The following is a 72089-nucleotide window of genomic DNA, read 5'->3' as shown; positions in this document are numbered from 1 at the left end:
ATCTTGAAAATTTAGAAGGTGAAATTGTTGGTCTTAGAAAAGAGATTGAGAAAACAAAGGCTATTAATCTTAAGTTTGTCAAAGGATCTGAAACTTTGGATGAGATCATCAATGTACAGCGTTCTCCTCTAAACAAGACAGGTCTGGGCTATAATGGAGAAACTTCTCAAGCATCCACCTCAAAGAGTTATCTTGATGCAGCAAGAAGGAATGAGAAAAAGCACAATGGAGATCACCAGGTAAAGCAGGGACCAATTACAAACAAAGACTATCAGGCAAATCAGGGGCAATCCGTCTTAAGGATGAACAAAAGCTACAACCAACCACAGGTAAAATCCTTTCAATTTGCTTCAAGAATGAATGACAGTAGAAATTACAATCGTTTGGCCGGAAGATTTGATAACCGCAGAAGTTTCTTCAATGGACAATGCTTTTCTTGCCATAATTTGGTCACAAAGCACTCAATGTGTTGCATATAAAACGATCATGACTAGAGAAGCTCAAAAACAAAGAAGTATGACGGGATTACAAAAATGACCTATAACAACTTTTCAGTTCTTGAAAATGAAGTTGAATGTTCTATTTGCAATAATTGTGGTCATGAAGATTCTGAATGCAGGAGCAGGTTTCAGCAAACAAAGGAACAAGCCTCAAGCACCAAAACATGGAGAATAAAGGAACCACAAACAGAAAGATGTGGGATAGCATTTTATGCAGAGGGACAGGAAAATCTATGGTACATTGACAGTGGATGTTCGAAGCATATGACAGGTGATAAAGAAAAACTTGAATCATATTCTGCTCTAGAAAAAGGAAAGAAAGTTTCTTTTGGAAATGATACTCCTACAACTATAAAAGGAAAAGGCACTGCTCAGTTAAAAGAAAAGGTCAAAGCTGGAAATGTTTTGTATGTTGATGGATTGAAGCATAATCTTCTAAGTGTCAGCCAGATGTGTGATCAAAGAACCGAGGTGATATTCAGATCAAATGGATGTCTTTGTTTGTGATCTTGATACAGGTAAAACAGTGATCAAAGGTAAAAGAACTCCAAATAATCTATACATATTTGAAGAAGGACAACAACAATGCTATCTGAGCAAGGATGATGAGCACTGGTTATGGCACCGGAGGTTGGGGCATCTAAGCTTTTCACAAATAAGGAAAGCATGCAAATTTCAGGCAGTTCATGATCTTCCAGATATCAAAGTTCCAGACAACACCATATGCAAATCATGTCAGTTTGGAAAGCAAACAGAACTACCTTTCGGAGAAGGAAGGATCAGCTAGCATGCCTCTTGAGCTAGTACATACAGATACATGTGGTCCATTCAGGAAAAGGACACCTCGAGGAGAAGAATACTTGATATTATTCATTGACGATTTCTCCAGGTTTGTCTGGTTAGGACTTATGAAGCACAAAGATGAAGTATTCAAAAATTCAAATCCTTTAAAGCCTTGGTTGAAAATGAATCAGGATACAAAATTAAGTGCCTTAGATCCGACAGAGGTGGGGAGTTTACCTCAAATGAATTTTTCGATTTCTGTGAAGAACATGGGATAAGAAGAGAATTCTCTACAGCTAGAACTCCTCAGCAAAATGGAGTGGTGGAAAGAATGAACAGAACTGTCCAACAAATGGCTCGTGCTATGCTTGATGAGTCTGGAACTCCCGCAACTTTCTGGGGTGAAGCAGCACATGCTGCGGTTATTATTCTCAACAAAACAAATGTCCGGGTGAACAGCACTCAAACCCCTCATGAGCTCTGGTATGGTGAGACTCCTTCGGTAAAGCACTTCAAAATCTTTGGAGCAAATGCTATATTAAAAATACTAATGAGCAACTTGGAAAACTTGAACCTAGAGCAGATGAAGGCATTCTTCTTGGTTATTCTCCACACAGCAAAGCATACAAATGCTACAATAAAAGACTTGGAAGAATTGTTGACAGCATTGATGTAGTGGTTGATGAGAAGGGATACATTCCTAGGCAAGTAAATCATGAAGATATCGAAGAAGATGAAGGCTATCCTCAAAGACAAAATGATGAAGAAGAAGAACCTCAAGAAGAACCAGAGGAGCAGATAAGGATAGAAGAGAAGACTCCATCCAGATATGTTCAAAAGAATCATCCAGAATCTCAGATTTTGGGACAAAAGAAGCAGGTGTACAAACAAGAAGAACAATTGCAGAAGCTTCAAGCTATTTGGCATTACTCTCGTCCATTGAACCACAAAATGTGAAAGAGGCATGCAAAGATGAATGTTGGGTCAAAGCAATGGATGAAGAACTTGAGCAGATCGAAAAGAACAACACTTGGGAGCTGGTTCCTAGACCAAAGGATAAGAACGTTATAGGGACAAAATGGGTCTTCAAAAATAAATTGAATGAAAATGGAGAAGTAATTAGAAACAAAGCTAGACTTGTTTGTAAAGGGTATGCGCAGCAAGAAGGAATAGATTTTGAAGAAACCTTTGCTCATGTTGCAAGACTTGAGGCCATCCGAATGTTCCTTGCTCTCTCAAGCTTTCAAAACTTCAAAGTATTTCAAATGGACGTGAAATCAGCCTTTCTGAATGGAGACTTGGAAGAAGAAGTATACATTGAAACACCAGATGGTTTCATTCTTGGAAATGATCCAAATCTTGTATGCAGATTGAAAAAGGCTCTCTATGGTCTCAAACAAGCTCCAAGGGCTTGGTACTATCGTTTGGACAAATATCTTCATCAACAAGATTTTTCAAAAGGATCAGCAGACAGCAATCTTTATATAAAAGTTGAAAATGACAAATTGCTAATACTTGTTGTGTATGTAGATGACATTATCTTTGGCAGCAATGAAGAAGCTATGAGTCAAAGCTTTGCCTTGGTGATGCAGAAAGAATTTGAAATGTCCTTGCTGGGAGAGCTGACATATTTTCTTGGTTTGCAAATCCAACAAAAGGAAGGAGGGATCTTTTTGTCTCAAACCAAGTATCTCAAGCAGATTTTGAAGAAATATGGCATGGAAGATGCAAAACTAGTATGTACACCCATGGTCACAGGATGTAGCCTCAGTGCAAATGATGAATCAGCAGCAGTGCATCAACCAACCTACAGATCTATGATTGGAAGTCTACTTTATTTGACAGGTACCCAACCAGACATGATGCATGCAGTGGGAATAGTTGGAAGATTTCAAGCAAATCCGAAGGAAACTCATCTTCAGGCAGTGAAGAGAATCTTTAAATATCTTCAAGGGACTCAAAATTATGGCTTATGGTATCCTAGAGATACAGATCTCACACTTCATGCTTATACAGATGCAGATTGGGCAGGAAGCGTGGATGACAGGAAGAGCACAAGTGGTGGTGAGTTCTTTATGGGCTCCAGATTGGTATCTTGGTTCAGTAAGAAACAGAGTTCGATTGCCTTGTCTACAGCTGAAGCAGAATATGTTGTTGTTGCATCTTGTTGCACTCAACTCCTTTGGATGATGCAGACCTTGTAGGACTTTCAAATCACTTGTACACCATCTATCTCCATCTTATGTGATAACACAAGTGCAATCATCATTTCAAAGAACCCAGTCATTCAAAGACCAAGCACATACTGATCAAGTATCATTTTCTCCGGGAACAAGTACTTGAACAAAAGGTCAAGTTGGAGTATGTTCCTTCTAAGGAACAAGTTGCTAATATACTCACCAAACCATTGCCCAGGGAGACCTTTGAATACCTCAGGCAAAAGCTGGGGGTTGTTGATGCATCATCTTGTTGAATCTCTTCTGATTGTTGGTTGTACGCAAGGTTCATCTGAAGTATATGCGTACATGTGCTGGGTTGCAGATTGGTCAAAGATCGAATGGCACAGGTTCAGGGGAGCATATCATGCATTGTTGGCATTATGGAGGAAGTACAGAAGGAGATCATGGATGTTGGTCTGAATATTGCTGCAATACGTCTCTATCTCTTTCATGGTCATGGATTATGGTTCTTCTTTGCAGATCTAGTTTATAGTCAGGGGGAGCATAACCTTTGCCCTTGATGTCAAAGGGGGAGAGTGATTGGTTGTTGTTGCCATCAAGTCCAAAGGGGGAGATTGTTGGCATTATGATACATATGTTGTACTTGATGGCAACCCACTCATCTCAGATAATAAATTATAGTGTAGAGAAAAGTTCACGCACTTATATGCAGAGAAAAGTTTATTTCATGTAGAGAAAAGTTCACGCACTTTTATGCAGAGAAAAGTTTATTTCATGTAGAGAAAAGTTCACGCACTTTCATACAAGGAAAAGCGCGTATATGTTGGAGAACTTACCTTTGGTCCATGGTAGTTAGTCCTTGGTATTTGAACCTATGAGGAAAAGCACGTATATGTTGGAGAACTTACCTTTGGTCCATGGTAGTTAGTCCTTGGTATTTGAACCTATGAGGAAAAGTTCGTATATGTTGGAGAACTTACCTTTGGTCCATGGTAGTTAGTCCTTGGTATTTGAACCTATGGTTTTGAACCATGGTACGCACTTTCATGCAAGGAAAAGCACGTATATCTTGGAGAACTTATCTTTGGTCCATGGTAGTTAGTCCTTGGTATTTTAACCTATGGTTTTGGACCATGGTACCTCGTCAAAAGTGTTGATCTCACGCACTTTCATGGTTGGTTCATGGTATTAGTCCGACAATTTTGATCCTATGGTTTTGGCCCGTGGTATTGCATCCAAAAGTGTTGATCTCACGCACTTTCATGGTTGGTTCATGGTATTAGTCCAACAGTTTTTTGATCCTATGGTTTTGGCCCATGGTATTGTGAAAGGACTAAGACTATAAAAGAGGAAGGAGATCATTTGGCAAAGCATCTTCTGAATTATCGAATATCTGATAAAGTGCTAGATCTGGAATATTGTGATTGGGTTTTGGTGCAGATCTGGATCTGAATGAAGAAGGAACCTGAGCATAAGGAGAAGGATAAGTTCTATTGATGGGTCAAAATCTTAAGGCTGGAATAGTGGTATCTCTATATGATTTTGATATGTGATATATGGCATATGCTTGATCTATAAATCTAATAATCTGGGTCTGAATTATTGATGCATGTTTTATTTTACACATGTTATGATCTGGGTATGTCTGATGTAACAACTGCAAAGTTATAAGGAAATATTTGCAGATCTGTATGCGGGTAGGCTTTGGTGAAATCAGAGATTGATGATGCAAGTGTAGTTGATGGGTTTTTGATGTTCTTGGATCCAGTTTGAAAATTTATGAAAAGTGGTCCTTGAAAGAAAAGAAGTAGGGGGTTGTAGCTCCCTTCCAGGAGAGACTGGAAAACGAGAGAGAGTTGTAGCTCTCTGCAGGTTGCAGCCTGCGTACTGGTAAAGGACTGCACCAGTACAAAACCATTGTAAAAGGAGTTTCTAATTTGAAAGAATATAGAGACATATTGCAGCAGGTGGTTTTCACCCACATTGGGTTTCCACCTTACATCTGGTGTTCTTTGGTGTGACTATCTGTTTTCTTTATTCATGCTCATTATTTTATGGTACTGACATGCAAAAATAATTCAAAGTATAAATAAGGAAGATTTATTAAAAGAACTTGATAACACTGATTCCCCCCCTCTCAGTATTATTTCCAACACAATAAACTATAATCTACAGCCACATTGATTTTCCAACATGGTATCAGAGCTAAGGTGAAGAAGGAAGCAGTTTGAAGATCACTCATGTTTGCATAGTTGACACCTCTACAACAAAGTCATTCATCAAAGGCTCTTCAATGTTCTGTAAGAAATAAGGAAGTACAAAAGTCTGTCCACTTCTATTCTACAATAAACCGAATTTGAAGGATCAAAATCTTAGTGATAAAAGCACACCAAGTAAGATAAATAATATGAAGCATTAAAGACAATCATAATATATGTAAGGCATGCAAACAAGGTCTGCGAAGTCACTATATATGATGCAAGAATAACAATCTAATATGAGTACCCTTCATCCAAATACTTGAAATAATGACAGTGATCCGAAATCATCATAATATTTGAAGTAAGGATTGATATTCTATTATTTGAAAGTATAACATCACAAAGTACGAGCTACACCATATATGATACAAATTCTCTCAACAAAATTTTTTAAGGATCAAGTTTTGAAGGAGTAAGTTGGATTTTTGCAATCTAGTAATACTCATGGAAGAGCTTGCTCTTGCAATGAAACAACTTTGAGAAAGGGATCATCTTGGTCAAAAATTTCATAAGAAATATAGTCCTTATGGTGACCAAGTAGGCTTAGTACGGTTACAAGAAGAAGACATACATCCAAAGTATAAGCATCAAGGAGGGCTCACCTCAGTGATAGCCACAGATCCAAAGCAGCCTAGCGAAGGAGAAAGAGGATTGGTTTTGGTTTATCTTTTGTGATAGCAGGCCAAAATTGGAGCAGCCAACGAGGATGAAGACGAGTTCTATAGGGAAATTATGTGCCAAGTTTATGGTTGGTTTCCTTATGAAACAGGTCTGATTTCTCTATAGTGTGCCCTAGTTGCAGGCCGAGACCTGTAGGTGACTTTTCGAAGGGCTAAAAAGGCCTACAATGGATTGGCAAGAGGATTAATGGGCATCGAGTAGAAGAGACTTGCAAGAGGAGCTAATTCACACTGTTTGAAGGCAGTTTTGTCCTTAGCTGTAGGGTTGTGACTATAGTTACAGTGACCCCTAATCATAGGGTCAAAATTGTAGAGGAAAGATACAAAAGCTAAGGACAAGAAGGAAAACATAATGTTGATTAACAAGGTATGTTTTAGTTCTTTTTGTATTGATGTTTTCTAGAGGATGGATAGGTTGTTGAAGCATCTCAAGGCTATTAGAAGATGTCTTTGTTGTGCCCTAGTTTAGGGCTCATTCAAATGATTTGTTGTCCTTAAAACATTGTCCTAAAACTTCGTGAACAAGTGCATTGAATGGGAGGTCGAGACCCTAAATGAAGAGATGTATGACCACATTTTTTGAGGGAATTCTGATCTTCTAATGGGCCATATTTAGCCTCAAAGAATGTACTATAGTAAGCGTAGATGGTCAGCAAGGTAAGACTTGCATAATGAAGGAAGAAAGATATGATAGTTGAAGGACTATAACTGGTTGATTGGTAAGGCCTAAGTGTTATAAACAAGTGGTAGACTTGTCATAATAAGTCGGCTCTATGTTAATTAACTTTTGGAAAAGCCCTAATAAGCAATCTTTTAGTAAAGTATGATGGTCGTTTAAAGGGAATATTTAAAGAAATTCCTTGTAGAGTGAGTACAAGAGTTGGCTATTGTATGGGTTGATATGTGAAAACCCTAAGGACAGTGAAGCAATTAATATTCACTATCAAGTGAGTTGTGTTTAGAAGATCTTATGATAGAATTCTTGGAGCTATTGAAAGGCAGTTTATTCCGTTCCCTAAGGATTGTCAATTTGAAGCAACAATAGGATAGTTAGAGGGCTAAGGACAGTCATCTAAGGGGACTGACAAGAAGTTTTAGTTTAAGACCCTAGGAGTTGGCTACTTTGGAAAAGATGAATAATAGCAACTAGAGGGCAAAATTATTTATGAAGCTATGTTGACTAATAGAATTTGATTGAAAAAGTTCAGCCAAGTTGTGTTCAAAACAATGGATTGGCTAAGTTACCTTGTGATAATCAATTTGTCGAAGAAATTGTGTGATGGACTATCTTTAAGGCAGAAAGCATTACAAGTAGTGGTGGTCACAGTTGAAGATGTTGTAGGTGAAAAACTAAAGTACAAGATAATGATCTATTAGGAGGCATTTTTGGTTCCCTCGGAGTTGCAAGATGAGCAATCTCAATGATAAGAGGGTTGGTGGAGAAAGCTACAATTATAATTGATAGTTGATGTAAGGGAAGCGTGAGTACTTAACACAAGTTGAGGCTTGTTGATGAATTATCTTTGGTTGAGAGGGAGTGAGCATGGATTTCTCCCCTCAAGTTGAGAGGGAGTAAGATTAGACATTGGTTCTCCTTGTGTCAGGCACTGTGACGGATTAGGACCGATATCCTAAGTCAAGTACATAAACATGGATAAGGAGAATGATGGATTGGATAAGCATCTTGGACAGACATTCTTGAGTCATGTAATGTGATGGATTAGGATGGAAATCCTAAGTCACATGGTCTTGGATAAGAATGGTCCAGTGGATAGACATTTCCTTGAGGGAAATGGTCTGGTGGAAGATATACTCTAGTATCCTAGGTGGAGTATGTACCTCAGTGAGGCGATGTGGTGTCCCATGGAATGCCTCCCAGCATTGTGCTTTGATCTTGTGAGAGATAGAGTGTACCTATCAAGGCCTTGGTAATGTGACAATGTTGACTATGATGATATTTTGATGCTTATCAATCTGGATCCCTTCTTATGAGAATATTTCAACTTGAGATAGACCTATTGAGTCATTATGAATACCTCCCTAGTTAAGAGGGAGTGTTGGAAAAGTAACTAGGTTTGGTCTTCATAATTTTCTTTGTACTCATGTCATTATGTATATCATATGTAATATGTAAAAGAAGAAAGAAAATTTATTATTTTCAAGCATAGGTTTCATGCTTCTTTTGATTGGCCAACTAAGTTAAGCATGTTCCTCATGCTTCTAGGGTTTCTCATTGTCATGAGTCAATATTAATTTGTAGAAGATCCATTTGGGCATGTTGTAACATGTAAAGGAATTGATTTTTGAGTCTAGGAAGTCAAGGGAACCTCCAAGCACAAGTCGGCCCAAATCAAAGACAAGTCAGCCTAGGACAAGGGTTATTCGACCTCATGTGAAGGCTATATACGAAGAAGAGTTTGATTCATTAAGAGATTAATCAAGTTCGATTTGCACCAAGAACAGAAGCAAAAACAAGAGCGAAGGCAAGGGAACAAGAAGAGAATCCAAGCGGAGGAGAACTCTACAATGTGATCTAATCTAGCTCACATGTGTGAGAATTTTTGGAATCTGTATGAGCTGCAGTGCCAAAGATTACAAGCAAAATTTGCAGACCTAAAACATTGGTCGAGACTTTGATTTGTAGAGATTGGAAGGACTTTAACTCTTGTTGACTTTGTTGGTCTTGGACTCTTTTGGAGGAGATCTATTGCAGGGTTGACTTGGGTGCTTGGAGGAGGTTTGACTTTATTCTTTGGGTCTTCAAGGTCTCATTTTGATCTAATTCCACAAGAAGACGATTGTTCGGGTTTCCCCAAGTTGTGGGGTTTTTCCCTTGTGTGGTGCCTATATCTTGTGTTCTTTGTATTTTGTGATCTTCCTGTTTTGATAATTGCTTGATGAAAGAGTTAAACATATTAATAAAATACCAACAAATGTCACAAGTAATTATCATGAAAGGGAAATCAATTGTAATCTACAGTCACATTGATTTTCCAACAGTTAGTTGCCCTTTGCTAGATCTATACAAGCTAAGCTCAGTGGATTTATGTATCAAATCTGTAAAAGCTCATTATGTAGGAATTTCACATCGTGCATTGTTTGTTTGACCTACAGTTCCCTTATGAGTCATGTCTTTTGCTTGTAGTTGTTGTCCTTTTGAAGCATTCTATGTCTAGTAGGATTCTCTTGGTATGAAATTAGGAATATGGTTGATTTCCTGCATTGAACTCTTTTTCTCTTGGCTTGAATGTTGCCTTTGTGGAGGAAATATTGCTACTTTATTGGATAATTGGCTACAGACCAACTGGACGATTGCAATATTGGAATCTAACAATTGATCATCAACTGATCTTAGAAGATCGAACTGGTCTAGCAAAATTGCAAATCAATATCAAATTTTGCTTGTGCTTTCATGTCATATCCACAAGCTCAGTAACGACAGAATCCACAACAGTTGTTGCAAAACTTGACTCGGGTTCAATTAAGAGGTTTGGTAGTTACATGGTAAAACCCATGGAAGATGAGGTGTGAGTGGAGATCTCTCATTAGTTAATGAGCCACAATCAAGTGAAAAATACATGTTTCCAATCCCAATAGAGTTGCAAGTCTATAGGTCTATATCATTTGAAATATGGAAAGACAAAAGCAAGAGGGGTCTCATCAAAAATGGAAAGTTATTTGTCAACACATGACCCCATCAATTGGATCCATAGACACCTTTACAAGTTTTGGCAATGGGAAATCAGAATGATTTATTAAGGCGCATTTTGGCACTCTATTTCCGAAAAAAGGGCCTATAGAAAAAGAAAAATATATTATGTGTTGATCGAGTTTGGATCTAGAGTGTAGATTCATCTGTATATTTGTTGGTGAATGAAAGAGTGCAACAAAAGGCTCAGTGAGAGCTCTGACGGTTTAAAGAGATGATCCTATCACTATTATGAAGATTCAAGTGTTATAGTAGGTCAAACAGGGTTGTTTGAGAAGAATGTTTAGATGTATGGAAAGATTGAATACATGAAATATCTTCCAGAAAATGTTTTTTCCTTTTGTACCTCGTACAAATATCATATTCTTTTGTTTACCAAATAATCCAAAAGATGCTTCAGCTTGAAACCATTGCAAGTGCTGCTATACGGATTTTTTATCGTGCAATTAGGATCAATGTTCCAATTTCAACTCTATTACTTGTGCAATCAAATTTTTACATTGTGGAGGAAGGCTTTGTCATATGAAATCCTGTTAAACTCATCCCTACAAATCCCTCTATCAAGTTGGGTCAAGAAGGCTATAAGTAAGCCAGGAGAACAGTTCAAGACCCCTATTGATTATTGAATTTAGGCTATGTGATCCATATCAAGTTTATTGAGAAGCTTTTCGGCAATAATCACATCATAATGCATTTGTCGACGCGATTCGAACCAGCAAACGATGAACCACACTTGTTGGTTCAAAACGCATCGACAAATGCATTCTGATGTGATTATCACCAAAAACCTTCTCAATAAACCCCTATTGATGTTCACCAAATTTATTTCTTGGGCTTGCATGTTCTGCACAAAAGTTATAAATAAATAAATAAATAATCATCAACACTAGTAGTTATTTGCTTCCCCAACAACGTGTGGCCTAAAGTATTGGTATTATCGCCGCTAGTCATTCTCTGCTTCCTTGACAACATGTGGCCCAGAGTATTGCTATCATATAATGTCTTTTTAGTTTATATTTCAAATTTTTCATCAAATATAAATGAATAAATAAATAAATAATTCAAAAAAAAGTGGTGTATCAAATTTGCTAGTTTTTAAATGAATTATAAGAATTGAGTGATAAAATTAAAAATTCAAATATAATTTCTTAAATAAGCCCTTCAAAGATGGCGTTAAACAACAACAACAACAAAAGCATTTTGCATTCTAGTCTGCCTAAAATTGAATAAGGAGGTCAAAAGTCAAGACATTTTGATCATTAAATCATTGTAAAAAATACATTTTAGGGCGCATGATCAATAGAACCCAACACCCTAAAGTGACATAAAATCAAACAAACGAGTAAAAACAAGCAAGTTGAGTGAAAATGGGAAAGGGAGGAAAGTGCATACTAAATGCCTCGAGAAATTAAAGATTGCAAAAGTGCAACCATGACTTGCAGAATAAAATTGAAGTACTTGAGTGGAAACTACAACAAAATCAAACCATAATTGATCAAATCGCTAACACACTAGCATCTGCAAATGATCTTCAAAGAAAAATAGATATGAAGGATCAATTGCTTGATGCACTTCCGACTAAATTAAAAGAAAAGCGAGCTCAGCTTGATGATATCATTAATGCAACATCTACAATGAGAGTTTACGCAATTTGCGATACAAAAGGCTAATGCATATTTTGATACAAATAAATTCATTCAGACCGTTGATGCAAGTTGTGGCACAAAAAAGCTAATAAAGTAGAGTGATGCAACATGTGATACAAAGGACCTTATTCAAAAGTGTGATGCATCAAGTGATTCAATTGAACTAATAACAAAAGTTGATGGAATACAAAGGTTTGATGCTCAGTGTGATACAAACGACTTGATGGAGTCAATTAATGAAGCACAAAATAACAACAGCAACAGCTGCAAAAGCAATTATGAAAAAGACAAAGAACAAGCAAATTATAATTTCAAGATGGTTGTCAAACCTTGGGAAGAAATCTCATTCAACAAAAAATGGTATGAATTGGGCTACATTAAAGATGATATCTTGTATATTCAGATTAGTCCAAATCCATTCAGTTTATCAGTGAGCGATTACTTAAATATATTTAAAATTTTGTTAAAAAGTGTCAGCATTGTAAAAGAAATCATCGCATGGAGAGTCAATGTTTTGATCTTCATCCTCGTCTTCATTGTGGAAAGACAAATAATCTATTGAAAAGATGTCGAAAGCACAAGAAAACTAAGAAAACAATCCATTGTGGATAGATAAATCCTTGGGGATGGAATCAAGGAGTAAAAAAGTTTTGCAAGTGCTACAGTTTGGTCAAGACAAAGGTAAAAACAAAGTTCCCTGAAGAAATGAACAAAGCAAAAAACTTTCAACTAATTATTCCAGAGAAAATATGGTACTCTCCACACCTCAAGGGGGGAGTACAATGAGAAAAGGGACTCTCCTACACCTTTAAAGGGGGGAGTAAATTGTTGATAGAAGATTAGTTAATGGTCATCCAAAACCACCACCTTATTCATAAAAGATTTGTTAGTGGTCATCAAAAAATCTACACATTATTCAAAGCAGACGTATTAGTGATAAACCATAAACCAACAATAACCGTCTTGCATGCAAGATGGTTATTGGTTAACTAGAAAAACCACCACCTAAAGAATCCACAACCCTAGCTTGGATATTTTCCATAATCTAACTATTGAAAACTTATCATCTTGCACCTGATAGGGGAAATATTAGAAATCAGGCTTCAAGTTTCAAAGTCTTATCAGCATTCAGTAAGCAATTGAGAATTTCAGCGTAGCAACTAATCTCATGAACAAAAAAATATTTCAATTATTCAATCGAAACGTTCAGACAAAGCAGTTGTTCACTTCCAGATATTCAGATATTGGTGGTTTTTCACACATATCTTCATTGAAGCTCAGTTCAACAATTTCAAACTGAAGATGACAGAAGTCATTGGTACATGTGTTGTAAAATTATTCAAGACTTGTAATTGAGAAGAAGGGGGTGAATGTTAGACTATAAGTCTCAACGCAATCACAAAATCTGAGACCATGAGTTGTAATCCCTATCTTCATGAGATGTCATCATAATCCATTGATGAGTTGTCAATGAGATCTAGGTGGTCATACTCATGTATTATAAATTCACATATTGAAATGAATACAGTACAATACAATGGCCTTTTCTGCCACATGTTTGTCTTGTGTCACTCATACCCATTTCTTGACATTTAAACATATGATCAATGTTCATGTGTGTACAAAAATTTATGCCAAGCCATAAAGCTGAAAGAATTATTAATGACTATATATATATATATATATATATCATGGGTTTAATAGTGGAAATAACACTAAACTAAATAAGCCCTTTTATATCATTACAAATAACAACAGGTATAAGCTGTAATATTACTGTTGCCACATTCTGTCAATCTAAGGGCAAGAAAGTTTGGTTGGTAACAAGAGGCCATACCTTACTACAACCATTTCACCTTGCTTAGTAACCTTAAACAAGGTTTGATCATCCATCATATGCTGCTGACTGCAAATAAAGCTACTGACTTACTACAATAATTAACCCTCTAAATAATAGCAACCAAATAGAATGAATGTTTAATATGGAATATATTCAATAAACACTAGTCATAACTGAACCTCTCACAGACCAAGAAGCTTTCCAAAATATACCAATCACGAATCTGTGATTCTAGTTAATGCAACAAATTAAGAAATATGTCATAAATGATGTACAACATCATAAAGCTTCCATTATATACAGGTTACATCACTCTCGGGGAAGCAAAATACAACAGAAATTACAAAAATGACAGGCATCAAATCCATATTTTTATCTTTCTCAATTATCAGTCATATTTATTTGAAAACTAGCATGGGCCTCCTGAGTCCTCATTGAGCACCCTTACCATGGTATCCATTCATGCATCTACAGAAAGGTGAAGAGATCATTGAAAGAAAAGAGACAAAAACAGGACATTTGAGTATTCGCTACATGTTCCATGGGCCAGTAGAGCAACCTCTAAGAGAACACCTGATAAAGATTTGACACTTGAATTCCTTCGAAACCCAACCATCCTAGGAGCATATATTGCAGCAGATCACGCCTAATGGATAAAACAACGAAGCAATTTCAGACAAAAGATGTCTCTGCATATCAAATAAACAACGGATAAAAAGAAAATCATGTATACTCCGAAAATATTAAGAACTCATGCACACCTATCCTTTGGCAGTCAGGATGTTCACTACCTTTTGAAAGCATAACTTTGAGAACTTCGCCTGCTCATGAGGTTATTTAGTTAATTTTATAACATGCCTGCACAGAAAGCACCACTGACAATTTTATGCAGGGATACAGATAAAAGTTGCAGTAGTCCTAATCATGATATGAACACATTTTCTACTGAAGACCTTTGTCAAGTCAACAGATAAGATAAGCATAGATTGACAGATGTAATGAGAGGCATCTGACAACAAACTTGGATTTGTACATTTGAACCTATTTTTCTCTTTGGATCAGTCCTCACACCTGCATGCATAACGCTGCCAGTGCCTATCCTCTGTAAGTTTAAATTTATCCAAGCCAAGATATGAGACATAGAATGGAATGAAATAAAATAAAATTATAATATTGTCCTCAGGTGACCAAGTCAGTAAAGGCATCAACATATATTGCACAGACAGAGGGAATGACTAAAGCATCTCCCAATCTTAATACATATCAGCTTAAAAAAATATTAATTAGAGCATGCCACTGTGCCAAAATATCTGCCTGTGTGTGGATTACTTCCATAAAACCAATTACGTTGGTTGTAAAACTCAGTCTACTCTCTGGAAAAGTTCCCGTACAAGTGCATACATAGGTGAAAGAGACCTGTACAGAGTCACAGACATTATACTGACATTTGAGCACAACATACAAGGCCTAAAGTTCATCATAACTGTGAAGTCACCTGAAGCCCGATGGAGGATATCTATGGCAGTGAGAGCACCCATGGTAGGGAAGAAGCCAGGGATGAGCTCTCCGTGTGGGGCCCTTTGAAGAAGTTTGAAAATATGAATATTTGACAAAGTGTCGCAAAATTTCAACTGTAGTGAATATTTAACAATTATTACTGTTTTCTTTTGCTCCTTCTAAAGTGCTTGTTGAGCTGGAATCTTGAACAACAACTTCATATGTACTGTGTATTAAACCCTTGCCTTTCCAACCAAGTTCACTTAAAATGCACTCTTCCTCTTTTTCCATCTCTTTTTCAGCCTCCTCACTTAGTTCATGATCATATCCCAAAAGGTGTAGGAGCCATGTACCTGGAGTAGGGCCACTTCAACAGTAAGATTAGAAAGGCACTTGAAAAACAATCAGACATAAAAGCAGTTGTAAAGTATATAGGCACACACCATTGAAGGACCAATACTATTGAAATTGAAACAAATTTACCATGAGGATGCGTATCTCATCAAGGAGTGTCTGGCCTCTTTCTTCGGCTTGCCTAGCAGCTGTCTCTATAGAAATGACAATGTCTCCCAGCATAAGCTGCATGGCACAGCTTTCATAAGAATGCTGCAATGATTAAGAACCTACAACTATCACACACTATTTTGCATTAGGGACCAAAGCCTTACAATTGACATTTGAAACTCAGGAATATGTTGGGACATTGAGAGAACATCTGTTGCTACATCTTTACCACGCCATTCTTTGTTTAGCTTCTGGATAAAATTATCATTACATAATAATATTGATAGATCCACGCTATCAAAGGAAGACACATTATCTATGGATGTGTCTCTTGTTGCCGAACTTGAATCTTTTAACCGATCCAATGCCAACTTTGTTGCCATGGGAGCATCCTCACGAAGATTTTCTGCTATATTCTGCAAGGCAAGCAAAAGAAAACAGAATACCTCAGGGTTACAGTTACAACATCATTCCCAGGACAACTATAGCATAAACTCTTTATGATTTGGTGTAAGATTAAAGGATAAATGTTTTCCTGGCAAAACTGTTTTTGGAACAAATGATTCTTTGCTTTGCAAAAATTACAACAATCTCCGACTGGATCTTTTTTACTATAACATGACAAATGTAAATAAATACACAATGGATATATAGTCCTGACAACTACATATATGTAAAGGATGGCAGGTGCAGGGGAGATCATTCTTGATCCCCAATGAAACCAAGAAAATTGCGTTCGTGTACTGAAGAATATGAAGGAAAGTAAGAGAAGTTAGGATAATTTTATTGACGTCAAAAAATTGACCACATATAGGTCAACAGGACTGTTGAGTATAACAGTGTGGGATACAAAGTGGGAGCCCAAAGGCCACTCCTATAATGCATATAAAAGCATGACAAAAGCAGATCAAAAGCTGTGCAGTTAAGATCTGTAGTCCATGACCGTGAAACGAAAAATACAAAATAGTAACACAGAAACATGCAAGTACCACTGAGAACCCGATAATAAAATCTCCAATAAGGGAGAGACCTGTGATATCTCGCCTGAGGGACGTTAATCAATGACTCCCAAATTTTTTCTCTACTAAAATTTAAGGCTGTAGGAAAAAAACTCATGATGGATGACTGATCGAAGGATCTAAAAGAGCTGGGACATCTAATTTAAGATATGCCTTGTTCTCCAGATGATGTAGCCCTCTGCCAAGATCTAGAGAAGGTCCCCAATCTGCTGATGTTGTATGAACTGTCCCAGGATCTGAGACAACATGCCCATAAGGGCCTCGTTGGCTGAGCCAAGATAGCCTCCCAAGGTCTCACAGATCTAGAGGCTGATGTAATGTTGTTGTCTAGACTCTATATACATCTTGGTGCCTTTGTCCATTGAGAGCAAAGGAAGAAAAAAGCGATCGACTTGGGATGATCAGAAAGGGCAGGGGTTGCCAGAGTGAGTGAACTCTAAGACTGAGGGCCTCCCTCAAGTATAGCGCCAGTCAGCTTTGATCTAGAAACTGGAAGTAGATAGAGAGACAGTTTTGAAACAAGAGAATTTTGTATAAATGCAGTTAGTTGGATGTATGGTCACCAACAAGATTTTGATTCTAGGAATGACCCAAATTGGTAGTCATAATTATTCATTATCTGTTCAATTCTTAGCAATGTCCTCTTCCAAAAGTTCATGTTTACAATGGTTTTCAAATTTCTTTGGTTAGAAATTGTAGGTTTGAATCTAGGATTTACCACAGTAATCATGTTTGATTGTCTAAGTTTCGGATGCGTAAGAGGATCCATCATCAGGACAAGAAAGCCTGAGGGAAAGAGTGTCAACAGAACCGTATAAATAAAAGAGATACAGTAAAATATAACTTACATTTTTTATTCCCTTTAGGGTTTTTTATTTAGGTCTTATTGCCAAAAATTTCTACTCGTTTAATTTCATTTTACTGCATCTCATTTTTTTATACTATTCTCTTGACACTCTTTCCGTCAGGCTTTCATGTCCTGATGATGGATCCTCTTACAGATCCAAAACGTAGACAATGAAACATGATAACTTTGGTAAATCTGAGATTCCAACCTACAGTTCATGTTTAGTTAGATAATACAGGTCTGACAAAATAAAAATCAAGTTATGCTTGCATATATTACTATGCTAGTAAAATTCAATACGTTCAAAAAGGTTAAGTTGGAGTTTCTACTTGTAGGCCCCACTCATAACCAAATTGACCAAATGTTTAATCAAATCTTTGAGAGGTTGAGAAGCAAACATGTATGGAGTCTTCCAACACTATCATATCGATAAGTAATTATACTAACCACCTAGAACCTATAATTTTCACACTGGGGGAAACTAGACATGTAGCATTTTGTGTTAGGTGACACACAGCCAGTGTTTTAAAAATAGCCCAAACTGGAACAGGGACCGACCGGTTCACGTCTTGACCTTAATTTCAAACCGGTCAGTTCAACCTGTGTTGTTTTTAACTGACCTGGGCCTGCATGTCACAAAAAATGCAAGGAAATTTTTCTTTAAAATATTTTTAAAATAAATAAATAAGCAGAAACCAAACCCTAAAAAGAATTATATAAGCCAACTTTGGATATCTGGTGTCTAACGTTTGGATTTACATTGACGTCCATGAACATGTATTTTTTATTAAAAAGTCATATTTTATGTATCTTTTATAAACTAGTTCATTCACTAGTTTAGATTAGTTTCTGGTTCTTGTCAAGTTAGACCATTGATCAGTTTTGAGTCTAATTCTGAACTTTAAATTTTAAAACATTGTTCACAACATGAACAACACATTGAAAAGTTGAATGATCATAGCTTTCAAAACCAATTTTGGACAAAACAAGTTGATTGTAAGACTGTGGACACTTATTTGGATTAAGTCACAGTGTAACTCTTTGGAATGGGCTTCATCTACAGGGTTACCCTTCCTAAAGTATCTCCAATTTATATCATTGCTACAAAAAGAATGAAATTACATATGCAAGAAGACAACGACGTTATATTGACTTCTCAGCATGTTCGGTTGAAATATAGGAGACAGCAAGTCGATATTATGTTTAATGTGATGAAGGAGAGAAATGTTGGTGGCAAGGATTTTTTAATTAGCCTAAAGCCATCTTAATTCTAGATCTATCAAATGCTTAAAGGGATCAAATCCCCTAAGGTGTAAACATCTTCTCAAGTTTTGCGACCTAAAAAAGGCTTGCAGCTGAAGGGATTTGACCCGTCAGCGCTTGATAGATCCAGAGTTAAGATGGATCTATGTCATTCTAGGTTGCAAAGCCCTCTCAGCGCAATGAACGAACAAAAATGTTATCCTTCGACAAGGATAGGTTGTTGGTCTCTCCATTCGAATGGGCCCATGTAATTCAAGAAACTGCTTTGAAACAAAACCAAAACCAACGAGTTTATAATTGTGTTGGCCAAAAAGAAGTAAGCGAAATAATAGGTTCGAGGAGGACATTTATCATGAATGCCTTCATAGTGTGTGACCCAGAATAGCTCAGGATCTTACAACTGGAACAATGATTTTGTCTTGTCAAATTAATTCATAGAGTGTCAACATGAATCAATCACTGTTCATTGATATCACACTTTACCAAAAGAAAGTTTCACTAGAAATAATAAACAACCACCTCAATGTGTTATATGACCAAATTTACAGTAAGTTGACATAATAGCAAATAACTTTGAAATCACAAAGCCAAGCTCACTATGTAAGGCAACTGAAGAAATCTTTAAAGAAAAGATATAGCACAAAGAAGAATGTCTGATCAAGTTGCAAGATCCTTCGATCAAGAGGGTACTGAAGGAAAAGATTGGCGTAAAACAAAAAGTTAGCCGAAATACGTGCACTTTGTAAATCATGTATAACTGAAATTGCACAATTTTCAACCTTAATCTTATAATTTATTAGCTGTGTGTACAAATTTGCTATTTTTTTAAATTTAGTTCTTTGACAATGATTCACCATTCAAAGTAAATCTTTCAACTCTTAAATTTTCATATTACCCTTTTAAAAGTTATATTTCTCATATCAAAAATGTAAAAGTAACAGAATTTTGATAATCAAAATTGTGTTGCCTTCCATATTGTCACTTTGTTTCTCAAGGTACTATTTTCTATATAATTTTGAGAATTTTAATAAATTTTATATGTAAAAGAATAGCTGGTATATAAAAATGTGAATTTGATTCCCCGCATTTTTTCAAACTTCAATAATTTTTGATAATTTTTAGGACTTTTTAGGACAAAAGTTGAGATCCTTCCCTTTTATTCCCAATCTGGGCTGTGCCTAGGCCAGGACCAGCCCTGGTATTGGATATAAAAATGATTTACCTAACAGCAGAATGCTGTCACCAGAATTGTGTGAGACTTGGTCGAGCCTAGACACCCTTGAGACAGTGTAACCCCACAATTGGATCCCACCCTCAACTGATCCCCGTGAGAATTAAACCTGAGACCTGATGGGAACTAAACACAAACCCACTAGACAAACCTCTAGATCTTGTTATCAAGAAAATATATATTAAATCATTCTTGTTATCAAAAATTCTATATCATTAAATTCCAAAATTTGTTCTTTTGATTCCACTTTTACGTCTAAAATTTGAGATGAGTTGGATGGAATTCCTCTTTTGGAGATCCAAACATGGATATGATCAAATTGAACAACATAAATGTGTTTAAAAATTGAATTTATGCCACACATGTGCAATTGTCAAGGTCGGTTTCATCATCATGTAGCCATGAAGCCAAATGGGCAAGTCTCTTCATCATCTGTGTGCTCAATATATAAATATAAGAGAACCCTCAAACTCATTTGGCCTCAAATCCCTCTCACTCTCTCTCTTCTGTTTGATTCATACAGCTCATTGGGCATATCTTTTCTCTCACACATGTGGCAAGAAGGACGAATTTCAGGACAGATTACAGGGCCGAAAATTTCAGACTTTTGTTGCAGGTTTGACCAGCATTGACTTTAACTTTGAGTTCGATCTCTTGGGAAGTTTTCTGTTTGGGCAGGCTGTACTATTTGGCACAGAAACCGAGGTGATCTGGGCACTTTGACTGCAGAGATAAATTGCAGGTTTGACCACAACCAGAAGTGCAGAATTTGACCAAGTTTGACCACTGATTTTGTGACTGTTTTGGGCTGACTTTGACCACTTCTGAAGGCTGAGTTTGACTGCCTTTGACCGAGCTTCAAAGGATGTTTTGCTGCTGCGTTGACCATCTTTGACTTTCTCGTTAGGGCAGAATTTGACTGCTGTTGACTGCAAATTTGACAGGGCTGTTTTGACTGTGATTTGGCAAGTCAATTTTGACTTTTGTACTCTCTCTCTCTCTCAGCTGAACATTTGATATAATAATAACAAGAATTGATCAAAAGGTTTTCCCTATCTTGGGGTTTTTCCCTAACATCCGCCAAATCTGATGTTCTCTTGTATTGGCTTGTCTTCTGCATTTTATTGTTCATGTTCTTTCTATAGTTACTGTCAATGTGATTTATGGTTAATGTGATTGCTATTGGAAAACTAAATTAGAAATTGTCATTGGGCTGCTAAAGGAAATTGAAGTAATTGTGCTAAGCATAGAACATACCATTGTTAACTAAAATTAACATGGTTTCAGAGCCCAAGTGAAGACAAAGCCCAAGCAAGAGAGAGAAAATCAATCACCAAGAGAGATTTATTGGACAAGTTTCAATGGTTTCTACATCTTACTCCAAGACTGAAAAAAAGCTCAATGACAAATATGACTATCATGCATGGAAGATGGCTTTGGACCTGACTTTGGAGGAGCATGAAGTATTGGACTATGTGCAGGGAAAAGTGGTGGAGCCTCCTTCAAATGCACCGGTTGCTGCTAAGACGAAGTATAGAAAAGGTGAGGCCAAAGCAAAGAAAATTTTGATCAACTCTATTCAAAAGCATTTGGTTGCCTATATTTCTGATTTGGGAACTTCTAAGGAGATATATGATAAGCCAATTGGGATGTTCAAAGTGAACAATGCAAATCAAATCCTCTTTCTCAAAAACAAGTTGAAGGATATCAAGATGGATAAAGGGGAGTCTATTCAATCCTACTTCATGAGAATAACACAAATCAAGAATGACTTGCTATCTATTGGAGAAGTTATTTCTGACAGGGAGCTCTCGCTCATTGCTCTTGGAGGTCTTCCAAGACCATGGGATGTATTTGTCACCACCATTCTCAACAATGACAAGATACCTGGTTTCGATGAGTTATTGGCTAGAAGCACTCAAGAGGAGACTAGGATGATGGAGAGAGACAAGCCCTCAAATGGAAATGAACCTACTTCTTTCCTCGCTCATGCAAAGAGGAAGACTAATGCTAGTCCAAGAAGACAGGGTCATGTTGATTTTTGGGTAGCATCAGATGTGCTCTAGCTCCGAAATTTTGTGGAGGGGCTAGAACACATGAGATCTCCAGGACCCAGAAATCGTTTGGAGAAATTCCACCCGAATTGTATTTTATTAAAATAATTATTATTTTTAATGGGTTCCTAAGTTTAAACTTAGGAAAATTAAAATATTAATGGATATTAATAAAAAATATGGGCGAGAAGCTTCTAAGAGACGAGGATCAAGTCTAATTTAAACTTAGTCGTCAATTAGAGACTTAATCTTGACCGTTGATTCATCAATAAGAAAAGTATAAGAGGAGGCTTGAGGGTCAGTTGAGGATACGCCAAGTGATCAATCAGTTCGATTTTTCTAGGGCGCGGTTTGCTGAGAAAATTGAACAAGTGATATGAGTTGCAGTGAGAGGGGCAGAAGCAGAGATTTGGATCAGAAAAGAGTTCTGAGCCAAAGAGTACGGGGCAGAGAGGCAGCAATAGCATCAGAGAGGTAGCGGAGAGGCCTGCGCAACCCACGAGGGGCTCACACAGTGGTGACGCGGACCAAGAGGGTCTCTTGCAATGGAAGTGCAGAGTATTCGTCAGAAGTTCAAGATTTTGCCAGAGAAGCAAAATTTTGAGCTGAGAGGGGTGAATAGCAGTCTTCCTCTAGCGAATCGATTCAGCAGAAGGGATGGCGCAGTCTCCTAGAGGCAAGACGTTGGCCCAAGCAATGATTGCTCAGGGATTTCACGATGTTTGCCGAGAGTCTGATCACTCATTGGATCAATCGTGACTTGGGGAATGAGGTAAACCCTTGTATGTATTTCTTGCTGTCGAGATTTCTCTGAAAGGTTAGTCGGTGTGAGAGGCAACCTGTTGTACTCAGATTCTGCTTGCTAATAATACAAACCCTCTATCTGCTACATCGATTTTCCCATATTAGGTTTTTCCGGGGACGTGTTGTCCAAAAATAACGGTGTCCCTTGTGTGTTTGTGTAACGACCCATTTCAACTTACAAGTAACATAAAAATATTAGCATGTATACGAGGCATGCATATGATAGCTACATATGCATGCATTGCATGCACTGCGCTAGTATGCATACTAACTTATTATGAAAATTCCAAGTAGAAATAATAAATGAATTAATTATTGAAAGCACTGTAGTAGTGTTCATACCAATTTAATTATATGAAGTGTTTATGTATGGGGAATAAATTAAATAGTAAAATAATTAATTAATACCTTATTTATAATATATTAATTCATTTTCATTAATACCATTTAATTAAATAATAAATGAATAAATATTATTAGGCCCAAGTTAATTAACTTATCCTTTGGCATGTCATGTTAAGTACTTTAAAAAAAAAAGATCCTCTTCCCAAAGTCGGTTGAAGCGATAAAGATCAAAATACCATTTATTATATATTTAAATAAAATATAATTTAATGTACAATAAAGACAACCGACTGGAGTAATGGGAATTTAAAAGGATAAGGACAAGGTTGATTGGAGAAAAAAGGGTGGGATTTCTTCGGAGGGAAGGATCCTTTCCTATATAAGAAAATCTAGAGGAGAAGGACGGAGGGAGAGGATTAAATGGAGATGGCGGGATGGAAATTTGCGAGGAAGCAAATGAAGAATCTGGAGAGGAATGTGAAGTAACGAATGAGCTGCTTTGGGGCTCTGATATAAATCTAGGAAAATTGAGGGAGAGGAATGTGAAGTAACGAATGAGCTTTGGGGCTCCGATATAAATCTAGGAAAATTGAGACTTGTTCTTGGAAGTTTTGGGCACGGGGGCCAAAAGGTTTCACTTTCGAAGCCTTTTGGGTTTGGGGTCCGGAAAGACCGATCCCAGACAGGCTGGGAGGAAATTGGTTGGTTTGGTATCCGGAGAACAACATCATCCAACATCATCCAGGAACCGACACCAACTCAGAAAAACCAGGTAAGTACATATATCTAATTTGATTTGTTTAGTCATAAAATTGGAAGGTATATTCTGTACATTCTGCTAGAAATGAAATTTTATGAAATTGTAAATACAGTATGTTAGAAATGAATTTAAATAGGAATGAATTTAAATGGACAGGCATATACTGTTAGAAATATTTGTAAACTATAATACCAGTGTTTTGAAAAAAAAAAAAAAAAAAAAACTTTATTTTATCTTTACTTTATTAGCCATATTCTCGAGACTGTCATTTTGAAATTTTCCATAGCTATGAAAAGATACATAGGAGTATGTTATTTCAAATTATTATGGTTTATTATGTATGTTTACTTAAATCTGCATGTATTGTTGATTCATGGATGCCCACATGAATTATGTTAGGATGAAATTTCTACATATGATGTCTTACTTATGAGCATGTGTGACTTTGATGAAAAACCATAGATTTCTTATCATTGATAAAATGGATATAATAATAGTGATCACACTTTACTATTTTGATGTGAAAGTTAATTGTAGGTATATCAGCTAGACATAGCCAAGTATGTCATATAAACTTAAAATATATACCATAGGTATCAACAAATATAAAATGCTAGGAAAGGGTTATTTGAATATCTTTGATTATGAATATATCAATGCATATGTTATGATGTGTGGACAAGTATTTATGTTGCAGATGTTATCATCATCTTGATATGCTATACATGCTTGGTTAAATCCCAATACCAAACCAACCACGTGATGACAAAACTTCCAAGAACAATTGAGGCTCAATAAGATTCCATGATAGGATGTTCATCTTGATCCTACTATGAGGGGTGGAGGTGTTGCCCACCGTTTATCTTCCAAAACCTGGAGTCATGGGAGGACTGTGCGAGTTACGTTCCCTAGACGTGTGATGATGACTACCGGATGCCTATTGGAAAAATAGGTCGATACAATCGACGCTATCACCCTTGAGGTTTATGAATGGTTAGATCGGTATAGTTGATGCCATGACATAGACGGATAGGATGGGAGTGGAAGTTATTAGGAAGGATAGGATGATTCTGGAATAGCTTGGGAACTCTGTTGGGCAGAGCATGAATGTTCAAAATAAATTTTAAAATTCTTTTCATTACAAATAAGTATTCAATCGCAGAACGCAATCCTTACATGATTATACTAAACACTAAAGTAATTACCGATATACTATATAAACTCTAACTTCGGGACGAAGTGTTTTGAAGGAGGGGAGTATGTAACGACCCATTTCAACTTACAAGTAACATAAAAATATTAGCATGTATACGAGGCATGCATATGATAGCTACATATGCATGCATTGCATGCACTGCGCTAGTATGCATACTAACTTATTATGAAAATTCCAAGTAGAAATAATAAATGAATTAATTATTGAAAGCACTGTAGTAGTGTTCATACCAATTTAATTATATTAAGTGTTTATGTATGGGGAATAAATTAAATAGTAAAATAATTAATTAATACCTTATTTATAATATTTAATTCATTTTCATTAATAACATTTAATTAAATAATAAATGAATAAATATTATTAGGCCCAAGTTAATTAACTTATCCTTTGGCATGTCATGTTAAGTACTTTAAAAAAAAGATCCTCTTCCCAAAGTCGGTTGAAGCGATAAAGATCAAAATACCATTTATTATATATTTAAATAAAATATAATTAATGTACAATAAAGACAACCGACTGGAGTAATGGGAATTTAAAAGGATAAGGACAAGGCTGATTGGAGAAAAAAAGGGTGGGATTTCTTCGGAGGGAAGGATCCTTTCCTATATAAGAAAATCTAAGAGGAGAAGGACCGGGGAGAGGATTAAATGGAGATGGCGGGATGGAAATTTGGGAAGGAAGCAAATGAAGAATCTGGGAGAGGAATGTGAAGTAACGAATGAGCTGCTTTGGGGCTCCGATAAAATCTAGGAAAATTGAGGGAGAGGAATGTGAAGTAACGAATGAGCTTTGGGCTCCGATATAAATCTAGGAAAATTGAGACTTGTTCTTGGAAGTTTTGGGCACGGGGGCCAAAAGGTTTCACTTTCGAAGCCTTTTGGGTTTGGGGTCCGGAAAGACCGATCCCAGACAGGCTGGGAGGAAATTGGTTGGTTTGGTATCCGGAGAACAACATCATCCAACATCATCAGGAACCGACACCAACTCAGAAAAACCAGGTAAGTACATACATCTAATTTGAATTGTTTAGTCATAAAATTGTAAGGTATATTCTGTACATTCTGCTAGAAATGAAATTTTATGAAATTGTAAATACAGTATGTTAGAAATGAATTTAAATAGGAATGAATTTAAATGGACAGGCATATACTGTTAGAAATATTTGTAAATTATAATACCAGTCTTTACAGTTTGTCTCATCTATTGTTTCAGTTTATGATCTATATGCCAGTGTAGTCTGCAGTAGTGTTTACATCACTATTTATCTAATTAAATAACTTGTTGAATGAAATAATAGGAGATGTTAAACTAGTAACTACAGTAGGATTCTTGTTTGTAAAGATTCAGAAATTTTCACATGGTATCAAAGCGTTGCAGATCATAGGACACTAAAGCCATCAGCCAAGAGATCAAGCAAATCTGCTGCAAAGAGGCAGTTGTCCCGAGTGACAGCGTTGTTTCAAAGCCAAAGGAGCAACTGAAGGAGTAACACAATGCCTGCGTCAACTTTCTAAGCCAGGAGGAGGAGACGCAGTACCCGAGAGGAGCTCACACAGTGACTGCGTCAGTGTTGGAATTTCTAAGTTTAACCCATTAAAAATTCTCCCTATACTATCTGATTTATTTCTTCCTACTTGTTCAATTACTTAACAAGTTATTTACCATGTAAATACTGAAAATAAATACAAGTACATTATCAACACGTACAGATCATCAACTGAAAGTAAACAAACACACAAGTGACGCCGTTGTTTTTGGACTAATGTCCCTGGAAAAACCCAATGCGGGAAAACCAATGCAACTATTCAAAAGGTTTTATTATTATGCAATTTTAGAATACAACCTGGGTGCCAGAAATGGCTCACCCAATAGAGAATGCCCTCAGCAGTAATACCTCTCACTTGGAGACAGATATTCCGGCTAAAAAACCGGATGAACGATCCCACAGCAACAATGCAGCCTCTATTGCTCTGCGTCACTCTGATAGGGACTGCATCACCCTACCTGGCTCTCCATCTCTCAGTCTATCCCACGAAATGCTCCTAGCGCTGCCTCTCGGCCCTACATCAGCCTCTCTGGGCTCTATGTCAGCTTTTGGAGCCTCAGCGTCAACCCCTGGACCCTCTGCATCTCACACGCTGGCCCTCTCTGGCTCTGCTCAGCTCCTCGCTTCCTCTGCGTGGCCTCTAGCTGGCTCTGCGTCCGTCTCCCAGCTCTGCGTTGATCCTCCTTTTACTAACTCTGCCTCTCTGCTATGTATTCACTGCCCCTCAACTACAACTCTGATCACTCACTCAATTTCCTCAACAAACCCTGCCCAGAAAATCGAGCTCTTGATCTCTCTCAGCATGTTCTCCAACTGACCCTCAAACCTCCTCTTATACTTTTCTCGTTGGTCCATCAACGGCCGAGATTAAATCTCTAATCAACGGCTAAGATTAGATTTGGCTTGATCCATAACTTTTGGACCCTTCTAACCCAGTTTTATATTAATACCCATTAATATTTTATTTTTCCTAAGTTTAGACTTAGGAACTCCATTAAAAATATTAATTATTTTAATATTTTCCAAACCGGTTAGAATCTGCCCAAACCGTTTCTAGGTCTTGGAGATCTCATGTGCTTTAGCCTCTCCACCAATTTTCATGGCTAGAGCGCATCCGATGCTACCCCAATCAACACTCTCTTTTAGCGAGGATTGTGCTCTAGTAATACTCCTCACTGAGTATCACACTGATCATCCAACATCGGTCCCTGTGCTGATGCTAAACCTCCCTACCCAACACGCTATGCACTGCTGCATCCTATACTACTGCCCATGGCCCTGCCACTGTTGCATCTGTACGGCAGCACCCTCTGCATCCGTGTTGCTGCCCATGGCCCTGCCACTGTTGCATCTGTACGGCAGCACCCTCTGCATCCATGTTGCTGCCCATGGCCCTGCCACTACCACTATTGCATCTGCAATGCATCCCCTTCTCCTCACGCTGCATCATGTTGGCCATAGCATTGCCACTGCTAACTGTTGCACTGCAACCTAGTTACTGAGAAGGAAGTAACTGATCCACCCAACTCTGACATCCCTGTCAGGCTAGAGACTCTCCCAATGCTGAAGCTCCCTCTGTCGCTAGCAAGTTCTCCCTCTACTAACCTCTGCGCTGCTGCAACAACTTCATGCATCTTGCACCGTTGCACACCTCTCTGTGCCATCCTGCACTGGTGCAATACTCTCGTGCTTCTCGCACTGTTGCATCTTGCTAGCCTCTGTGTTGTCCCTAGACTCTTGCATTGTAGCACTCTCTGCCACTTCATCCACATCTGTCTCTACTGACATCTGCCAATCCTGCTACTCCTCTTCGGGGCTCTCGTAGCAAGGTATAATCCAAGAGGTTGGGTACCTCGAGGATCCTGCCCCTCATCATTTGTAGTCTGTCTGACTACAGCTCGATGTCTCCCCACCTCTTCTCAAGTGGCGCATGAGCACTGATGGCACAGTCGTCATCCATCTCCACTTCTTTCTCCGCCCTCGCTGGCGTTGCCTTGGTCTCAGAAGCCTCTCTCCCTTACTCTTCTTCTTCGAACACTGGTTCGCATAGTGACCCAGTTCCCCACAATGGAAGCACTTGACCTTGAAGAGGTCCTTCTTCTTTCTCTTCTCCTGCTTTCCCGCAAATGCAAGAGCCGCATCTTCTTCTTCCTCCTTCTTGATTCTGACCCCTTTTCCGCTACTCCTTGCCTTGGTCACCCATCTTATCTCTTCTTGACGAAGAGCCACCCACAGTTCCTACCAATCTGGAAGGCTCAACTTGCCCAGTATGCTCTGGACAAATACCTCCCAATCCTCTGAGACTGCGTTCAATGCGGTCCTCACCATCAATTCTTGATCCGGCATGGCCCCTATGGAAGTTAGCTGGTCACGGATCTCCTTCAATCCACCGAGGAAGACATCTATCTACTCTCCCTTCTGCATCTGGTATGACCGCAGTTGATTTTCAAGTAACATCTTCCTCTGCACGGAAGTATGCTGGTACAATTTATTCATGGCATCCCACATCTCATTTGTCGTGTCCTTCTTGGCAATATGCGGGACCACATGATCCTTGACCCCGTCAAGGATGATGCACTTCGCCCTGGCCATTGCCTCCTCGTACTTCTCATTTTCAGTTGGGTCAACCGGGATCGCTATTGTTTTCAAGGCGAAGTCCTTGATGCGATACCTGTTTAGAATGGACAAGATCCTAGCCTTCCAGACTACAAAGTTGGAAGCTCTGTCCAGACTACGAAGTTGGAATTTCTAAGTTTAACCCGTTAGAAATTCTTCCTGTACTATCTGATTTATTTCTTCCTACTTGTTCAATTACTTAACAAGTTATTTACCATGTAAATACTAAAAATAAATACAAGTACAATATCAACACATATAGATCATCAACTGAAAGTAAACAAGCACACAAGTGACACCGTTGTTTTTGGACTAATGTCCCCGGAAAAACCCAATGCGAGAAAACCAGTGCAGCTATTCAGAGGGTTTTATTATTATGCAGTTTCAGAATACAACCTGGGTGCCAGAAATGGCTCACCCAACAGAGAATGCCCTCGGCAGTAGTACCTCTCAGTCAGAGACAGATATTCGGCTAAAACACCGGATGAACGATCCCACAGCAACAATGCAGCTTCTGCTTCTTTGCGTCACTCTGATAGGGACTGCGTCACCCTATCCAGCTCTCCAACTCTCAGTCTGTCCCACGAAATGCTCCCAATGCTACCTCTAGGCCCTGCGTCAGCCTCTCTGGCCCAGCGTCAACCTCTCTGGGCTCTGCGTCAGCTTCTGAAGCCTCTGCATTAACTTCTGGAGCCTCTGCATCAACCCCTGAACGCTCTGCATCTCACACACTAGCCCTCTCTAGCTTTGCGCAGCTCCTCATTGCCTCTGCATGGCCTCTAACTGGCTCTACGTCCCTCTCCCGTCTCTGCGTTGATCCTCCTAATACTAATTCTGCCTCTCTACTATCTATTCACTGCCCCTCAGCTACAACTTTGATCACTCACTCAATTTCCTCAACAAACCCTACTCCAGAAAATCGAGTTCTTGATCTTTCTCAATGTGTTCTCCAACTGACCCTCAAGCCTCCTCTTATACTTTTCTCGTTGGTCCATCAACAGCTGAGATTAAATCTCTAATCAATGACTAAGATTAGATTTGGCTTGATCCATGACTTTTGGATCCTTCTAACCCAGTTTTATATTAATACCCATTAATATTTTATTTTTCCTAAGTTTAGACTTGGGAACTCCATTAAAAATATTAATTATTTTAATATCTTCCAAACCGGTTAGAATCTATCCAAACTATCTATGGGTCTTGGAGATCTCATGTGCTTTAACCTCTCCACCAATTTTCATGGCTAGAGCACATCCGATGCTACCCCAAATCAACAGTCAGCTCTCTGGGCCAGCGCAGAGCCTGAGGGGCTCAGATCAGTCAGTTGTCGGGGCAGTAGGAGCAGTGCAGATTCGATCTGTGGTGTTGGTGGGACGTTGTTGCTGTTGTTGCAGAACAGTGTCTGTGGAGACGAAACCGAGGTAGAGGGAGTCACTGCCTTAACAGATTTCTTGCCAAAGAAATCTAATTCCGGTTGCTGAGCAGCAACAAAGGAGGATTGGAGAAGGGGTGATTCGACATTATTTGGCGAGAGGATTTCCATGAAGGAAATCAGGACTCAGAGGGAGTCTAGAAGGAACTTGTTCCTTAGAGGATTTCTAGCACCAAAGAAATCCATATCTGAGTCTTGCTGGGGCAGCAACGAGAGAGGGAGAAGAGAACTTGTTCGACACTCATTTGAGCAGAGATGGCAGTTAATGGACCGAGGGATCAAGACAAATTGGATGGAGCATCCAACTTTGTCATCTGGAAGGCCAGGATCCTGGCAGTCTTGGACAAGAATCGCATCAAGGATTATGCCTTGAAAGTGGTTGTTGTTCCGGTCGATGTTGATCCTCTCAAGAAATACGAGGAGGCTCAAGCAAAGGCAAAGTGCATGATTTTGGACGGGGTCAAGGATCATGTGGTCCCACATATTGCTGAAAAGGACACAACAAGGGAGATGTGGGAGGCCTTGACCACCTTGTATGAGGGAACTTCCGTTCAACGAAAGATGTTGCTTGAGAACCAGTTGAGACAGTATCAGATGCAGAAGGGAGAAGAAATCGATCCCTTCCTTCTCAGGTTGCAAGGGATTCGAGACCAGCTGACTTCCGTGGGGTCTACACCAGATCCTGAGTTCATGGTCAGGACTGCCCTGAATGTAGTCACTGAAGACTGGGAGACCTTTGTCCAGAGCATTTTGGGCAGGGCTTCTCTCCCTAGTTGGGAGGAGATGTGGGCAGCTCTTCGACAGGAAGAGATTAGGCGATTAACCAAGGCGGGAAGTAGCGGCAAAGGAATCAGAGCCAAGAAGGAGGAGGAGGAGGATGCAACTCTCGCATCATCGGGACAGCAAGGGCAGCAAAAGAGGAAGAAAAAGGATATATCCAAAGTCAGATGCTTTAGGTGTGGGGAACTGGGACATTTCGCCACTCAGTGCCCTCGGAAGAAGGGCAAGGAAGAGAAGTCTGACTCGAAGGTTGCTCCAGCAAAAGTTGACGGAGAAGGCGAGGATGACGATTGCGCCATGAGTGCTCATGCACCTCTAGAGAAGAGGTGGGGGGGCGATATTGAGCTATGGTCCAAAGGACTACACCAAAGGGCGGGATCCTTGAGGTGCCCAAACTCTTGGATCATATACGACTACGGGAGCCCTTAATGACAGTAGCAGAATGATAGGAGTTGGTGCGAGGGATGATGGAGCGATAGTGGCAGAGCTAGAGTACCAATCTTCTTTTTGGGCTCCTCCTTCTCCCTCCTTCGGGATCGTCGTTGGCTTATTCTGGTGGATTTCACATTAAGAATACCCCTTATCAGACTCGTCGCCTGCCTGCCCATATGTATGACTGATAAGGAGAGGAAAGCTCGTCCACTATATTAATAAGAAGGGGCCCTCCCACTCCGCTCTCACACGGTGAATAGTGGGTTCGGGAGGAAGAAAACTTTTTATAGTTGGGCAAGGTTGGTTCGCTGGGCGTTTCAATCGAGTCGAGCACATACTTCAGTCCAAACATTTGAGTTGAAACGGAGGAGCTTCTCTTCTTTCCGGGGTGGGAGGGAGGAGATTATTCCAACCTTGAATCAAAAGCTACAAATCTCAACACTCCCTCTTAGCGAGGGAGGTACTTCCAACACTAGGAAGTCTCCATCATCATCTTTGGTGACACTAGCCCATCTGGCGTCCATCACTACAACATACTCTATAGAATGAACCCTGCAATCTCGGTAATGCCTCTACCTCATCATATTTTGAACCTGAAGATCCCAAGTATCTATAGAGTTGCTCCCTCTCAAGCTAGACACCCTCTGAGCCTACATGATCTCCACTGGCTCAATCCCGCAAGCACACATCCTCCTGGATCAAATACCACTCGTGCAAATCCCTCCAATCTAGGATATGCAACATCACGATCCAATGAAGAAACTAACTTGCCAATCTGCGGTCCATCACATGAAGCAATCTCAATCATACCAATCTCATCCGAGCCAAAACAATCCTTGAGTTGTCCCAACGATCCATGATAAGGCATAGGAAGTCTACGATCTGCAAACTGCCACACAACATACTGTAGTGCACTAGGTTCACCACCGAACCACCAAAACTCCCAACCCATCTCACCATGTAGCCTATTGAGACTGTGAAAATTCCTATACTTTCAAGGAAACCCTACTGCAGCAAAACTGAATTTACTTCTTCTACTTGATTTTAATATACATTATCAAGTTATTTTCTAAATAATACTGAAGTAAATTACTTCTACAGCCTACACCATCTAAATTCGATTACATCAAACAAGAAACTGAGCAAAGAACAAGATACATAGGACACAGTTACTTTTTGGACAAAATAGTCCCCCAAAAAAACCCAATGCGGGAAAACCGGTGCAGCAGCTCTAAGGGTTTTATATTCTTACGCAGTAGTTCTGAATACAATGTTGGTTGCCCTCCGGCAATCCAATGACAGAGAAAAAATATGATGGCAGAAAACAAGGTGAGATTACCTCACTTCACCCAGCAAATTCCGGCAACAAAACTGGCTAACCCTGGCTATCTTTGTGGTGGCCCTACGTCAACCTTATAGGCTCTACGTCAGCTCTGCGCTGTCTCTTCTGCCTCCTGAAACTTCTGCGTCAACCTCTCCTGGCAGTTTCTGGCTTTTTGCGTGAGGGCAGCCTCACTTCTGCGTTGGCCCTTCTAGTTCTAGCTCTGGGTCAAGACTGCGTGGGCCCAGACTGTCCCAGCGTCAGTCCCTCTAGATGTTGCGCTGCCTCCACTAGTGGCTCTCCACATCTCTGCCTAGTATTTTGGAACTATCCCTGCCCCTCTACTGTAAAATGATCACTCAATTTGAATTTCTCAGCGTCCTAGCCCCAAAAATCGAACTCAAGATCAATTCGTTCTCTCCATGTGTGTCCCTAAATGAACCCCAAGCCTCCTTATACTTTTCTCGTTGAGACTTCAACGGCAGATATTAAGTCTTTAATCAACGGCCGAGATTAAAACTTGACTTGATCCGCTTTCTAGAACATTCTCACCCATATTTTGATTAATACCCACTAAACTTTAATTTTCCTAAGTTTAGACTTAGGAACCCCATTAAAAATATTAATTATTTTAATAAAATATAATCTGGTTGGAATTTCACCAAATGATTTATGGGTCCTTTAGAACTCATGTGCCTTAGCCTATCCACCAATTTTCATGACTAGAGCACATTTGATGCTACAAAAAACTAACACTCCCTCTTAGCGAGGAATGTGCTCTAGCAACAATGTCCAACTGCATGTTGCTCTGTCTTTGAAGCATCTCCTTTTCGCACTGTTGCTGCTGCTGCTACTGTAATGTTGCCCATGACACTGCCACTGCCACTACTACATTTGTACTATAGCTCCCTCTGCATCTGCTGCTAACACTGACACTGCTAGCTCTGCACTGCATAATTTTCCAATTGTTGTTGCTCAACAACGGAAAAGCATTCGAAATTTATGAGCTAATTGTGTTCAACATAATACCATGTGAATGTTGGAATTTCACTGTTACTAGTCTCTAACCCTCTAAATCTTTTGCGTTGCTGCTGACTGCTGCCAACCTACATTCATGCCAGATCAGTGCTTGGTCTCAAGGTATCAAGCATGCATCTCTCTCCAATCAACCCACTGCATCATCTGACACTAAGTCCATCTTGCTACTGCTAAATCTTGGGCCCCCGTAGCAAGGAATTGATCCAAGAGGTGGGTTCCTCAAGGATCCTACCCACCTGTAGTCCTCCCGACTACAGTTCTATATTGCCCCATTTCCCTCCTAGAGATGCATGGGCACTCATAGCAAACCGATCTTCGTCAATTTTTGCTGGAGCAGCCTTAGGATCATGTTTCTCATCCTTATCCTTTTGCTTCAAAGGACACTGGGATGCAAAGTGGCCCAACTCGCCACATATGAAACATTTCATCTTCGAAATGCCCTTCTTCCACTTCTGCTTCTGCTGTGCTTTTGATGCTAGAGTTGTGTTCTCATCCTCCTCCTTGGTCTTCGTGCCACTCCCACAGCTACCATTGAGGTTGACCTTAACTAGGTCCCTCCTTTATATTTCATGTTGAAGAGTTGCCCACATCTCCTCCCATGAAGGTAGTCTTTCCCTTCCCAATATACTTTAGACGAAGACTTGCCATTCATCCGAGACTCCAAGGTTGTCCTTACCACGCGATACACTGAGGAGTGGACCCCACTGTAGCAAGCTAGTATCTGGTGTCCTGAAGACGTTGAAGATAGGAGTTAACCCTTCTCCCTTCTGCACCAATGTCCGTTGCAACTTTTGTTCTAAGTACATCTTCTATTGTTCAAAAGAACCTTCATACAGTGAAGACAAAGCTTCCCACATTTCTTGCGTTGTATCTTTGCCCTGCAAATGTGAGACCACATGATCTCGAATTCCATCGAGTATGAACCTCTTCATCTTCCCCTGCTCGGCCTTGTACCTCTTCTTCTGATCATTGTCTGCGGGAACAACCACAACACTCTTGACATAAGCTTCAAGATCGTACTCCTCCAGAACAGCTAAGATTTTGGTCTTCCATATGACATAGTTGGAAGCTCCTTCCAACCTGTCCTAATCTCTTAGCTCGTGCGATGCCATCTCACCCAAACTATCGAATTGACTCTTCTAGTCACTGCTCAACACTAGTTTGTTGCCCAGCAAGTGAAAAATTTGAACTTTTGGCGAGAAAAGTCCTCTAAGAAGAAAATTCCCCTTCTATGTGTCTTCACTCTTTTCCGTTGGATTTCTGCCCCGGCAGAAACTGCGCCCTTCAAGCACTACGTTGAAGCTCTGCATCACTCCCTCTACCTCTGCAAGCTCATGATTCGGAAATCGTACCTCTGTCGACTCTCTCGGAGAGAGATTTCCTTGGAATCTCTGCTTTCCCGACAAGGACTGCGCAATCCCTACAAGGGGATTTGAATTGCTGCCAAATGCAGTTATTGGCCTCTCTGCTTAGCGTTGAATCTGCTCTTCCTATGTCAAAATCAATGCTTTGATACCATGTGAAAATTCCTATACTTTCAAGGAACCCCTACTGTAGGAAAACTAAATTTACTTCTCCTACTTGATTTTAATATACATTATCAAGTTGTTTTTTGAATAACACTGAAGTAAATTACTTTTGCAGCCTACACCAATTAAATTTGATTACATGAAACAAGAAATTGAGCAAAGAACAAGATACATAGGACACAGTTACTTTTTGGACAAAATAGTCCCCGGAAAAAACCAATGTGGGAAAGTCAGTGCAGCAGCTCTAAGGGTTTTATATTATTAAGCAGTAGTTCTGAATACAATGTTGGTTTCCCTCTCAACAATCCAGTGACAGAGAAAAAATATAATGGCGGAAAACTGGGTGAGATTACCTCACTTGACCTGGCAGATTTCGGCTGATCCGCCAGCAAAACTGGCTAACCTCGGCTATCTTCGCGTTGGCCCTGCGTCAGCCTTACAGGCTCTGCGTGAGCTTTGTGTTGTCTCTTTTTCCTCCTGGAACTTCTACGTCAACCTCTCTAGGTTGTTCCAACAGTTCCCCAGCAGTTTCCGGCTTTCTGCGTGAGGGCAGCCTCACTTCTGCGTTGGCCCTTCTGGCTCTGCGTCAAGACTACGTGGGCCCAGACTGGCCCAGCGATAGTCCCTCTAGATGTTGCACTGCGTCCACTAGTGGCTCACCACCTCTCTGCCAAATATTCCCGAACTATCCCTGCCCCTCTGCTGCAAAATGATCACTCAGTTCGAATTTCTCAGCTTCCTAGCCCCAAAAATCGAACTCCAAATCAATTCGTTCTCTCCGTGTGTGTCTCTAAATGAACCCCAAGCCTCCTTCTTATACTTTTCTCGTTGAGACTTCAACGGCCGAGATTAAGTCTCTAATCAACGGCTAAGATTAAAACTTGACTTGATCTGCTTTCTAGAACATTCTCACCCATATTTTGATTAATACCCATTAATACTTTAATTTTCCTAAGTTTAGACTTAGGAACCCCATTAAAAATATTAATTGTTTTAATAAAATACAATCCAGGTGGAATTTCAACAAACAATTTATGGGTTCTTTAGAACTCATGTGCCTTAGCCTCTCCACCAATTTTCATGGCTAGAGCACATTTGATGCTACCAAAAACTAACAGAGACCACATCTCCATGTCTTCAATTGAACCCTCTGCTCTGTGATCTAGACACCCACAACTCTCTCTAAGTTGCTTCATTGTGCACACTCTGATTCACTGGCACTTCAAACCTGGCTTTGATACCATGTTGTTTTTAAACCTCGATTAGGGTCTTAGAATCACTGACACTACCAATCCAAATATCACAACAAACTACTTTGCACAGCAGAGCAATATACAACAGTAAATCTGCTAAAGATATACACATCTTTTTTAAAATTTATATAACAACCCAACTTTGTTATAATAATCATATTGATAATACAATAATCTAGGGCTTTCGTACCAGGGATAATGGCCCTCATCCACTTATACAAAGATATACAACTAGGGTTTGGTGTCGATCACTTCGACAACCAATCTACCCTGAACAAAGTACTCTGACTATCTAGCTGACGTAGAGCTCATCAAAACTGTCTTGGTCATACCCTATACACATCTACCCAGTCCTTCAACTCCCAAACTGCACCTGCCTCTATCAATGCACCAAGTCCATCTGGCCACTGAATCTCGGCTCCAATTTGCTCTCTCGTTGATCATTCGTCCTTCAACGCATCAACACATTGACACTCCTATCAAGTTGTTCACAACTCCGTTTGTGAACAACTCTCGTTTACCCACTACAGCTCCTCAGCTCTTTTGGGACTTCAGCCCATTATAGTCTTCCTGCGTTGCTCCAATGAAGACTAACATAGGGCACGGAGGGCTGCCACATATCACAGCAAGATGTCCTTCTCCCACAATGAACACGGGCTAGGATGACTACCCTTCTTCTGTTGTAAAGGTCCTTCTCCAAAAGGCAGGTCTAGGGCTACTCAAACTGCTTTTGGCTGATTAGACCTATGAGCTCCCCTTTCTGCCACATATAACAATCTCTTAGTCCATCAAGAGACTTGTTTCTTCGGTCTTGAAGCAAGCCTCTACAATCCTCTCAAGTTGTTCTTTAGGCTCCTCCAGCTTTGCCTCTTTTAGGCCCACGCTTGGTCCACTCTCACACTGCCCTACATCAGACCAGGAGCTTCCATACAAGTTGTAGCATTTTCTCATTGGTTAGAGCATCCAACCACTAGGATAACCCTTCCTCTTGGCTACTAGCAGACTTCACGAACTGTCCTCTTCTAGGACACCATCTGTGAGAAATCGGTCACCCGATTCCTACTGCAACAACTGGAAATAGTTCTCCTAATTGTTAAATTAATTTTAACAATTTATTTATTGTGTGCTACAACAAATATTGAATCAATCATTGCAACCTACAAAAATAAACTGTAGAAGAAATAAATACAGGAAGAAATACTAGCACACACGGAAAATAAAACAGATATTTTTGGACCAATGTCCCCGGAAAAAACACAACTCGGGAAAACTGGTGCAGCAGCTGAGGGTTTTATTATTATGTAACAGTGAAATTATCAGAGTACAACTGGATGTCGAAACTGGCAATCCTACAGAGAAATACTAGCAAAAATCTGGAGAGGAAGTTTCCTCACCCCACATGCGATCTCCCGGCACAACTTGCCTTCAGAATTTTGGCCCTTTGAGCCTCTGCGTCAGCCTCTACGCTGCTCCGCATAGTTGGCTGGATGTCTAGCCTCGAACTGGACTCTGTTGAAGTCGTTCTACCTTCTGCTAATTAGAAAGACGCTTCTCCGACACTTTAGGACTCCTTCCCGGCCTCTAGAACTGAAAACATCAATCTCTCCCAACAAATTGACTTTGCCTCTAGAGGCTACAGCATTGCCCCAACGTCAGCCACTCTGTGGCTCTTCTGCCTCTTTGAAAATGCACTCATCGGATCTGGAAATCTTCCTCTGACTTCGTTGTCCCTACTCTTCTCTCACTGCTTTGATTTCTCTAGCTCTCTCTCCGGCAACTGAATGTTGCTACTCAGGAAATCGAACTACACAAGTGATTTCTCCAAGCCCCATCAACTTCTTCTTATAACCCTCTGTTGAGACTTCAACGGCCAAGATTAGATCTTAATCGATGGCTAGGATTAACTTGAAGTCGATCTGTGTGAGTTTCTTCTAGAAGATTCACACCATAACTTAATTAATTTAGATTAATTAGTCATATTCTCTAAGTTTAAACTTAGGAAATATTTAAAAAACGACTAATAATCTAATTAAGTCATTTCTAGGTGGAATTTTCAGAAACGATTTTTGGGTTTTTGAGATCTCATGTATTCTAGCCTCTCCACAAAATTTTGTGGCTAGAACACATCTGATGCTACAAAAACTAACACTCCCTCTTAGCGAGGAATGTGTTCTAGTGTTGTTGCCCCTTGTAGCAACACCCTGTCTCTACATCATCTCCTGTCATGTTGTTGATGTCTGGCTGTTGCTGCCCACCAACTACTGCGCAACTCTGATATGTGTTGCATCTGTGTTGTTATTGACTCTACTAAATTGTTGCCAACACTCCATCTACACTGCAACTCTCTCCATCTGTTATTGTTGCAACTACAACATCTACAACTGAAAAGTATCCTAAATACTGAATCAACTGTGATCAATATGATACACCTGTCACCCAAGTCTCTGACTGCTGCTAGTATCTGCGCTACTGCTGATTTTGCACTGCTGCCAACTCTGCACTACGTTGCCCAGCATCTGACTGCAACTAGACTCTGCATTTGTCACTCTAACATCTGACTGCATCTACCACCACTGATCCATCTTGCTACAAAAAACTGTGGGCCCCCTAGCAAGGCATTGAAAGAATCCTGCCCAATCTAGCACATTGGAGTCTCATACTCCTCCTGGATCTGGTGCCTCACTATCTCCTTTTGAGCCTTGTCCCTTATTGGGACCTTTCTTCGCTTTACAACCTGCACTAGACAACTCGTACTTCCTCTGGTACCTGTCTCTGGCAACTGGAAGTCGATCTGTTGCCCAGATCTGCATTCTGGCTAACTCACACAGCCTCCTCTGGCAATCTCGTATGGCCATCTCTACAAAGCTGCAAAATCTGCGAAACTCAAAAACTAGAAAATAAACAGGAATCTCCCTCTTTCCCTCTGCACGGCTGCTGCTACTCAGTCGTCGCTCAGTTGTTGTTACTCAGCCACTGCTGCTACTCGATCCGCACTCAAATATTGTTACTCTGTCATTGTTGTTACTCGGTCACTGCTGCTAATCGACCGCTACTGCTACTCGATCGTCACTTAATTGTTGTTACTCGGTCACTGCTACTAGTCGACCGCTACTGCTACTCGATCGTCACTCAGTTGTTGTTACTAGATCGCTACTACTACTCAGTCGTCACTTAATTGTTGTTACTTGGCCGCTACTTGCTAATCAGTTGTCGTTGATGATGTCGAAAATCTCCTCTTCCCTTCTACTCAACTGCTGCTAGGCTATTCGCACTCCCTTCTGAAGTGAGAAAAAACTGCTCACGACTGTTGATCTGTAAGGGAATTCGAACTTCTTGAGACTAGAAGTTCCCTGAGAAAAAAATTTCCTCAATGTATGCTCTTCTTCCTCCTGATGCTAGTTTTGCTCTAGCAAACTGCTGCAAAACTACTGCATCCAACTGGAGATCTGCTTTGCAAAAAATATTGGTTTCTCCCTCTACCTCTGCAAACCCTCAATCTGGAGAGATCGAATTTTTCTGTCCCTCTCTCAGAAAAATCGATTTCTCCTCGAGAATTCGACCTCTTGGCCAAGGTGACTATGTTGCCTCTGGGGTTTCAATTTGTTGCCCACTCAACGAACAGCGAAACTCCCACTTCGCTAATGAGCACTTCAGCTAATCATCTGTCCTCTGATACCATGTGAGAAATCGATCACCTGATTCCTATTGCAGCGTCTGGAAATAATTCTCCTAATTGTTAAATTAATTTTAACAATTTAATTATTGTGTTATACAACAAATACTAAATCAATCACACTGCAACCTACACAAATAAACTGCGGAAGAAATACTAGCACACACACATAAAATAACACAGTTATTTTTGGACCAATGTCCCTAGAAAAACCCAACTCGGGAAAATCGGTGTAGCAGCTGAGTGTTTTATTATTCTGCAGCAGTGAAATAATCTGAGTACAACTGGATGCCAAAACTGGCAATCCTACATAGAAATACTGGCAAAAATTTGGAGAGGAATTTTCCTCACCCCACAGGCAATCTCCCAACACAACTTGCCTTCAGAATTTCGGCCCTCTAAGCCTCTGCGTAGCTGGCTAAACGTCTAGCCTCGGACTGGACTTTGATGAAGTCATTCTGCCTTCTGCTAATCAAAAAGACACTTCTCTGGCACCCTAGGACTCCTTCCTGACCTCTGGAACTGAAAACGTCAATCTCTCCCAGCAAATCAACTTTGCCTCTAGAGGCTACTGCGTTGCCCCAACGTCAGCCTCTCTGTGGCTCTTCTGCCTCTCTGAAAATGCACTCACCAGATCTAGAAATTTTCCTCCGACTTCACTATCCCTCCCCCTCTCTCACTGCTTCGATTTCTCTGGCTCTCTCTCCAGCAACTGAATGTTGCTACTCAGGAAATCAATCTGCTCATGAAATCGAACTACACAAGTGATTTCTCCAAGCCCCATCGACTTCTTCTTATAATCCTCTATTGAGACTTCAACGACCAAGATTAGATCTTAATCGATGGCTAGGATTAACTTGAAGTCGATCCGTGTGAGTTTTTAGAAGATTTACACCATAACTTAATTAATTCTGATTAATTAGTCATATTCCCTAAGTTTGGACTTAGGAAATATTTATCTAAGTAAATCATTTCTAGATGGAATTTTTCAAAAACAATTTCTGGGTTTTTGAGATCTCATGTATTCTAGCCTCTCCACAAATTTTTGTGGCTAGAATACATATGATGCTACAAAAACTAACACCGTCCTAGCAAATCTCGTCAACTCAAGAGGGTGACCAAACTGTCCTACAACCATCTGTTGCTCCTCTTGAAATACATGCAACTGCTGATGTGACTGCTCGTAGGATGTCCTCAAAACTGTCCAACTGGACACCTACATCCTCTAGCAAAACATCACAACAAGGAGACAAGCCATACCTAGTTTTGTTGTCACTCTTATCATTGGCTGATGTGCAATCTGATCACTAGTTTGGGTTACTTCAGACCATTTAAACAACTTCCAAATTTTGTGTTCTCCTTCTCACAACTGTGCTATCCTTCTTAGTGAATGCGGCCTAGAGTTTAAGGCTCTCTAGGACTCTCAGCTCCCTTAAACAGATCAGCCATACACCTACGCTCAACTTCAAGAAATTGTGCCCTAAATAGTGATACAGAACAGCGCTCTAATCTTGCACAAACCTGCCAGATCTCCTTACAAAACTTCGTCCAGGTGTCTGCTCTTCTCGGCCCTATCAAGGGCATATTGGACCTGCATCATAACCCTTCTTCAGATCTCCCTTACTGCACTTTTGCTAGAGATAGATGCAGCCTCGTTTAGGGAACCTAGTAGGCTACTCGACCGCCCTAAATAGCCTGCCTTCCCAAATGCAATCAGAATAAAGAAACTCGGCCCTAAAAAGAGAAGAGATGCATGATGATCTGCCAAGAATTTACACTTCAAACTTCAGCCTCCTGCAAGAGCTCGGTCCCCAAACAGTCTAGAAGAAGGCACAAACTATGCCTCCTTTCATCTTCACTGGGTCCTTCTATGCCTGCGGCCAAAATAGAGATCTTCTTGTGATGTTTTCACACTTGGATTGTCTCAAATAGCCTCACACAAGTCCTCTATTTATATCTTCTTCTAGGGCAACGTCTAGCCCAACAAAGGGCCACCTCATGTCAAGGCCAACTTGACTTCTTTAGACAATTGGCCCACCCTTAACTTCAAAGATTAATATCTTTATTTATACAACTCAGATTTCAATGATTTTTGTTGCCTCCGGTTCCTCTCGAGGTCCTCTATCATCTCCATTAATCACATGTCAAATTCTCATCACGGTTTCACACCCACGTGCTTGGGTGCAAAGCCCATAGGCTTGGGTTCTAAGCCCACAAGTCACTCTTGTGTGTCAATTCCTCCAAAACCCACTAGCCTAGGGTTCCCAAGCTACAAATCTCAACAAAGGCTTACCTCCAGCACTTAGCTTCTGGATGTAAGAAGCGGATAGGTGTGAGGATGACGAATCTCTACAAGTTCCAAATAGAGACAAGCACAGTCTTGAGCAGCAAGGCAGGAAGTTCTCAGAGTAGAGAAGTGATGTTTGAGCGAGAGCAAGATAGAGCTTTCAAGATGGAGCCTTAGTCAATATCTCAGTTTGAGCCTCGGCTAGTTGGCAGTTGGGTCGACCACTAAGATGATGAGGAGCATAGCCCAAGGCGAGTGGAGGCAACCACACAATCAATGACTCCCAGTATAGGGAGAGTTTCAGCCAAGTGGGAAGAAGAGTTGTTTAGGGAGGATCATAAGAGAGTTGGACCTCCCAGTACTACCTTCAACCGGAGGAAGTAGCCACAGAGGTACACGGGGTACATGGCACTTATGACTAAGGTGATAGACTAGCAGAGCATGGTTGGAAAGAACAGGTCTTCAAATCAGATTCCGCAAAAGAGAGCAGGGAAGTCTTCTAGTTCAGAGGGAGAAGCTGCAACAGTAGAGAACGTGGTAGTGTTGGAGATAGATCCAAGTGGATGAGGTTCTTCCAGAAGCACCTCCATCACTAAGGGGGAGTGTTGAAAGTGTAGCGAGCAAGGTCTTCTCTGTGTTTGTGGCTTAGACAGAGAAAGACCACGATCAGTCTTCCTTTGACCATGGAGCAAATCATGGAGATGGTGAGCTTAGCTTCCAATTTGCGTGAATAAGTTCACAAATCCATGCATAGTGTCGGAGGACCAGTTAAGTGGACCTTCTTCAGTTTGGCTACAGGAATAAGTGGCAGTTATAAATTTAGATGAAACGAATTGGAGCTTCAGTCTTTGATTGAGGAAAAGACGAGTTAGACAAGCAGTTCGACTTAGTTAATTTGTCATCAACCACTCGAGTTCAAAATTTGTATTTACCAAATATAGCAAGGATCGAGCCTATAAAGGAAGGACGAAGGCACAAACTTATTCATTCTTGTATGCACAAGGTTGTGTGTGTGAGAGAGCTTGTTGCTAGGAGAACGTGTTAAGGAGGAGCCTGTACACAGATTACAGGAGAGAATTTTCCATGCTGCTTTGCGCTAGGATTTAGGAGAAATTCCGAAAAGATAGGAGCCAATTCTGCGCTAGGAAATAGGAGATTTCCAGCGCTAGGAAGTAGGGAGAAATAGCACAAGGAAAGAGGAGCTGGATCAGGGTTATGTGCAGGGCATTTCAAGTTTAGTCTAAGCAGGGAGAACAAGTGTGTTTTGTAAGATATTAGTTGCTGAAATTCTATCAATGATATTCTACAGAAGTTGAGTTTCTTAAGAAAAATAAGTGTGTTTAGTTTTGTGTGACTGTGTTTTTAATTCTGTTCTATTCCACTGAAAATTTAAAGTAGAGAAACTTTTTGTTTTGGTGAATCGAAGCTGTTTCAGATTGTTCTTCATAGCAGTTGCAGAATTTCAAAGAAATTCTACATTGACTATACTTGGATTAACTAAATTATCTCCTATGTACATATCATACATGATGTCAGACTGGTCATTACCATAGCATAGGAGTAGAATTCAGAAACCAGGCTTTTCCATATAAAAATTTGGCTATGAATTTGTTTTGGCTAAATTTCCCCTAATTCGTACAATTAATATGGTAACTCTTGCAGGGCAGAAAAAAGGCATTCCAACTAAAAATTCATAGTTCTTCTTTGATACTTGTTAGCCCTTGAATTTGTCCTTGTAATCTGCCACAAATTCACAAGGGACTTCAGGTGTAGCATTCAGATAACAAAATCACACTGTCACTTTCATCAGTTCCTCGCACTTCTAGTGGGCGCATCCCAGCCACAAGTGGGGTATCCCTAATGAAATCCAAGGTTAGAACATGTAAACTAAACCAGAAATAAGCCCATTAAATCTCAAAAGAGTTCAATGATACATGTGGAAATAGGCATTTAAGTCTGAAGATCTGTGAATTGGAGTGCAGATGAAGACTTAGATGGACCAAAAAACCAAGGACTGGTGTAAATCTGCTGCAAAAGAGTTCAAATCTGTGATGATCAATTGCAGATCTGCAGTCAAAAACAATTAGAAAATGTGGTTTAAAGATTTGTGACAACAGTATATGCTTCCCAAGGCTGCCCAGTGCCTTGATCAACTGGGCGATGGAGGAAAGAGAAAGAAATCTGTAACAGACTCATGCAGATAATGGATATCACAATGAAAAGTAACTAGTTCAAACATTATCACAAAGACACACACTCCAGAAAAACAGCGAACTTGATAACCAAAGAGAAAATCCCAACATTACCAGTATCAAATTTATTTCCAACAATGACAGAACTCTGATATCAGCTCTCCACATTCTCACAATATCATTTCTATATACCAGCTGCTAACTCCTCAAAACGTCTTAGAAGAACGAAATAGAGGTGAAGTAAATAAAAATGACTCAATGACACTTGATGCCCAAAACTATCATTCTCCTTTGTTCTTATAGAAAAATGAGAAGGAAGAATTACAATCAATCATAAGCCATGGAAAAGGATAAGAATAGCAAAAGAGGGTGCTACTAGTGAATTGTGCCTTCCTAGGGAAGTGTAGCTCTTACAATATATAATCCATAAACGTGGGACCAACCTCCTTGGGAAGTGTGCCATCCTTCAGTGTTAGAGTAACTCATGAATAGTGCTGAGAAAATACTAGTAGGGCACACCATTACAATCTGTAACTGCTGAAACAAAGACTTACAGGTCTGCCAATGTAACTACCCCCAACTCACCCTCAATGCTGCTATTATGTGTAACAAAAAACTGTCAGACGTCTGAAAAATGTGATGACAAATCAGGATAAAAAATGACCTCCTAGGGCTGCACTCTCTCCGCTGGTAATGAATGTCTGAAACAGTTCACTAAACAGACTGGAGATATCTCCTAACAGCACCCTCTCTATGTGCATGGAGGTGATCTACTGGTGTGCGCTCCTGTCTTTCATATACTCTTCAAAATCTACACCAGATGCCAAAAAGTGTGCCCAAATGTTGTTGTAGATGCCTTTTCCTTTTGTCCAAACAGCAAGTCTGGGACGAATTTGGGCTTGAAAGATGTGCCAAAACACTACGGGAAATGATTATATAAATCTGGAAAAATCAGGGTATCCTGCTGCTACTGTCGCTACCTCAAAAGCTCAGAATGAGTGTCAAAACACTGTCCAAGATGTCAAAAACAGGATGAAAGAATGCCTTTAAGTCTGCTGGAGAAATATGCCTCGAATGCCGAAATGTACTGGTTTGGCACGATGATCTGAAGTTGGAAATGAAATGCTAAGTTTTCCTACAAAATCTGATCACAACTTGGTCCCTTTGGCATCAAAAAGGATCTAACATCAAATTTGCTCCATAAACAAATTTAAAATTAATAATAATAACACTGCAACACACAAACTATCATAGGCATTTGCAAATACAAGCTGCAATAATTGATGTCAAGGTTGTGTTAGGGACAATACTTTACCACGGTGTCATTTCGAGAAGATGCACCATATTTTCTAAGAAATTGAACAATTTCTATGTTTTTTCGCATAAGTGAGGTGTATACGGCCTAATGTATCGAATCCGAATTAAAATTCACATATAGTAACTATGGTTACTACCCGGAAACCCTCTAGTCCTCGTCTCTTGTTCCATTTTTGTCTCTGTTTTGAACTCGTTTCTAGTAAAATAATATGTTATTATACCAAATTTCGTTCCGCTCTTGCAAGAGACATTCCTTGCCTCGTAAATTAAAAATATCCTGCTTCCACATAGTTATTCAAGCCTACAGCTCAGATAAGGTGCAGGTCATGAGCTCATATAAGGCCCTCGTCCTTAAATTGATTTTCATGAAAATGCTCGCCAATCATTGCATGCCTCAATGACACCACCCACAGGTTCCAACCCTACTTCTAAAGCATTAGAAAAAGAAAAAGAAAGCAAGAAGGCGAATGAAGAAAGCAGGAATATAAACATTATACTAAACCGAACATGTGCAACATTTACAAATCAACGTGAACATCTTACATACCAAAACGTTCTCGTCATCCTCCGGCAACTCCTCCTCGATACCAATCTGCAAGTCCATCTCCATTTCCTTTTCCTTTTCCGGCAAAGGTTTCTTCAACGCCGGATACCTCCTCCTCGTTCTTCGGTACCCCCTCGCGCCAGAAAATAGTCGTTCTGGCTGGTTTGCGCCTGAGAAAACATTTTCCCCTGTCGTCAATTGGAGGCAAGATGGCCTCGGCAAGGCAGTCCGGATGAACCTACGGAAATCTGCGGACAACTCAGTCCCTAAAACTCCTTTCGACGGCAAACTGGGGTGTGAGCTGAGAAATACATTGAAGGTGAGAGACTGCATTTTGTTGAGAAATGCAGGCGGTTTGCTCTGTATAATGAGGCGGCGGGCTGCCATTATTTTCAGCTTGAGCGGTGAAATAGGGTGGAGTTCATTAATCTCAATCATAAGATATCTATGACAAAAATAAATGAAAATGTTCAATTCTATGTAGTGGAGTGTTATGTAGGTTGTGGATGTGTTAGTGTGTTGTAATGTATGAACAATACATAATGGTGGATATACAGATTTATATCTGTAATGTTGTGGATTTTGTTCAGTGATATGCAGTGGAGTGTTAGGTAGGTTGTGGATGTGTTAGTGTGTTGTAATGTATGAACAATATATAATGGTGGATATGCAAATGTATATATATCTGTAATGTTGTGGTTTTTGTTAAGTGATATGCATTGTAATGTTGTGGTTTTTGTTAAGTGATATGCATTGGAGTGTTAAGTAGGTTGTGGATGGATTAGTGTGGTGTAATGTATGAACGATGTACATGTGTAGGGTTTTGATTTTTCATTTTCATTTAAAATTAATGTAATAATAATAATTAAAAGAATAGAAATATATTAATGGTAAAGTTTAGTTTGTAAAATTAATGTGTAGTATTATTTTTCATTAATATTGTTGTTTTTAAAGCAGTGGATATTTATTGATAATATATTAGTTGATTCTTGTCCATATTTGTGTGATTTATGTGCATATTTTTTAATAACAATAAGATATGTTTATAAGCAGTTTTTTTGGAGATGGTAATTATTTTCTTTTCATATTTTAAATTGGTTTTGTAGTTTGGGGTAGACACTATAAAGGCATTAATATGTCAATATTCTTATGTTAATAAGAGTGTCTATACAAATGGTGGCCCTCCTATGACAATTGTTGATTTGCTATAATGCTCTCATATATTTGTTTGTGTGGTGATTTAATTCCTCTTTTGTATGAAGTGTGTGCTCGACCTTCCCTTCCCTCTTTTGGGTGGCATCTATAAGATTTGTTATGTTACACCAAACAACCCCAATATACCATGAACATTGTGCAAATAGAAGCATCCTTAAAGGTAGAGACCCTCCTACTAAAATAATAATTGATTACTTGTGGAATGATGTGCTACCTCAATGATCTCATTTTTTTTGTGTGTGAATAATGTAACATTAGCCAGGCCCCTCATGGCTTTTCATATGGAACTGGGTGCTTAGTCTTGACCTCCAAGGTCACTTTGTAGAGATGGGGTTGTCAAAAATCTTGTTCCTTCAACCACCTTAAAACTACTTTCTGAGAGCATCGTTGTTGTTTTTTTTCCACAATATAAATTTAATCCAAATATGAGCTCTTGACATAAAGTTATGCCCATTGGAAGATTTGCCCTCACGAGCACCATGTCAGCATCTGTCTGATTGGCATGTGGAATACTTGTGGTACTCTTTTTGCTAATGTGTCCCGTTGTACAATGCCATGTCATATGCACGTGGTAGTCCCTGCCCATGTCTCGACAATTCATGGGGCAACATTCTCAAAGGAGCACATTGGGTTGAGACTCACATCTAACTCTAGGGTTTCCAAAAATCCCCCCTCTAGTGATTTTCCAGATCTCAAGATTTTTGGAGTCATCCAAAATTTTCAAAACCTTTGGATACGAGGTCTTCCTTTTTCACACTACAATTAACGACTTTACCTTCTAAATAATTAAGATAAGAGAAATTCCAAAAATCCCCCTTTAAGAAGTTTCTAAATCTCGGCATCTCTGCTATCTAAACCTTTTTGTCATCCACACCACCCTTACCTCGATTGCCACTTAGATCCATCCATATACAAAAAAGAGCCTAAAAGTCACTCATTTTACAAAACTTTGGATTTATAGATTTCCAAATTTCATCTCCCCTGCCAAGATAAGTGAAACATCGACATGACATGTTAGCAACATATGCATGCCACATCATCCTATAACTTGGCCCTTATGCCACACCAATATAACATGTCCTCCTTCCACATCAACACTTATCTATCTGCAAGGTTAGGCAATTCTCGCATGCACTCCACGTAAATCCCAAATAACTTGTTGCACGAGGATCCGTATCCACATTTTCTACTAAAATCTCTTTATATTAAATCCTAGATGTCGAATATCCAGATCTTCACTAACAAATCCTACTAGCACCAACTTTTGTAGTATTTTTTGGTTTTGTTAATTTAGAATAAATTAGTCCAAAAAATGAAAATATTTTTCAAAAAATGTTAAGCTAGGATATGGACAAAAAGAATACTAAATTAAAACTTAGGAAATATTTTGATAAATATGTCCATATCAAAGAAAATGTTAGAATAGATGCCCTAAAAAATGAAGGCAAAAATAAAATGTTAGGTTAGAGAGAAAAGCAAAAAAACAAAAAATAGATCATGAAAGTGTGCAAGTCCAAGTGCCACTACTTTTTACTTTATTATGCAAAATAATGGTTGTGTGCAGCTTGTCATAAATGCCACAACCCATGATAGTCAAATAGTTTAATCTTGACTAGTTCATGCTTTAAATTTCATGTTTATAGTTAGAGAATAAAGATCTAGCCAAACTGTTTAATCTTGGTAGATCAGTAGTTAGGTAGAGAATAATAAGGAGCTCATCAGTTTAATCTGAGCCCTTGGATGTTATAAGGTTAGAATTATATAGTTTGCTTTTCAAAAGAAAAAGGAAAGAAAAGGGTCTGCTAGCCTAAATGCACCCAATTAAGTGAAGAAAAAATGTTAGGATAAGTAAAGGGTAGGTAGAAGAAAGGTTGCAGAAGTACAAAGTTGATTGAAGCATAAGCACATTTATCATGCTTGATCATGTGTTTCAATGTGCAGGAGCAGTTATGAAAGTGAAAGGATGTTCACTAGCTGATTTGATTAACTTCCCCTCATTTCATTTCACCCCCACTACATACTTACTAATTTCCTCATTATCCCATCATTTCTTAAGAAAATACCCTTTTCCCTTCATTTTCACCCTTGCCCCTTGGTTTCACACATTTCCCTAGCAATTTACCCTCCAAAGGTCATTTCCCTACTCAAAACCCCTTTTCCCTAGTGTGAAACCCATTCCCCTTTGAAAAAATCACTTTCCCCTTGTAAATTCCCTAAAAACCCATAAAACCCCCCTTATCCTAACTTTTATTCCCCCTCCACTTTATTTAATTAAACTCTGCCCTTCATGTTTTTCCTAACAAAACGCCTAAAATCCCATAAGACCCTTTTAACCTAAGTTTTGTGTGCCCCCCTCATTACTTAACAAATCTCCGCAAATTCGCCATTTTCCGATATAAAAACCTTTTAACCCACCACCTTTGGTGCGGTTAATAAACCTTCGTTATTTTTAACCTCGGTGCCACTATATTAAAACCCGCTCATTATATCTTTAACCCCGCCTTATTCATAAAATAATTACAAATCACTTGTAATTATCCTACGAGCCCCGCTAATCTTCGCGCTTGTGCCCTCCATGGAACTTCACCGCGCGATAGCCGTTAGATCTTTCACCCCGAGATCTAACGGTGCGCATCCATATCGTGCGCTCCCGATCTCCGACCTTTACCCGCCCGAGAGCATGCAAGATTCGTGGTTTTGCTCGGGCCCCTTGCGGTTACGTGGTTGCTCTACGTTAATTCGCGTGCCCTCAAGAAAATACCACCACACGGCTAATTGCAGTGCGATGGCCTCTGAAACTGCCTCCCTGCGAAGGCCGAAACCATCATTGTTCACTTATCAATTTCTGCACCAAATTTTTAAAAAGTTAACCATTTCCCATTCAAACACCAAAACCCTCGTTTTCGCTCTTTTTTCCCATTTACACAGTGAAACCCGCATAACCCTTCCTGCGCCACCTTGAGCCTCTGCAACCCATTTTGACCTCCGATTACTGTCCAAACACTGCCAGGTGCTCAAATAAAACCATTATCACCTCCCTGTCCGCCTATGTTTTTCTTAACAATTGTTGTATTTTGCAGGCGATCATATAAAACCTGTTTGTTCCAGATTCACAAGGAAATCCATTCAAAAGCCTTTATTCAGAAGAAAAAGACATTTATTACAGAGCAGAAGGAAACAATTTACAAAGGCAGTAAATGATAAAACAAAGAAGAAATCCTTCACACAGAGACAGTAAATGTTAAACAGAGGAGGCAGATAAAGACATACAGTTAAAAGACAAACAGATGAAATATACAGAAAGATGATCAATATCCAACTACCTGATACTGAGACATGTAAAAACTAAATGATTTACTGTTGAAATACACAGTAAAAACTTGAAATGTACAGTAAAAGTAAAAAGCACAGTAAAGGTTATTGACAGGTCAACAAGGTCAAAGAGTATCAGATGAAAGGTCATAAGTAAATATGACATCTAGTGTGAAGACCAAATAGCCAAGCAGCTTAAAGGGCAAAAGATCAAAGACCAAAGCCAATAGAACCTAAATAACAGGGACAACAAGCAACAATTCAATAGTTGTCTCTATCTTCTTGCATGAAGATATTTCCTTTTCCTTGAATAAATCTATTTTTGTAAAAACAGTTTAGGATATTTTCTTAGTTCTACTGTTGTATAAATAACTCTCCTTACGAGTTATTATGGGTTGACCATTGAAGAAGGGTTGCACTCTTGAAGAAAGGTTGCACCTCGATGAAGCATTTGTAAACATTTGATGTACTTAGCTTTTCTGGACCATTAATACAAAGCAAAGGATTATGAATTCAGTTTTACATAGTTTGTGTTTTCTGTAAGTTTTTCCGGTAACACTCGTTATGTTTTTCTTCATATTCCTATGTATTACAGAGATAACTAGGTAGGAATAATTGTGTTTCAATCTATTCCTATAAGCTTCTGAAGTGATAATCTATAAATAGAATGGATTAATGGACTGTCTGTTTAATTAATTCCCTCTCAATCAATAAATCATCAGCATCTTGTTGTAAGCATAAGCATATTCTCTTGAACCTTCTGAACATTGATCAGAGGTTTTCATACTTATGATTATTTAATTTTTTCTATCAAAAATTTGTGATAATCATATTATTTTTTGTTTCTTCTCACCACTATTCAAGTTATATCACTGTGTGAAATTTTATAGCAGCCCTCTGCTTTGGTATTAATATTAATCAAAAGGTTAGGCATTACAGTGTTACATCTGTTTCATTTGTTGGTCTTCCGAATTAAAACAAAAACCCCAAAACAATTATCTTAGATACTCTGGCTTGATAGTTGACCATTATCAACTCAAAGGTACAACATCAATCTGGCACTGCTACTGGGGATTCAAATTCCATTAAGTTTTCCCATGGCAACGATATTCGTTATATTCCTTTAAGGTGATTAAAGGTCTAGAAAGGTTAAAATCCTTCACCTGGAAACTCACTGGCCCAAGCACCTTTTAAGCACACCAGATCTCATTCGGAATCTGACTTAGTTAATCCTCTGTCAAGTCCTGAAAAACTTTTGAGAAAAGCCAGTTCTAAAAGGAGAAATCAACCATCTTCTTCTTCTTCTTCTGCCTTGTAGTCTGAAGAGTTAGTATCATTTGATCCTTTTAGTAATATTCCATTTGATCCTTATTTGACACAAATACCTCCTAGGGTTTCTGAACTATTAGATAGGGGAGTTGACTTAGATTCAGATTTCCTCATTCATTCTTTTGAAACACATCAAGAACCCCCACTACCACCAGGATCACCTAAAACTGAGTCTGACTTGGGTGTTCATTTACCTGAATACAAACCCACAGATTTCATATCCCCTACCACTTATTCATTTCCTTCCACTTCTGAACGACCTGAAGCTTCTACTTCTGAACAACTTGAAGAGACCATCTCTATATATTCAAATCCACTCTTTGAAACAAAAGAGGGTATTCATTCACAGGTCCCAAAGTTAGTTCTTAAGACTCCTTTAAAGTTATTCAGGAGATCCCCTCCTTCTTCACCTCCACATAGTCACACATCCCCTCAATCACCTTCTTCTACCTCTTCTTCATCTTCTTCTTCTTCATCCACACAAACACCTCATACACCACCTTCTACTATGGCATTCCAACCTATTGTACAGGATAGATATGCAGCTTTAGTCTTACCTACTAACCTCGATGCATTCCCAGTTGGATACTTGAAATACCTTCCCAGATATAATGGAGAAACTGGTCCCACATCTGAGGACCATCTTCAAGCTTTTCTAGACTTTGCAGACAACATGAATATCGAACAAGAAAATGTTTACATGAGATTGTTTGTACAGTCACTTGAAGGAAATGTAAGAATCTAGTTTAGGCAGTTACTTGTGAATTCCATTAAAAATTGGGAAGAGCTTACAAACATATTTAAAAATCAATGGGGTGTAAAGAAAGATCCTCTTTACTTTCTGACCGTGTTTGAAGAACTTAAAAGAATCTTTGGTGAATGTGTGTCGTATTTTATCAAAAGGTTTAATAAACTTTATCATAAGATGCCCCTTGATTATAACCCCCTGTAGCAGCAGCTAAGTCTAGGTTTTCTAAAGCCTTTGACGATGATTTTGTTGTAATGTTAAGAGAGAGAACTTCAAGAACTCTTGAAGATATGCAAACAAATGCTATAGAGGTGGAAGCAAATAGGGCTGCTTCGACTTCCTTGAAAGCTAAAGAGGAAAAGGCCCAAAGAAAACTCAAATCTATTCAAGAAGCCTCTAGTTCCTCTAGTTTTTCTAAGACTAAAACAAAAGATTCTAAAATAGATGAAATAACTTCTCTTCTTAGAAATCTATCTAATAGAATTTCCAAGATTGAGACTCAACCTAGGACAGTTCAACAAACAGTTACTAGACCCCAAAATCAAAATCAAGGTCAGTATAAAAGGAATCCACAATTACAAATTCTTCAGAGACCTAGTAATGATCAGCAGGTTCCCACTCCTTTACTGATAGATGACCAGCAACCTGATGAAAATACTATGACTATTATTGAAGATACTAAAACATGGATACTTCTTCTAATAAAACAGTTATGATTCCTCTCTCACAACAAAATCAAGTTCAAGAAGATCAAGAATCCTCACAAGTTTCTAAATACCATGCCTTCTCTGAATTTTTAATTGCAGAGTTGAACAAGAGATATGATCTTAGGCCTAGACCCGACCCTGGAAGACCTCCTAAGGAGACTCCAATAATTGAACCTCTTGCCAAAGCTGCTAAAACTAAAACAATTGTTATTCGACCATTAAATCAGTCAACTGATACTGCTCAAAATGATAAAAATGCTTTAACTACATTTAATGTTGAAAAAGAGTTAGAAATAGTTAAAATACCAATTCCACTTTCAAAACTTTCCAAAAACCCTGGGTATAAAAATCAAGTCTCCAAATGGATATAAAACACCTTGATTGATGTTGAAAGTGATATCATTACTCTGCAAGATGAAAAACCAGAAGTTGTCTTTGGTCCTAGCTCAGATATCATAGATGAAATAGGGCCTCCTTTCTATGTAACTCTTAAGGAAAATGATTCCATGTTATATAATTGTATGCTTGATTCTGGAGCATCACATAACCTCATGCCAAAAACTATCATGGACCATTTGAAACTTGACATAACTAGATCCTATCATGACTTGTACACCTTTGATTCTAAAAGGGTGCCTTGCTTAGGATTGATTAAGGATTTAGTAGTCACCCTTGCCCAAATTCCAGTGAAAAGTGTAGTGCTTGATATAGTTGTCACAGATATCCCTCCCAAATTTGGAATGCTCCTTTCTAGGTCTTGTTGTGCCAAATTAGGGGGAACTCTTCAGATGGATATGTCTTATGCCACTATTCCAGTTTATGGGGGAGAACAACTAAGGTTATATAGAGAGGTAAGATTTGTGCACACTGTTTGCAAAACAGACCAGCCAAGGAACCATCCCATTTATGAAATTGATCAAGATTTTGGTTGCTTTCAACTCTCTTCAAACCAAATTCATGAAACTCAAGTTAAAATAGAAGATGTAATTGAAAGTCCTGTACCAAATCAAATTGATGTATGGAAACTATTTTTTGATGGTTCTTGTACAAAAGATGGAGCAGGAGCTGGGGTAGTTTTAATTTCACTAGAAAAAGAAAATATCACCCAATCATGCAAACTTGACTTCGAAGTTACAAATAATGTGGTTGAATATGAAGCTTTCCTTTTAGGACTGCAATTAGCCAAAAGCTTAAAGGTTCAAAACTTAAGTGTTTTTACTGATTCAGAACTTATTGTCAAACAAGTGAGAAATATTTGCCAGACTAAGCATCCTAGACTTAGGTCTTATCGAAATGAAGTTTGGGATTCAGTTGAAAACTTCTTTGATGCTTTTAATTTGACTTATATTCCAAGAAATCAGAATATTCATGCAAATGCCTTAGCTGTTTCTGCTAGTTCATTTAAAATTCCTGATCAGACCAATGTACTCTATCAAATACAAGTCAAGTACAAACCATCCATCCCAGACAATCTAAAACACTGGCAGATATTTGAAGATGATGAACATTTGAAATCTTTTTTGCATGTTATAGATGAATTTTCAGTTCTACAAATTGATGAAGATATAACATAAATAAATGAAAATACAAATGGAAATGATACTTCAAATTTCAATTCAAAAATTGTTGATCATGACATTATTCAATTATCTAACAATTTTATTCCCAAAGGCCTCATTCCTTTAGAAAAATTGTTTGATCAAAATGATGTCCTCTGAAACCCTTAATCCATTTCTTCACAAGATGACATAGAAGAAATTAATATTGGAACAAATGATGATATTAAAAACATCAAAATCTGTGCATCTCTAGATCTTGAGATCAAATCTCAGTATCTTAGGTTACTTTAAAATTATAAGGATGTTTTTGCATGGACCTATGCTAATCTAAAAACCTATGATACTTCATTAATACAACATAAGATTCCTTTAAAGCCAAAAGCAGTTCCTTATCAACAGAAACTTAGGAGGATCAATCCAGCTCTTCTACCAACTGTAGAAAAGGAAATTAAGAAAATGCTAGATGCCCAGATCATTCTCCCTCTTAGATATTCTAATTGGGTTGCAAATTTAGTTCCTGTTAGAAAGAAGAATGGAGAAATCAGACTTTGTGTGGACTTTATAAATTTGAACAAAGCATCATTAAAGGATAATTATCCTTTGCCCAAAATGGATCAGTTACTTCAAATGGTTTCAGGAGCACAAAGACTTTCTATGCTTGATGGTTTTTTAGGCTATAATCAAGTAAATGTTGATCCAACAGACAGAGAGAAGACAACCTTTACTACACCCTGGGGTACATTCATGTATGCTAGAATGCCATTTGGCTTATCCAATGTTGGAGCAACATTTCAGAGAGCTATGGATGTAGCTTTTATGGGTCAGGTAAATAAATTTGTGGTCATTTATCTTGATGACATAACTGTTTTTTCTAAATTTGATCAGAAACATCTAAAGCACTTGATGAAGGTTTTTGACAGGTGTAGAAAATTTGGAATATCATTGAATCCTAAAAAGTCTCTATTTGCTATCAAAGAAGGAAAATTGTTGGGCCATATAATTTCAAAAGAAGGAGTAGTGATTGATCCCAAGCGTGTGTCTGCCATTGAAACATTGACCTTACCTAGAAATAAGGAGATTCAAGCTTTTCTAGGCAAGATTAATTTTTTAAGGAGATTCATCCCAAATTATGCTAAGATTGTAAACGATATAACTGACATGCTCCGAAAAGATCATGAAGTTAAATGGACTGTCTCTTCAAGGCATGCCTTTAATCAGATCAAGACAGATATCTCTGAAGCTACCACCTTGGCCAACCCTGATACACTAAACCATTCAGTATCTTCTCCTTTGCCTCAGAAACAACTCTTGCTATTGTTCTATTATAAAAGAATAAAGATTCCCATGACCAACCCATAGTCATTTTCAGTAAGGTTATGAGAGATGTTGAGCTTAAGTATGACATAATTGAGAAGCAAGCCTATGCTCTTATTCAAGCCATGAAATCATTCAGGATGTATGTCCTACATTCTCCTATTACTGCTTATGTTCCTAACAATGTTGTGAAAATTGTTTTAACTCAACCAGACACTGATGGAAAGAGAGGTAGATGGATCACTCAAATACTGGAGTTTGATCTAACTATCAAAACTACAAAGCTAGTAAAAGGCCAAGGATTAGCTAAGCTTATAGCTGAATCCAACTCTAAAGTGCTCGGAATCAATTATGTTTTAGAGATACAAGGGAAGAATCCACAAGAACCTTCTCAAACTTCAGATAAGAAGAATACACAAGAACCTTTGTCCTTGCAGAAGGGGAGAATCCACAAGAACCTTCCCTTCATCCTGAAGAGGAGAATCCACAAGAACCTTCCCTTCATCCTGAAGAAAAGAATCCACAAGAACCTTTACCTTCAGATCAGATTTCCCCTTTATACATTGATGACAAATTTCTGTTGTCAGATTGATACCAAGACATTGTAAATTTCTTGATCCATTTTGAATGTCCAACATCATTCTCTAAAAGCCAGTGTAAAACTCTCAAACTGAAAGCAGTCAAGTACTATATCATAAATGCAAATTTGTACTGGAAAGACCCACTAAATATTTTTTTATTATGTTTAACAGAATCAGAAACTGAAGGAATCATCGACCAGTTTCATATAGGATTTGTGGAGGACATTATGCTTGGAGAGAAACAACATATGAGATATTAAGGGGAGGATTTTATTGGCCAACATTGTTCTCACAAGTAGGAGCAAAGGTCAAAGGTTGTGTTCCTTGTCAAATGTTTGCTGGTAAGCAAAAATTAGCAGCTCTTCCACTGGTTCCATCAATAGTCTCACAACCTTTTCTCCAATGGGGATTAGATTTTATTGGAGAGATTTATCCCACTTCAAGTAATCAGCACAGATGGATCCTCACTGCAATAGACTACTTCACTAAATTGGTGGAAGCAATTCCAGTGAGAAATGCTACTGATTCAGTAGTAATCAAATTTATTGAAGAGAACATCTTATCTAGATTTGTTGCCCAACTCAAATTGTCACTGATAATGCAACATCTTTTTCTAGTATTAAAATGATTGAGTTTTGCCATAAATATCATATTTTGTTACATCATTCAACTCCATATTACCCACAAGGTAATGGCCTTGCAGAATCCTCCAATAAAAGTCTGGTAAAGTAATAAAAAAGACTAGCAGATCATAAAAAGCGTTGGGACTCTCATTTAATTTATGTAGTATGGGCAAACAGAATTACTCCAAAGAGATCTACTCAAACATCTCCTTTCCAGTTAGTTTATGAGAAAGATACAATCTTCCCTACTAATTTGGCCTTCCTTGTTTTTCCTGTAGGATTCAACAGATGAACCTGATGAATTTCAAGGAGAATAAATCAGATTATTGAACTAAAGGAAAACAGAGATGAAATTTAATACAGATTGAAAAAGTATCAGAATAAGATGAAGAGCATGTTTGATAGAAGAGCCAGGGAAAGGGACTTCAAGGAAGGTGATCTAGTTCTAAGATGGGATTCTAGGAGAGAAGAAAAGGGAAAACATGGCAAGTTTGACAACTTGTGGTTTGGACCTTTAGGAATTGCTGAAATGAAGGGAAATAACAAATTTGTGCTACAAAATCTTGAGGGGCTATATTCCACTTATCCTGTAAATGGAAGGTTTCTCAAACATTGCATTCAGCACTGAGAAGTTGAAGTAGATTTCATTACCACCATTGTAAAAACTCCGGTTTCTTTTACTTTTCAAGCTATCAGTGTGATTTTTTACAGCAAAAGACTCCATAGCTTGAGGAGAAGGCACATGGATCTATAGGTTCTCTGCATTCTACACAAGTAGTCCCTAGATGGAGCCAATGTTGTAGCATTTTTTGGTTTTGTTAAGTTAGAATAAATTAGTCCAAAAAATGAAAATATTTTTCAAAAAATGTTAAGTTAGGATATGGACAAAAAGAATATTGAATAAAAATGTTAGGAACTATTTTAATAAATATGTCCATACCAAAGAAAATGTTAGAATAGATGCCCTAAAAAATGAAGGCAAAAATAAAATGTTAGGTTAGAGAGAAAAGCAAAAAGCAAAAAATAGATCATGAAAGTGTGCAAGTCCAAGTGCCACTACTTTTTACTTTATTATGCAAAATAATGGATGTGTGTAGCTTGTCATAAATGCGACAACCCATAATAGTCAAATAGTTTAATCTTGACCAGTTCATGCTTTAAATTTCATGTTTATAGTTAGAGAATAAAGATCTAGCCAAACTGTTTAATCTTGGCAGATCAGTAGTTAGGTAGAGAATAATAAGGAGCTCATCAGTTTAATCTGAGCCCTTGGATGTTATAAGGTTAGAATTAGATAGTTTGATTTTCAAAAGAAAAAGGAAAGAAAAGGGTCTGCTAGCCTAAATGCACCCAATTAAGTGAAGAAAAAAATGTTAGGATAAGTAAAGGGTAGGTAGAAGAAAGGTTGCAGAAGTACAAAGTTGATTGAAGCATAAACACATTTATCATGCTTGATCACGTGTTTCAATGTGCAGGAGCAGTTATGAAAGTGAAATGATGTTCACTAGCTGATTTGATTAACTTCCCCTCATTTTGTTTCAGCCCCCACTACATACTTACTGATTTCCTCATTATCCCATCATTTCCTAAGAAAATACCCTTTTCCCTTCATTTTCACCCTTGCCCCTTGGTTTCACACATTTCCCTAGCAATTTACCCTCAAAATGTCATTTCCCCACTCAAAACCCCTTTTCCCTAGTGTGAAACCCATTCCCCTTTGAAAAAATCACTTTCCCCTTGTAAATTCCCTAAAAACCCATAAAACCCCCCTTATCCTAACTTTTATTCTCCTCTCCGCTTTATTTAATTAAACTCCGCCCTTCATGTTTTTCCCAACAAAACGCCTAAAAACCCATAAGACCCTTTTAACCTAAGTTTTGTGTGCCCCCCACATTACTTAACAAATCTCTGCAAATTCGCCATTTTCCGATATAAAAACCTTTTAACCCACCACCTTTGGTGCAGTTAATAAACCTTCACTATTTTTAACCCCGGTCCCACTATATCAAAACCCACTCATTATATCATTAACCCCGCCTTTTTCATAAAATAATTACAAATCACTTGTAATTATCCCCCGGGCCCCGCTAATCTCCGCGCCTGTGCCCTCTGTGCAACTTCATCGTGCGATAGCCGTTCGATCTTTCACTCCCAGATCTAACGGCGCACATCCATATCGCGCACTCCCGATCTCCGACCTTTACCTACCTGAGAGCACGCGAGATTCATGGTTTTGCTCGAGCCCCTTGCGGTTACGTGGCAACTCTACGTTAACTCGTATGCCCTCAAGAAAATACCACCCCACGACTAAAAGCGGTGAGATGGCCTCCAAAACTGCCTCCCCGCGAAGGCCGAAACCATCACTGTTCACTTATCGGTTTCCGCGCCAAATTTTTAAAACGTTAACCATTTCCCATTTAAACGCCAAAACCCTCATTTTCGCTCTTTTTGCCCGTTTACACAGTGAAACCTGCATAACCCTTCCTGCGCCACCCTGAGTCTCTGCAACCCATTTTGACCTCCGATTACCATCCAAACACTGCCAAGACTCCCTCCACAAACCTCTCATCTCAAATAAAACCATTATCACTTCCTTGTCCGCCTATGTTTTTCTTAACAATTGTTGTATTTTGCAAGCAATCATATAAACCCTGTTTGTTCCAGATTCACAAGGAAATCCATTCAAAAGCCTTTATTTAGAAGAAAAAGACATTTATTATAGAGCAGAAGGAAACAATTTACAAAGGAAGTAAATGATAAAACAAAGAAGAAATCCTTCACACAGAGACAATAAATGTTAAACAGAGGAGGCATATAAAGACATACAGTTAAAAGACAAACAGATGAAATAAGATGATCAATATCCAACTAACTTATACTGAGACATGTAAAAACTAAATGATATAAAGACATACAGTTAAAAGACAAACAGATGAAATAAGATGATCAATATCCAACTAACTTATACTGAGACATGTAAAAACTAAATGATTTACTATTGAAATACACAGTAAAAATTTGAAATGTACAGTAAAAGTAAAAAGCACAGTAAAGGTTATTAACAGGTCAACAAGGTCAAAGAGTATCAGATGAAAGTGTATAAGATGAAAGGTCATAAGTAAATATGACATCCAGTGTGAAGACCAAACAACCAGGCAGCTTAAAGGGCAAAAGATCAAAGACCAAAGCCAATGGAACCTAAATAACGGGGACAACAAGCAGCAGTTCAATAACTGTCTCTATCTTCTTGCATGAAGATATTTCCTTTTCCTTGAATAAATCTATTTTTGTAAAAATAGTTTAGGATATTTTCTTAGTTCTACTGTTGTATAAATAACTCTCCTTACGAGTTATTATGGGTTGGCCATTGAAGAAGGGTCGCGCTTTTGAAGAAAGGTTGCACCTTGATGAAGCATTTGTAAACATTTGATGTACTTAGCTTTTATGGACCCTTAATACAAAGCAAAGGATTCTGAATTCAGTTTTACACAGTTTGTGTTTCCTGTAAGTTTTTCCAGTAACACTCATTATGTTTTTCTTCATATTCTTATGTCTTACAGAGATAACTAGGTAGGAATAATTGTGTTTCAATCTATTCCTATAAGCTTCTGAAGTGATAATCTATAAAGAGAATGGATTAATGGACTGTCTATTTAATTAATTCCCTCTGAATCAATAAATCATCAGCATCTTGTTGTAAGCATAAGCATATTCTCTTGAACCTTCTGAACATCGGTCAGAGGTTTTCATACTTATGATTATTTAATTTTCTATCTGAAATTTGTGATAATCATATTATTTTTTGTTTCTGCTCACCACTATTCAAGCTATATCACTATGTGAAATTTTATAGCAGCCCTCTGCTTTGGTATTAATATTATTCAAAAGGTTAGGCATTACAGTGTTACATCTGTTTCATTCATTGGTCTTCCAAATTAAAACAAAAACCCCAAAACAATTATCTTAGATGCTATGGCTTGATAGCTGACCATTATCAACTCAGAGGTACAACACCAACTACAACTATTAGCAAAAATTGGATGTTAATATACTATAGATCCTCGATCCTATCACTTGATAGAACCAATTGGCATCATCTACAACTCTTAACAGAATATTGATCTCAATCCTTTCCAATATGGTTAATGAATCATTAGGCCTCTCAGAAGACTAATAAAGCTCTCCAAAGTCCTAAGCCATTTCGATTAACGAATTACCAATTGTCAAAACTCCACTTTTCCGTCAACATGCATTCTCGTTAATTAGGAAACTAGGATACATAACGCATCTCCCATCTAGTTTGATTCGGTCTAGTTAACAAACCATCAACTAATGAATCCCTCATTTCCATTGATTAGTATTTCCATTAATTGGCCCATTCAGAATTCACACATCTCCCCCTTGTGGCTTAAAGCCTATTTCGTTAAGGGACCATTGGGCCACTAACCACTAGGAGATCTAAGTGTTGTCCCTTATTCCTTGCAACCGGTCCAATTAACATACTTTTATGCTTAAGCCTCTTTTGTGGTTGACTCTAAGCCATGGCCCCCATTATAAACTCCAATCCACAAATTTCCAAATTTAATCCCGAAATTTTCTAAGGAAAATGTAGGACTCTAATATAGTTTTCCCATACCACTCTTGCAAATGAAAACCGTGGGGGCATCTAAAATCCTTCATCTCGTAGTCATTTATCAAGCCTTTACTACAAGGAGTTAAGGGAGGCCATTGTTCATAATTTGACCTTATCTGAGGCCTTCAAGCTTTCTTATCCCAAACAATGATACCTTTCAACTGGTGAACAATCTGAGCAGGGATACAACATAGTTGTTCAATCCCACAATTCGCCTAACAAAGGCCAATCACAATCATTAAAAGACAAAGCAGGCCCATGTTAAGTCCTTCTTTAGACTTTCCACTAGTTCAACAATTCTTTCGTGAACTCTATACCAATTTCTCTAATGTTGTCAATTTCAAGTCTTCCACCATGGAGTCAAAAAATGGAGATTGTTAATTATGGAGAGGGTGAGGGTCTTGGCCCTGAGTCCATGTTTCAATCCCATTAGGGGTTAAGTAACATTTGGCTGAACTCAAAGCTAAGAACAAGTCACCTGGTGAGTTTTTAACCATTGGTCTTAGCATATGGTAGGAATATTGTTGAGAAGAGGGTTGATGAGAGGTTGTCATTAGTTACGTTGAAGATTTTAGGGAAGAATTGTTACGTGACATGGAATTCCTTCATGGGAGTTCAGTCTTAGGGCAGACAGATAGATAATTCCACTCCATATCATTTCTATATACAAACCATTAGATATATTTTATTTTGAAGCACCATAGACATATAGTTGTTTGATCAATTCTGGTAATGGCTTTGTTTTGAAACTCTAAGCCAATAAGAAAACAAATGAAGAAGTCAATGGATGTTGGAGGAGTTTTGATTAAAATTGTGGACAAGGGTTTTCATAGGGAATGCAATAAAAAGTGCAGTAGACCCCACCCTAATCACGAGAAATGGTCATCAGTTTCAATGTACATATGTCTCAAGTGAAGGGATTTAGTCTCAAGGCAAATGAATAGTTAATTCTCACTCCATGCATCTCTAGATACCAACCAAGCTAGTAATTTTTCCTTTGAATCAATGTAGACAAATAGTTGTTTGGTCAACTCTAATAATGGCAAAGTAGTTGTTATGAGACTCTAACCCAAGAAGAAAGTAAAAGAAGAAACCAATGGATCTTGTAGGAGAATTGACTAAGATAATGAACAAGGGTTTATATAGGAATGCAATAAGAATTGCATTAGACCTCTTCTTAATCGTATGAAGATGGTCATTGGTCTCAAGGTACAAATGTTTGAAGTGGAAGGGTCAATGACTTAGGTTATCATAGGTCGGGTCACAGGGAAAATGGTCTAGAAAAGATCCTCAAAAAGTTTATTGTTGGAGCTTTAGAAGCCCATTCTAGGTTACCTACCTAATTTCCATGTCTCGTTACACAATTTGTTATGATTCATCTTGAAGTGCAAAGAGGATGTGTGTTTGGTGATGAGTAAATAGTGGTTGTGGGGACCCTTGGGTATTTGTCAAAAGCAATGGGAACCTAGTTTTATGTAAAAGGTGTGGGTGTTGATACGAGGCTTTCGCATTTTGTAGTTTTTGAAGAAGGGTTGTTGGAAAATATAAATAGAAGGATGTCACAAATCCTAATGGAAAAAGGACCCATGGAAGCGTTTACTAGTGGATTTTGTGGATAGAATTAAGGGCATGGAATATTTCCTAGTTGTAGTCATTTCCATGAGGTAATCATTTGAGGGAGTCCTACCTTTTGGTGGGGATGGATTTGAGTGCACCTAAAAAGACATGGGTTAAAAATAATAAAGAGAAGGTAACCGTGTCAAGCTCAAATGGCTTGGAGAATGCACGTGATGTGCACAAAGCAGTTGGCATTCCTACTAAAGTGGCTAGCCCTTTGAGCCCATTTCCTACAGAATTTTTAGATAATTGGGCTCTCTTGATGCTAGTTTTAAACTCTCTTGAAAATAAAATATGGACTTTATTGGTCCTTCTTATGTGTCTTATTGGAATGAATTGTGGTTTCTTGATCCCCTCTAGTAATGAGGATCCATTAAAACTTAAAGAGAATACACTTTTAGTTGATGATATCACTAAGGTCCTCTTAGAAATGAATAATTCTTTGCCAGACCCTGGTGTAGTGACGGGTGATGTTGTTTCCACTAGCCTTAGAGCGAGGCTCTCGAACGATATTGGACAAGTTAGTGCTACAATAGTCTTTGTCAAGGGTTTGTAGGAGGTTTTGTAGGTCTTGACCTTCCTAACCCTTATATGTTGCAAGGAGAAAACCTTATAACCCTATTTGAAGCCTGCTTATCCCTTGACATCCAAGAAAGATAAGGATGGGGTCTATGAAAGTATGGTCTTTGTGTTGAAAAATCTAGGGGCAGTTAGATTAGGTGATTTACCTTACTTTGACAACTACCTGCGATGTTCTTTTACTTCACTTGATTAGCTTCTTCTTTTACTTGATTATTATTGTGTTATTTATCATCAAACAACTACCAAATAATGAAGATGAATGAGACAAGGGGACACAAAATGTAGGTTGTACGCCAGGGCCAAAACCTCTTCTTTTGAGAGGAAAACCCACAAGAATTATTCTCTTCCTATAGAATTTCAAGATGACGAATTCCAAGATCTAAGACCCTTGACAAAGACCCCTCCAAGACCAAGTCAACCTTCCTTATTTCCTTACACAATTTACAACTACAAATTTCGACCTTCCAACAACTTCTCTAGCAAATTCAACCCCAACAACTTCAAACCTAGCAACTTCGACCCCAGCAATTTTTCTGTGAAAATTCCGCTAACCCCGAATCCTGCTGCAACATCTGATTTAGTTTCTTCTATTTGTTAAATAAATTGAACAAATTATTTATTGTGTTCTACGGTAAATATCAAAACTAATAAACTACAGTCTTCACAAAATAAAATATTACAGAAGAAAAATAGCACTTGAAGAATATATGCACACACATACAAATACACAATTAATTTTGGACTAAGTCCCCAGAAAAACCCAACTCAAGAAAACCGGTGCAATAATTTAGGGTTTTAATATTATGCAGTAGTAAATTTGAGTACAAATCTATGGATGCTCAAATGTAGCAATCCATATAGATAAATAACTGACAATAAATCTAGAGAGAAAAAACTCACTTTGACTAGTGATCCGACATTGACCTTAGCTCAAGTTGAGTTTCCCTCTATTGCCTCTGCGTCAGCCTACACAGTATTGCGTCCCGCAACTCAAAACTACTTCCCTCTCCCTATCTGATCGGCGGTTGTATGGAAGATGGATCCTTCTGGCCTCCGGACTCTGTCTTTGGCTTCTAGTACTGAATCACTTATTCTCCCCCAAAAAATATTAAATCCCCACTAAAGCACTATGTTGCCTCTTTGTGGAACTTACTGCCTCTCCCTAGGCACTCACCAGAACTGGAAAAACTTCCTTCGACCTTACCATCCCCACCCCTCTCTCACTCCTTCGAGCTCACTAGCTCTGTCTCCAACAACTCAGAGTTGCTACTCTGGAGTTTGATCTGCTAGTGAAATCAAACTGCTAGTGTCTGATGTGTGTTCTCCAAGCCCCATCAAGTTCTTCTTATAATCTCTCATTGAGACATCAACGACCATGATTAAAACTTAATCGATTTATAAGATTAACTAGAACTTGATCCATGTCTTTTTCTAAAAGATTCTCACCATGACTAAATTAATACCCTTTATTTAATCATTTTTCCTAAGTTTACACATAGGAAAGATTAAAAATCGATTACTTATTTTAATTAAGTCATCGCTAGGTGGAATTTCCAGAAACGATTTTTGGTTTTTCAAGAATACATGTATTATAGCCTCTCCACCAAATTTCGTGGATATAACACATCTGTTGCTACAAAAACTAACACTCCCTCTTAGCGAGGAATGTGTTCTAGCGCTGCAACCCATTGAAGCAACACCCTGTCTCTGCGCCACCTCCTGTCAGGCTGTTGATGTCTGGCTATTGTTGCCCACTGATACAGGAGGATCCTCACAATGCTCAGAATTTTAATGCCCAGATGTTCATGAAACCAATGGCAAGTTGAAGAGCTCGTTGCGTTGATTCTAACAATATATTCAGTTTTGAAAATGGCTTCCGTATGAGTGGGAAAACACACTCTAAAGTTTATGGCAAACAGGTAAAAAAAATGGCCCTTGCAGGCCAAGTGGCAGTCTCTCAGGAGAACACGTGGCAGTCAATGCACAGGTCAAAGTCAACACACAACGCAGGTCAGTTGGCATGGGTCGATGTCGAACTCGTGATCTCCGAAGAAGTACTAAAATACTTTACCATTGGCCCATGGCTTTGCTTTATTAAACATTTGCACATAATGTATATTTAAGTGTTATTGGAATGGTATTTGGGGGGTGAGTTGGCGGAGCTCACCATTTGTGGTAGGCCCACCAACCCAAAAGTTTAAGTTAGCAACATTACCATATAGCGGAGGTCTAACTAAATATAATGGTGCAGAGCATTCATTAAATGTTATGTGTCAACGGAGGTGGCACCAAAGAATGGCGGGGAGTTTTTATACATATGCCATGTCACCGCCACGAGTTTCAATATGGCTCCACCACCGATTATGGTTATGAATTATGCCATATATAAAATACGTCGAATCATAGCAATTAAAACCATATGATATATACATATTTTCAATGAGCCATGTTTAAAATTTTGTTATAACATTTGTAACGATACCATATAGTATGCACCATGTAATTAAATCCATTGCTAAGTTTGCCATTCATGTCCGAGAGGTCGTGAGTTTGACCCCAGGACCTGCCTGTGAGCCTATAAAAAGATATACCAATGCGCCAGTGCTAGGGGAGGTGTACAATGAGTCTGCAAACTTTGTATTATTTTATGTCTGTAAATGCCTTTTTGGGCATAACTTGGCCATCCTTGGGCCTTTTTGAGAACGGAAAGTTGCATTGGAGAGCAGAGGCCGAGGCCTTCATTCTGACAATAGCTATGGTTACCTACGTGCACAGTCCATAATGGCTAAATTTTATGTAAAGAGACTTTTTGAGCATTCCTAATACAGCAGTTGCCCACTTGGAAGTGGACCCGGAGATGTAGTCCACGAGGGACGAACTCTGTCATCAAAGCTTTATGTGTTTGCTTCTTTTCTTTATTATTCATGCTCATTTTTAGATTTCAAGTTTAAGTTTAAAGGCACTTAAAAATAAGTTTTTCTCTCATTCATTCACATAAAAGCAACCTTAGTTAATATTTGGTGAAATTGAGCAAATAGTCAATTATGTATTTTTGGATGATATTTTGGTGTCAAAGAAAGGTTGATCATGTATAAGCAAGATATTCTCCAATATGAATGTTCACTAGATCCAGGTTGTGACATGGAGAAGGGAAACTTGAAGAGATAAATCCAAAGATTGGAAAGAGGAAAGTCTCACAAAAGATGACAGGTTCAAATGAAGGAGAAGCTCCCGAGACAAAGAGCGAGGAGCAATTTCAGCAGATGTTCCTTAATATGCAAAGGATGATTGCAAAACTTTATGAAGACAAGAAGACTAGATATGCAAATTCGTCTTCTAAAGGCACGAAAGTGAAAAAGGGCAAGGAAAAAGTTGATGGTAATGAACCTCCTTCTCCTCCATCTTCGTCTTCTTCTTCTTCCTCATTCTCTTATCATTCCAATTCAAATTCAGACTCACAAAAGAAGAGAAAGAAAACTCATTTTTTGAAGCTTGATGTTAAGTTTGAGTTGCCAATATATGATGGTGAAATGAATCTTGAAAAGTTAGATAACTGGATAAAGCAACTTGAGGTGTATTGTAGAATTCAGAATATTGTTGATGAATCTGCAAAAATTCAGTTAGCTACACTTAAAATGGGGGGAACAACTTTGATTTGGTGGGAAAGTAAAACTCAACCATATTTGAAGCATAAAGGTAAAACTATCTCTTCATGGTCTAAGTTTGTTAAAGCTCTTAGAAAGCAATTTTATCCTTTAGGACATATGCCACAAGTTGTAATGGATTGGCAACATATAAGGCAAGGTAAATGACAGAGTGTGCAAGAGTCTACACAAGAATTCAAGAAAAAGGCATTAGCACTTAATGTTCCATTAAACACATGGGATACTTTGTTGAAGTATATTGGAAGTTTGTATTCTTATTTGCGACATACATTGCTTATGTTTAATCCAACTAACTTTAATGAAGTGTCTGTGCAAGCAATTCATATTGAATCAGGTGGCAGACCTTTTCAGTCAAACTTTTCAACGAAACCAGTCAAGCATTCAGAGAGAAGATTCTAAAGAAGGCAAAGGGAAGAGCAAGTTAAAAGGGAAGAAATTGGCAACATCTAAGAAATAAGGAGAAAAGCCTACTTGTACTCATTGTCAAAGGGTTGGACATGATGACTCCAAGTGTTGGAAGCTTCATCCGGAACTTAAGCCAAAGAAGTTCCTTAAGAAGAAGGGTGAGATGAAAGTTAACGCTACAGTCCAACAAGATTTGGAATCTGACTTCAGTGATGAAAAGAAGATAATCGTTATGGGTCCGATAGGTAACCCTTCTGAATCTAGCTCTAGTTCTACTTGTTATGCATCTTGTTCAAAATCTAATGATGTGATTGAAGAAAAGAAGAGAGATGAATTGTTTCATATCAGATATCTCCAAACACATAAAGATAGATACATTATTCGATAGTGGATCACAAGCAAATTTAATATATGAGGAACTAGTAAGGAAATTGGGATTGGAAACTAAAAATCATCCAAAACCATACCCTTTAGGATGGTTGAAAGAAAACACTCAGATGCAAGTCACAAAACAGTGTCGATTAAGGTTTGCAATTACAACTAATTTTGTTGATGAAGTTGAGATAGATGTGATTCATTTGGATATATGTGGAGTTGTGTTGGGTAGTCCTTATCTTTATGATCGAGATGCCATATTTCATAGAAAGGAGAATAAGTATCATCTTGTTAAGGATGGAATTGAATACATTGTTAGGGTACACAGAATTAAGACAAGCTTGGATTTAATCAATGTAAGTCAAATGAAAAGACTCATAAATTCAAGTAAAATGTATGTTCTCATGTTTGTTAAAGAACAACCTAAAGATAAATATGATGCTTTTCAAGGGTGTGATTCTTAGTTTAAGGAAAAATTGGTTGAAATAGTAGATTCTTATAAGGAATTTTTTAAAGAACCAAAAATTCTACCTCCTAAACGAGAAATACAACATGAGATTCAATTACAATTTGATGCCCCTCTTCCGAATATTGGCATGTATTTAATATCGGTCATAGAAAATGAAGAAATTAAGAAACAAATTCAGGAATTGGTTGATAAAGGCTTCATTCGACCTAGTTCTTCTCCATGTGGATCATTGATCATATTAGTCCCTAAGAAAGACGAAACTTGGAGAATGTGTGTTGATTTTAGAGCCTTAAATAAAATCACCATTAAGAATAGATATCCTCTTCCGAGAATAGATAATTTGCTTCATCAGTTAAAGAATATTGTTTAATTTACAAAATTGGATTTAAGAAGTGGTTATCATCAGACTCGTATTACAGAGAATGATATATGAAAAACTGCATTTAAGACTAGACATGGGCTTTATGAATGGTCGGTTATGCAGTTTGGTTTATGCAAAGCTCCAACAACTTTTATGAGAGTGATGAATGATGTGTTTAGTCCTTTTATTGATAAGTTTGTCATAGTGTCTCTAGCTTATATTCATATTTTCAGTTCAAGTTTGGAAGAACATGTAAAGCATGTTAAACATGTTTTTGATATGTTGCAAAGAGAGAAACTATATCTCAAACTTTCTAAGTGTGAATTTGGGAAAAATTCCTTAGTATAACTTGGTTACATAGTTGGAGGAGGTCATCTAAAAATATATCCAGCTAAAATTGATGTAATCATTAAGTGGCCAAGACCTCAAAATGTGACGGAAGCTAGAAGTTTTTTGGGTGCATTTCAGTATTGGAGGAAGTTTATTTATCATTTCTCTTTTATTGCATCACCACTTCATGCTTTAACAGGTTCGAAAGTCTCCTTCCTATGGGGAGGAAAACAACAAAAATCATTTGATACTCTAAGGCAAAAAATTGTGACAGCTCCGATCTTAGCATTACCAAACCTTCAACAACCATTTGAAATAGAAACTGATGTTAGTGGGTATGTAATGGGTGTAGTGTTATTGCAAAAATGAAAGCCTGTTTGTTTTCATTCATAAACATTTTATAAAGCAGTTGCTAACTATCCAACTTATGATAAAGAATTATATGCATTAGTGGAAAGTGTTAAAAAATGGAAACATTATTTAATGGGTAAAGAAACAGTGATTCATACAGATCATCAGCCACTTCAGCACCTTCAATCCCAAACTAAGTTGCAACAATCTTGACGTTATAGATGCATGGGGTTTTTGCAACAATTTCACTTAGTAATCAAATATAAGAAATGTACCACCAATAAAGTAGTTGATATGTTATCAAGACCTTCTTTGAATGATTCAGTTATTCTGCAAAATAGTTCTTTAGCATATGAAAGTTATATTGAACAATATGTTGGAGACTCTGATTTCAAATATGTTTATGAATCACTAACTCATGGTGCTCAGGTGGAAGAAGTGAATTATAATGTTCATGACAGGTTATTGTACCATCTTGGCAAGTTGTGCATACCACAGGGAGAAAGAGTGTGTGTGATCAGGGAAGCACATTCTTCTCGCGTTTCATGCCATTTTGGTATAGGTAAGACAATAGCACAATTACAAAGGTATTGCTATTGGCCTCGAATGAATGAAACAATTGCTAAATACATCAAAGGTTGTGTCATGTGTTCAACAAGCAAACCAAACAACAAAAATTTAGGTTTGTATATGCCACTTCCAGTTCCTTCTAGACCATGGGACAATATGTCCATGGATTTTGTAGGAGGACTTCCTATGTCTAGAAAAGGACATGATTATTTGTATGTTGTGGTTGATAGATTTAGCAAAA

The 72089-nt window shown here is 38.5% G+C and overlaps 1 protein-coding gene across 1 annotated transcript; it reads right to left on the bottom strand.

The window, feature by feature from the left end:
* Window positions 1-14744: 14744 nt before the first annotated feature.
* LOC149225670 (endoribonuclease YBEY, chloroplastic-like) lies at window positions 14745-47567 on the bottom strand. The gene is made up of 4 exons (XM_089377255.1): window positions 47106-47567; window positions 15765-16016; window positions 15580-15675; window positions 14745-15463 (listed from the first exon to the last, which is right to left on the bottom strand). The coding sequence occupies exons 1-4, from the start codon at window positions 47538-47540 to the stop codon at window positions 15419-15421; spliced, it is 828 nt and encodes a 275-aa protein (XP_089233381.1). The 5' UTR covers window positions 47541-47567; the 3' UTR covers window positions 14745-15418.
* Window positions 47568-72089: the final 24522 nt, after the last annotated feature.

Source organism: Pinus tabuliformis, chromosome J (assembly GCF_031772625.1).
Source record: "Pinus tabuliformis cultivar Carrire ecotype Pingquan chromosome J, CPIR1, whole genome shotgun sequence".
NCBI lineage: Eukaryota > Viridiplantae > Streptophyta > Pinopsida > Pinales > Pinaceae > Pinus > Pinus tabuliformis.
This window is presented reverse-complemented; position numbering and strand designations above follow the sequence as displayed.

Bases quoted from the DNA above. Each gene is read 5' to 3' on its own strand.
- LOC149225670 (XM_089377255.1), bottom strand. From the start codon at position 47,540: ATGATTGAGATTAATGAACTCCACCCTATTTCACCGCTCAAGCTGAAA. The intron at 16,017-47,105 runs GTATGTAAGATG...CTTGCCTTGCAG, and splicing joins AGGATGACGAGAACGTTTTG to AATATAGCAGAAAATCTTCG. The intron at 15,464-15,579 runs GTAAATTTGTTT...TTACTGTTGAAG, and splicing joins ATGAGATACGCATCCTCATG to TGGCCCTACTCCAGGTACAT.